Here is a 72089-nt window from a genome sequence, read left to right as displayed (position 1 = left end):
AAAAACATTTCACATGTACACTCTAGCAATTATTCCTTAAGTTAAGACAATAGAAAGAATGTGTTCAGCCAGCCGCTTCGGCACCACTATTTAGATAATTTTACTTCAAAGAACATTTGAAATGCGTGGCTTAGGTTTCCATACAGCAAATGGCAATGTTGCATACAATCTCAAAGTTCACATTTTACAGCGTTTTCTTTCATTTGAGAGCACAAGGCTGTATTTTACATTTATATTTACAAATGATAGAATTATGTATCAAATTATATTTGACTAGGCTGGCAGCCTTTGCCCATCTTCTTTTTAAGGCATATATATGATGGGTACAGGATGTGATTAAAACAAATTGGAGAATCTAAAGAACAGATGATTCACTGAAAGAATTGGTGAACATCCTGATTTTGTTTTTAAGAGAAATAAAAACTTAAAACAGATTTTATGTGATAAACAACTTAAAGAGAGAAATAGATTGATCAAGACTGGGACCTTTCCATGTCAAAGGTGCAAGGCCTGCACATCCATCAGTAGGGAAACTCATTTTATACACCCCCTTACTGGTAAACAGTATGGACCTAACAACATGGTCACCTGTATATCCACTGATATTGTGTATATAGCCACCTGTACCTCCTGTCCCTCATTTTATGTAGGGAAAACCAATTACAGGTTGAAGGACAAAACTTTGAGACATCTGTCAGCTATCAGACTTAAGGATAAACAAAATGCTCTTTCAGTACATGTAGAGAAATTTCCAGGGCATCAATTTTTATTTCAAGCATTACAGAAAATAACTAAGGATAGCAGGAACAACAAGGTTTCTGGTTACACTGAGTATTGTGAAACCAGATGGATCATAGAACTAGGAGCACACAGATATCCAGGACTTAATGGTGTGGTGCCTATAAAACCTATTTTGAATAGGTGTAGACCTTGCATTCCAAAGCATTAATTGTTTTATTGATGATCCCTTTTGATTGGAGCATCTTAGTTTAAAAAGAATTGTATGTTGTAAGCTATTGTATGTCTGAGGAAGGGTTTGAGTACCTGAAAGCGCTAACATTTCTTGTGTTATATTAAATTATTTTTATCATTTTTAACTGCCTGGTGGTCAGTGGATTTCTTTTTTCATGATTTCTGCTTTTTCTGGTTGGACTACAGATCTTTATCACCTGTCACCTTTTGAACTTATTTTCTTTGCATATATATTTTTTGGTACAGGTGGACATGGCTCATTTGACCGGAGTTGTTGAGTTGGACTATTGACCGGCTACACCAGTAGCAACATCTTTTCATGAAAGAATGAGGAATTTAACCAAAAAGTCCAGTAATCCACTTCTACGAACTGATTTCTCGGGTAATGGTAATGATGTGATACACACACCAGATACTGAGAACAATGAGTCTTTTATGAAACTGTTTGATGCCTTTGAAAATTAACTTTACCTTTACCAACTGAACCAACCAAATTTAACATTACCAACTGAAATGTTTACAGTGGCAATGCCTACATTTAGAGGCATGTTTGCATTTTCGTATAGTTCCTCGAGGCATGAGAGTTTTGTGCATGCCCACTTTTGGGGAACGTTATCCTGAACTTTTGGCTCAATGACAGCAAATTAATCTAGAGGCGTGCTTCCAGTACATGCGCCTCCTGGTGGATTTTTTTAAACCAGAAGAGCAGAGGTTAAAGCAAGCCGCTGAGTCTAAGTAATTAGAAATTGAAACAAACTATCGCAGTGAAATTTATGCAGTTAAGATGGACATGTTGTATTGTGCAGTTAGTGCCTATGACACCAAGCTGCAACAGGTAAAGATGAAAAAAACTAAGGAGAGATCATCTTGATTTTCAGCTCGGCAACATTTTTGTTTGGCAGAGAACTACACCTAACTCGCTGCAGAGGACTATAACTTCTACCATCAATAATATCAATGTGACACGTTCAACAGATGAGCAACATCCCACAACCTCCAATAAACCAATGGCAAGGAGTTTTGCCAGTCGGATAGAGAGGAGAACGGGTGCTGGCATTCCCACAGGGTTGCGTGGTGAAGGAGCATCATTGGTGAAGTGGCCTGTTGGTCCTATTGTTGTTTCCACCTCACTGCCTGAACAGGTTGAATGGAGTCAGGAGCCAGCAGGGGTTCAAGAGGAAGGAGTCAATGAAGACGTTGATGTTATAGAGGATCATGTTCCATTATGCGATATTGCCAGCTTGACAGAGGCTGGTGCTTGCGAGAGTGAAGTGAGGACAATATGTAGCTGGAGATTTGGACACCAGCGGCACTGTGAGCAGGGACAGTGCTGTGAGTTCAGGAGTGCATCCAAAAACATTTTACTCACAGTTGGTTTTTCATCCCCTCCCTGTTCCAGTAAAGAAAAAGAAAGAAAAAATCAGACACACAAGGGGTTGGAAACATGAAAAGGATGGACAACCGAGAAAGGAAAAGGAGGAAGCTCTCCATATGACTGAAGGCACTGATAACTTGGTTTATAACCTTTCTAGTCTTACACTGTCTGATTCACAGTTATGAGTATTGAGTAAAAGACTCAATTTTGTTCCAGCCACCAGTCATGTATTTACAGATATGATGTTTGAACTTGAAAATTTGGTAGGAATTTACATCTCAAGAAAATATTTGGTGCCAATGAGAGACCTTTAACGTCAGGCCTAAGGAAAGCAAGCATGTTTACACCCGCATATGACCATACAGTGGATATTTTTATAAAAACATGTGAGGACCAGTTATGAAATTTAGATAAATATAATAGTAATAATTGTTTCCATAATTTTACTTATGAAGAGAGACAATCATTGAAAACTCTAATGGACAATCCTGAACTGGTCATAAGGCCAGCGGACAAAGGAGGGGCCGTTGTCCTAATGGACAGAGATTATTATAATGATAAAGTTATATCCATACGTAATAATAGTTTAACTTACTCTAAGATATGTAGGATTGAAGTAAACCAAATAATTTTACATGTTAAAACTGAATTGAGTAAGCTTGGTGTTATTACCGATGAGATTTATGTTTGCTGAAGTTGAACATCCAGTTACACCCATTTTTAAGGCATTGCCTAAAATACACAAAGACCTGTTAGATCCACCTCTTAGGCCCATAGTTTCAGGGCAAGGGTGGGTCACAGAGAATTGCTCTATGTGGATAGAGTCTAAGTTAAAATCAGCTGTTAATGCCATTTCTAGGGTACTCAGAGACAGTGCACACCTTTTGACAGACTTATATGTATTTTTGGATCAACATGCATTTAATAATTTATATTTATTGGTAACCTTGGATGTAAGGGAATTGTTTACTGTGATACTGAATGGGTATGGCCTACAGGCCGTTAGTAATCTTCTACGACAACAGGCAATGTGTGATCACAAAGAAATAAAACAAATTAAGTGTTTTTTAGAATTAGTACTTGAACACAAAGTCTTTCTATTTAATGAGCAATATTACTGGCAAAAGTGGGGGGTAGCCATGGGCACCCCCTGTGCAAATTCTTACGCAAACTTGGTTTTAGCGTTTTAGGAAGATGATGTCGTTTTTAGTTCTAAAAATGAGTGTTCACAGTATGTGGCCTTTTATACAAGTTTTGTGGATGATGTCTTTATATTGTGGATGGGCACCACTGAGTCCTTAAATCAGTTTATTGTTTATCTTGAACATTCACCAGATTTTTTGAGGTTCTCTATGAACCACTCATGCACAGAGATTGAGTTTTTGGACATTTTACTGACACAGGAAGATATATGTGTCATTCATTCCCAAGTTTATAGGAAAACTTGTTGGAAAAATGGGTTGCTGGCTAAAGAAAGCATGCACCCAGGGTTTGTTTATCGAAATATTGTGAAGGGACAACCTCTATGTCTATCTAGGCTTTGTACGAAAGACAGTGTTTTGCAGGAAGAACATAACACTTTCAGTACTAGACTTGTGGCCAGAGGTTATAAAGAGATGGAAATTGAAGATATATTACAGGATGTGGCTGAACTTAGATCAACAGAGGCCGCACCCTGGTTTTCCAGTGAGGGTGTAACAAACAAGGCTAGATATAGTCGACAAAATAGGAGGAATTTTAATAATAACAGAAAGAGCAAGGTACCTTTAATGATTACGTATAGTAGTGATATACGATGGGTACAGGATGTGATTAAAACAAACTGGAGAATCTTAAGAACAGATGATTCACTGAAATAATTAGTTGGTGAACATCCTGATTTTGTTTTTAAGAGAAATAAAAACTTAAAGCAGATTTTATGTGATAAACAGCCTAAAGAGAGAAATAGATCTATCGAGACTGGGACCTTTCCATGTCAAAGGTGTAAGGCCTGCACATCCATCTGTAGGGAAACTCATTTTATACATCCCCTTACTGGTAAACAGTATGGACCTAACACCATGGTCACCTGTATATCCACTGATATTGTGTATATAGCCACCTGTACCAGCTGTCCCTCATTTTATGTAGGGAAAACCAATTGCAGGTTGAAGGACAGAATTTTGAGATATCTGTCAGCTATCAAACTTAAGGATAAACAAAATGCTCTTTCAGTACATGTAGAGAAATTTCCCAGGCATCAATTATTATTTCAAGCATTACAGAAAATAACTAAGGATAGCAGGAACAACAAGGTTTCTGGTTACACTGAGTATTGTGAAACCAGATGGATCATAGAACTAGGGGCACACAGATATCCAGGACTTAATGGTGTGCTGCCTTTAAAACCTATTTTGAATAGGCATAAACATTACATTCCAAAGCATTAATTGTTTTATTGATGGTCCCTTTTGATTGGAACATCTTAGTTTAAAAAGAATTGTATGTTGTCAGCTATTGTATGTCTGAGGAAGGGTTTGAGCACCTGAGAGCTCTAACATTTCTTGTGTTATATTAAATTATTTTTATCATTTTTAACTGCCTGGTGGTCTGTGGATTTCTTTTTTCACAATAAACTAAATTTGACCAACATCAACTAAATTCTATAAAAGGATTACAATCTAAACTAATAGAAATATGCTCAATCAACTTTTCAGGTTTTTAAAAATTAATGCTTACCAGGTTTGATGAATGAAATAAAATCCTTTCCAAAAATATTGGTAATGCACTTAAGTCAGATAAGCCAAGGAATGACATCAGGCTTGTATTGATTCTGATCAAATCATACAGAAACTCTATTGATACTTATAAATAGCCAGGGATTTCCTTAATTATCAATGATAATGTAACCACATATTTCAATAAATAATGCATTCTTACACTATCTTCAGGAGTTAAAGAATATTCATAAAGTAGGATCAGGGTGTTTAACTCAACTGACAAACAAATTCATAAGGATGCTGGGTCCTGGTGCTTTTATTACAGCTGCTTTATAAAAGCTTTAAAGAAAAACTAGATGTAGCACTAGTTGAATGATACAACTGTATAATAAAATATAGTATTAATGATCTATGTATTCATCAGTCTAATTCTTTTCATTACAAAAGAAAAAACAGTTCAAACCTCTCTCGTTAAAAATTATAGCTATACTTCACTGATAACCATAGATATTAAATCTATTTGTGAGGATCAATACTGACATTTTAAACTATACTGTTCAAATTTAATCTGCAAATCTCTGTCAAGTTTCATGAAAAAAAACACACGGCCATAATACTACATTAGTAAGAATAGCGTATAATAATCCAACAGCCTACATTAAAGACTTGGTTTTGCCATTATATTTGTTAACACACTTACTAACCTATACAATGTTACTTCTACCCATATGTAGAGTAAAGTTTGGACTGTATTCTCTGTTAAAATCATAAGTCTATGCAGGGATGCATAATCTTTCAATGTCTTTGTAAGATCAGATATCATTTAAATGTACAAAACTACTGTATTCTCTTTGCATAAGTCTATAAATGCAGCCATATTAAAGCAGAACTTCACACTGTGCATAATGCACGTTCAAATCAGTGAAAATAAACTTCAGTTATGAATACTAAGAACAGAATGTGCAATACATTTGAGTACAAACACATTTGTGTGTGTGTGTGTGTGTGTGTGTGTGTGTGTGTGTGTGTGTGTGTGTGTGTGTGTGTGTGTGTGTGTGTGTCCCAGCATATCACAAAGCAGTGCTTGCCTTACACCAGCATTTAATAGCTGCTTTGGAGTCCTCCCCCACTAACCTTCACAGTAGTGTATAATGTATAACCCTTCTGTGATTGATTGAGTACTCAGTTACCTTGTTAAAACACTGAATCACTGCCCAGATTTCTATGTCAAGAAGTTCTACAAAAACACGAGTGAAGAACTACAGCCATGGAAATATATGGACAATGTTGAACATACTTTCAGCAGGAAGTATTTCTGCTTTCCCCATCACAGCTCTGTAATTGTTTCTGTAGTGCAATGATCATCTTTGTGACCGCTGAGCTTTATATCATGCTGATTCAGGCTTCTGAGCATAATTATGCAAGTGAGGCCTCAGCTCATAAATGCCTCTGACTCTTTATTCAACTTGTCACAGCTAGAGGTAGAATATCATACAGGTCTGCATAGCACCGTGAACGTGCCTGAGCATCTCTAATGTGCCTTGGACATGCATGAACGCGTTTATGTGAAAAAGAGGTTCTCTGCACTTCCCGGATTTAACCTGCTAGTAATGGAGTCACTGTAGAGCACTGTCTCTGTATCATGTGACATGCATGCTGTAAGAAATTAGTGTGACTGCCATATTTCACACTTTCCATTCCATTCATGGGATCATAGGAATTTAATAGGCATGTAGTCTAGGAGACCATTCAGGAGCATAGCCCAATGACCCAATTACCATATAGGACTATTTGGTTAAGTGACTTGCTCAGAGTTATACTGCAATTAAACAAAGGTTGTGAGAATCAAACTCTGGACTACAGGAATCAGCGTCTTTGCAGGTCATAGCTGTATTCCTCTGTGCTAATTGTCAGTGTCCTCTGTGCTAACCATCAGACTTTATGCATCTATCCAGTACAGCATCACTCATGAGGAACCTTCCCCTGGTCATGATAATAAATTGCTCTACTTTGTGCACCAGTTCTCATCACAGGAAATGGACATGACCATGAGATGCCAGTCATGATTCACTGGTATGAGACATAGAATATGGCCATGGCTTCTGACTGCACTGGTAGTTGCAGGACACCATGGTAGTGCTCACAGAAGAGCAAGATGTTCCTCTTCCTGGTTCATACACACTGCTGGACCTTTCACTAGTGGACTCTTATGAGGGACCCAGTATGGATGCCTGGCACTGATGCCACTGGAATTCCCTGAAATGGTATGCAGCAGCTACTGCTATAGTGACCCAGAGAGGCACCATCCAGACCTTCTCAGCCTTTGAGAAGAAAAGGTCAAGGTAAGAGCTCCTGGCATGTACTGTAAGTAATTACATTGTGGGATCCTATCCTACTAATCTGGAGTATTTAGTAATTATGCTTCTCTCTCTCTTTTATCCCCACAGGAGACTATAGCTGAAAATGGTCTGCAGTACCAGAGGTGTTTCACACACCTTTCCAGGTGCAGGAGTGGATGCACCTGTTTTCTACTTTACAGTTCGAGGTATAGTTGCATCTTCCCTTAGTATAACTTCTGAAAACACTCACCCACAAAGCAATACAGACTTTTTAGGCAGCTTGCTTGTGGGGGATATGTTATCCCCTTTTGGTCACTACACACAGCCTGTTGGACATTTAAGTTAGGCCACTGCAGTACTCAGTTAGTATATGCTCTAGTTCACTGACAACAACACTACAGCCAAAAATCCAGCAGACTGGGCCAATAGGTAGTAAATTCACTTTTCATGTTGCAAGATCAGACAGATGTGGGTTCTATTCCAACTCCAGATGCTTTAATTCCTTCTGCTTTACAAGAACTACAGTTCAGCATAAGGGGGAGGGTACAAATCTGTATGTGCTGTCCTTTGGATGAAACTTTCATCTGAGGCCACATCTATCTAAATTGGTGGTAGCTTCAGTGGACATACATGATTCTACAGGGGCTAATGAAATGAGTTAGGGTAATATAACCAGTGTCCTGGGCAAAGTCACATAATCAGTAAATTCCACGCAGTCCTTCATTGAAAGTAAGTACCTGTGAATCTATAAAAATAACTTGCATGATCAGTGACAGATACATACACACACACATGCATATTACATACACACACATGCATATTACATACACACACATACATATATGCATAAAAAGTACAGGATAACTTCTGTAGTGCACAGGGAATGCATGACTAAATATTCCCATGTAGTGACATTACTGTAGTTACCCTAATCACTGCACATGACTTCACTGAACAGTTACAGACAATTCAGTTAGTATACAGTTGAACATATAACTGGCTCAGATTATACAGGTTACAAGTATCAGGTTATACATGTCTTCATTTGTATGAGACTTCTGTTATTTTAACTGATTTCTTTTGGCACTATTTGCAGTTGTACTTAACATATTATTGTATTTATAAATACAGTAATATGTTAAGTAATGTATTCAGCAGTATCTGCAGCAGTGCCTTTGACTATGATGCAGATCATCAGTCCCCACCATCAAACATCATTGTGGACCTCTACTGCTCAGTCTGCCTGGGCCACATCCCCAGAACTGGCATCAGCAAACACTGATAGGCTCTGCAACCCTGCCCTTCTGGGGATTGACTTATCAGGAGTGCTACTGCTCCTGCTGGTGGCTCTGGCAGGGAAATTGGAAAGTATGCCATCCAATGGTAGCTGGCAGAGGTGGTGGGGAGCTGGTAGACTGGTTCCTGGATGCCTGTATTCACCAACTGAAAGGACTTCATTTACAGCTTGCAAAATCACATCCCTGCCCTCTTCTGGTTACTTCATGAACACCAGGACCCAGTGTAGAGGGTACATAAGGTGCTGTCCTGCCTCTCACTGGGCCACACCATGGGCAGGGAGGTGCTAGAGGTCATACTCACTCAATCTCTCATCATAATGTCCCCCTCTCTTTTGTATGTATGCGCCCCTTGTTTGTTTTCCAAACCTCCCATTCACCATTTTTTCTCAGTTTGTCTGATGTTTCCTGATTCACTGTGCACTCCCTCCTTTACTGTGTCAGCACTTCACCTGTCAGTCTTGTCTGCCTTCTATGTTTGTGTGTGTACCTCTGCTACCTACCCTATCCCTCCACCATTCTCCTTCAACGTTCTTCTTCCTTACCTTACGTATATCCCATGAAAAATGGCATTTCATTTCCTTCCACTTCCTAATCATTCTTTAGCAGTTTCCCTTATGTGCTTCCCTCTGCTTACTTTCCTCCTTCACATGCTGTCCTCTACTCCAGTTTTCACTCTTTAATATGGTCATACAATAGGTTAAATAAGTGCACGGAGCCATTTCATGGTCTTAGGATGTTTATTTGGTGCATCTCTTGTGACTTTCTCTTAGTAGTGTTAAACCCTGTAGTTCACATTGTTTAGTTTTTCTACTTTTTCAGATGGATCCAACCTTAACCAAAAACTTGTTTTCTGCAGAGGAGACCAAAGCTATCACATTGTCTCCAGCTTTCTACTCCCTGCTTTTTCCATTTCTATTAAATACCCTTGTTGTGTGTTCTAGACTAGGGCAGCCACGGTGGTGCAGTGGTAAGCATTGTCACCTCACAGCAAGAGGTTCTCTGGTTCAATCCTTGGCTGGGGTGCCTTCTGTATGGAGTCTGCATGTCCTCCCTGTGGTCGCGTGGGTTTCCTCTGGGTGCTCCGGTTTCCTCCCACATTCCAAAGACATGCAGTAGGTGGCTTGGACACTCTAAATTGGCCCTAGGTCTGAGTGTGTGTGTGTGTGTGTGTGTGTGTGTGTGCCTTCTGTGGAAGGTTGAGCGCTGGGCTGGCAACTCAACACTGTAAAACTCCACTGCCAATCATGAGTGGACATGTGATCCGCTGTGGCGACCCCTAACCGGGAAAAGCCAGAAGAAGAAGAAGTTGTGTGGTCTAGACTTTTTACATCTGTTACCTTAGCAATGGGTATATAACTTTTAGTCTATCTTTTAAGTTTGTGAGTGTTTTATGATACTTTTATATGGAGAGTCCATTTCCTCCAGAGTTTCTCTAGAACTATCTAACAATCCTTAAAGTATGTACCTTATAACTCAAAAGGAAATGAACCCTGTGAATACTTGTGGTACTTCTCTAATGGCAGACAGGAAGTATGATTTTTACTGGCCCCAGGTTTTACTGACTTTTGCAGTTACTTTTCTCAACAAAGATTTTAATGTCAAATTAAAACCTATCAGCCCATCTACCTAGGTATGGTATGCCATTTGTGTCAAAGCTTAACATTTGTAAATGGAGTTCCTTGGACAGTGAGCATTTCCTTATGTATTCCTATTCTGGAATTAATACCAGCTCCATAATTATACATTTAGCTTTAGACTTGCGTAGGGGAATATTCTTTGAGAACTTAGTTGCATAGTCCAAAATGTATTGAAACCCATTAGTGGATTTTACCAACTGACTGACAATTTTCACAGTAATGTGTTCAAATGATGCCTCTCTTATAGCCAATGGTGTCAAAGAATTGTGAAGACTGGGTATAGGGAGTGTCGTTTGGCACTTAAGGCAGGTACCACAGGAGTTTTCACCTTCTTTCACTATTCCTTGCTAGGAAGCTGCTTACTTTAGTTGTGTCCTTTCCTCAGTACCCACCATAGCACACAGTTATGTTCCCATTCCATCACTAGGATTCTGAAAGGTTTGGATATCAGCAGTTAGTTTACTATATCTGCCCTGTCTCTACTTACTCCACATAATAACATATTTTGTAATTCAAAGTAAGGGTAGGAAGTGGAAATATTTTGTTTAGATTCCCCTACTATTCCATCTATAGTTCTCTTGCTCTGCTTAATGTGTCCTCTTCCCTTTGTGACTTTATTTATTTTTTTTATTTATCCTTTGCTGACAAGGTTAGTCCCATTAGGCAGTAGGCTCTTATCAGGGGAGACTAGAGGTAGTATTAATACTAAAAGAGAAAATTTGACCAGGGCATTTGGGTACTTCCTCTACTCCTTTTGATAGGTGCTATGGGATCTTTTACATCCACCTGAGTTCACACCAACTCAAGAAGATGGGTCTCAATTTACAGCTTCATCTGAAGGCTAGCACACTTAGGAGTACAGCAATTCCCTTATACTGCACTACAGTGTAAGCAATATATCAACCTAGTTTGGGAATAGAACTCACAGCCTTCTGTGCCAAAGGTGAGTATCCTACCTTTTGCACCGCTGTCACTGTTTGTAGAATTTGTCCAGCTTACCTGGAAGTCAGCCAGCTCTGAAGTTTCCTGACAGTCAGTTAATCATGAAGTAGAAGGCAATATCTCTTTTTGTGCCTCTACTTGGGAGGGGGATATGGGAATTCAATGTCCAACTTTTCTCTTAAAAAGCGGCAGCGTCACTTTCTATATTTACATTATTTATTTTTCATTATACTTTTCCTTCATAAACCTGATGCAGAGAATATTATTTATCTTGTTTAGGGTGACCTTGCCTTTCAGTATACACTAGCCCCTCTTTTTTATTTCTTTTTTATGTTGCTTTTTTTCAAAGTGTATCTCACAGCAACATTTTCCTTCAGTTTTACTTTTTACATTAATAATGTACCTGCTTGCCTAGAGTCTTCCATTGCTTGAGTTTTCTGTACTACACTGACAGACATGGATTTAGAACTATGACCAACATTTTGTTCTCTCTCTTACATTTGTGAAATATTTTTTAACTGAGAATTTCCTCCTGCTCCTCGACACTCACCTGGTGTTTAAAATGCTCCATTCTGGGAACTATCTATTTTAGCTCGTCAGAAAGTTTAGAATTCTGCTCAGGCTATCCATTTCCTATAATATAATTTCATGCTTAGGACCTTCTCTTTTAGTGAGTATTCCTTCTCTTCAGTTCTCCTTATCACTTGTACCTCCTTTTTTTCTCAACACTTTCAAATGACAATATCTTACTATGTAGATCCCCCTGCTACTGGCTCTGTTCCTGCAGGCTTTCCAGGTGTGTGTGTGTGTGTGTGTGTGTGTGTGTGTGTGTGTGTGTGTGTGTGTGTGTGTGTGTGTGTGTGTGTGTGTGTGTGTGTGTGTGTGTGCGTGTTTGCACATTCTATATAACTTTAAATGGCTTTTGGAAATGTACAGGTTCTTCTCCTCTCTGTAATGTTAAGCAAATTTTATTTCATTCAGAAGCTTTCTAAAACTACTGGCTTGTCATTACTTCTTATATTCTTGTATGTCTGAAGGTTGCTCCATTATAAGTTCTCTTGAAGATTTTGCTGTTACCCCCTTTTTCCAGCTAAAGTAGAGGTGCATATATAATATTGACACACACAGTTTATATACATACATATATATATATATATATATATAGAGAGAGAGAGAGAGAGAGAGAGATAAAGATATTATACTTATTTGTTTACTGGATCACCTTCCCTCAGTACCAAACTTTGATGCATACCACGGAATTATTAAATAGAAACTACAATTGAAAGAATTCGCTTAGCAGAAATGGACACCAAGGCCAGACAGACAAAGGCATTAAAGAAATCCCAAACAAAAATTTGAAAGGGGATGAAAAGAGTGAAAAGGTGAAAAATGATACCAGACAGATATGAACAACTTGCAGGAACAATATTTAAAGTCAAGTCCTGCATTGTAAATAGTCTGGAAGGGAAACATAAGAAGGACAGAGTACTAAGCCACATGAGAAAAGAAAATACTCAAATATTAGACACACAAGAAGCACACTTCTCACAAGAGGATCACAAAAGCTAAGAGGATGGGATATAACAGAGTAGCAAGTTCCTCTTGGGAAACAAGGAAGAGAAGAGGGCTTGCAATCCTGAAAAAGAAAGCATTTCCTATTGAAGTAGAGGCTAGGCTAGAAGACAGGAAAGGAAGGATGGCAGGAATTAAAATACAGATTGATGGCTTTAAGAAGTGGCAGTGTATATAATGCTGCACATGTCGGTAAATGTGAGAAGAGGACTCAACAGAAATAGTGAGGTTTCAGCAAGGAATGCGTCTATACATGGGGGCCTGGAACATCGCAATAGCAAGAGATAAGATAGATAGGGGCCCAAGAAGTAAGACACTCTCCAGAGAGCATTTCATATGAACAGCTATACTGGATGTAGGGAGGATAACTGAGAAAAGTGAACTGGAGCATGGACTGTACATTCTTTTCAAACAGACAACAGCTGGGCAAGGGTACATACCAGTGAAAAATACAGAATCAGAACGGCAAATAAAGACAGAGACAGTATTGTTGTCTGATCATGTACTGAGGAAATTCGAACTAACATTAAGTATAAAGAAAGAAATTCTGAGACATTTTAAAATGCCTTCAAGAATGGTAGGTAAAGGGAGGAGAGAGACAAATGGGTTTGAAGAGTAATAACTAAAATATTAGACAAGACAGTGGAAGGTGTTTGCATGACTTGGGATGAGATAAGAAAACAAGTAGGCATGACAAATGCAATAACAATTAAGAAAAGAATCAGGAAATAATAACAACAGAAGCATGTGGAAAGAGTTAGAGGTCATAAAGAAAGAGAAAATAGGGAGAACATGCTGCAAGAAAAGGAGAAGGAGATTAAGCTGATAATTCAAAAAATGTGAAGATGAAACAATATGGCGGTAGAAGGTAGCAGTGGAAAGACTATTCCAAAGTCAATGCAGCTTAGACAGCAGGAGGAAAAAGGGGGAATCTAAAATTAAGGGAGAGATCAGTGTAGTAAAGTTGGAAGGGATATTGGAAGCATTCTGAGATTATCATCAAAGGCTGCAAAAAGGGAGATAGGAGGATGAAAGGTGAGAGACACATGGCTCTCAGGCTATAATGTAAGGATAGCTCCATATTCCCACAGCAGGATTGTTAAAGTGAAAAAGAGAGTGCATTCAGACAGCAGTTGCAGAATCTACTAGATAAAGCAGGACAAAATGAATTGGTATGGACAATGGATGACCTGACTTCACATATTGAAACAGACAGAACAGAATATAAGGACTGACTGGGTCCACATGGGTGAGGAAATGGGAATAAAGGAGGAGATACCATTTCAGACATCTGGCAAATGGGTTGATCGTGGCCCACACATGGTTCAGCAAAAGAGAAAGTGACAAGATCACATACAAGAGCTGTCCGGCTATTAACAAACGGGCATCGGTGTAGAGTCGCATACTGCAAAGTCATCCCCAGTGTAACAGCTGGCCCACAGCATAAATCACTGATTGCCACAAACTGGTGCAATTAGTGGTCAGAGAAGGCTCTAAGGTCAACAGGGATGGGTCTATATTAGCTGAACGAAAGTCCATTTATGTGAATATGTAAACGTCGACACATATTGCACGAAATGGACTTATAGCAAACTTCCAAAACCGCGATTTCAGAAATGTCGAATTGCCATGTCCCGTCTGTGGCATAGCTATATAAGGTAAGTGTTGGATTGTTACGGACTTTAGGGTTAGGGTGCGGGTTAAGGTAAGTGCATTGGTAGGTTATGTATGTTAGATTTAGTGTAGGGTTAGAAGTAGGGTTTTGTTAAATGTATGTATGTGGATTATTTATTTTGTTTGCGTATATTTTCGTAGGGGAAGTGTGCAGTAGTTACAGACCTTAAGGTTAGGGAGGGGTTAAGGATAGTGCATAGATAGTTGTGAATGTGGGGGTTAGTGCAGGGTTAGAAGCAGGGTTTTGTTAAATGTATGTATGTATGTGGATTATTTATTTTGTTTGGATATATCTATGTAGGGAAAGTGTGCGGTAGTTATGGACCTTAGGGTTAGGGAGGGGTTAAGGATAATGCATAGATAGTTGTGTAAGTGGGGCTTAGTGTAGGGTTAGAAGTAGGGTATTTGTGCTTTACTTTAGGGTTAGAAGTAGGGTTTGGTTAGTGTATGTATGTGCTTTATTTATTTTGTTTGGGTAGGTAATACGTAGCGGGTGGTGGGGTTGGCTGAGTATGACAGTTCGGCATTTAAAATTTTGCAGTTTAGTGCGTTTGGGATATTAGCGTTTTGCGCAATAGGTGTCGGGACTTTAGTATTCGCTTAAATAGTATTTTCGCTGTCGTAATATAGACCCAACAGGGACTAGGCTGAAGATCTGGGAACTGAACAAGAAAAAGCACACAAGTTCAAGTAATTACTTAGGGCTCTAGCACCTCAGGAAAATGAGCAAATAGATGAGGAAGAGTGGCAGTGCCTCAAAACAGCATCTGTAAGGACAATATAAAAGATATGCAGCTGAGTCGGGTATGGAATCAAGGAACATAAGTAAAGTTGGTTGTGTAATGCAAATTTCAGGAATCCATCAAAAGAAGGGAGTGCAGGAAAAAGTGGGAGATAGAAAACACAGATCAGGCTAAGAAGGATTACTGCTTGGCTAACAAACAGACTAAAAGAGCAGTTACAATAGCAAAGAACAAGGCATCAGAGACACTCTACCAGGTTCTGTAAAGTGACCCAATAGATGGCATGAAGAAATTCTCAGGTTCCAAAGTAAAGACAGTACAATAAAGAAGATAGTCAGACATCCTTCATAAGGGATGCCAGCGATATCCTGCTCATCAGTCCAGAGGACATCAAAGGCAAATGGAGAGAACACTTCCAGCAGCTTATGAAAAAAAAAACAGACACACACACAAGCTGTACTGCCTCAGACATTGGCAACAATGAAAGAATACGATGAGACCATCCTAGAAGAATTAATTAAAACACTAAAGAAAATGAAATCAGAGAAAGCAGCAGGCTCAGATGAGGTCACAGCTGACATGGTCGAGATGTTAGGTGAGATAGGAGAGAAATGTCCCCTCAGGGTACTCATAACCTTGTGGAGAGAAAGCCATACCCCAGGTGACAGGAGAATAAGCCTACTAATGTCAATGTAGAAGAATAATGGGGACATCCACAAGCATGGGCAGTATAGCGTTATCGAACTCCTATCGCATTGCACGACAGTCCTGGAGTGGGCGAATGATAAATGGATACACAGAGTGTAATAGAAAATAAGATGGGAAATAAGCAGTTCAGATTCTGATCAGGATGCAGCACAACTGACCCAATATCTGCAATAAGACAGATAGTCGAAAAGAAGCTAGACATGAGGGAATAGTCCAAATGAGCATTCCTAGACTTGGAGGAAACATGACAAGGTCCCAGGAAAGCTGGGATGGGCAATCCTGCAGTGGTTCAAAGTCCCAGAAACACTGGTAGAATTAGTGCAGGTTATGTACAAGGACACCATGACTGAAGTACAAAGTGTTCAGACTTGCAGAGGGCCTCCCAGTGGGAGTTGGTATGCATCAGGGTTTAGTTCTCAACACCCTGCTGTTCATACGAATTAGGACTACATTAGCAAACAGGTCAGATGGGACAGAACAACAAAGTCTCTGTATGCAAGCAATGTGGCATTGCAGGTAGATTTTGAACAAAAGCTTCAGCAAAGGATAAGGGGATGGAATGCAAAACTGAAGGCATATGGGGATATGGGGTGAAAATGTGTACACTTGAGAAGACAGCTGCAATGGCAGTAAATTGAGGAAATAAGAAGTAGATGAAAACTGAGATAAAAGGGAAAATAGTGGAACAGGTTAACATCTTCAGGTATCTGGTAGAGGTGGTTGAGGAGAAGAGAAGTCTGAATGAGGAGGTCAAAGTTAGAGGGGCTGCAGCCAACTGAAATAGTGGCAGGGATAGTGCATGACCAAAGAATGCCAAAGAAGCTGGAAAGTAAGGTGTAAAAACAGGGTGTGACCAGTACTTCTGCATGGTAGATAAACCTGATGAGTGAAGGCAGATCAGCTGACAAAGACAGAAGTGATGGAGATGAAGAGCCTGTTATGGATGATAGGATACAGACTATGGAACAGATGAAATGAGGACATCAGAGAAGAAGGCAGAGTAGCTGCAATTGCATTGAAAATCAAAGAGAACATATTATGGTGGTTCAGAAGCATGTGCAAAAAAAAAAAAAAAATAGAAGACAATCTGGTAAAGATTTGGGATAGACAGGAAGAAGGCAAGAGGAAACAAGGCATCCAGCAAAGAGATGAATGGATTGCATGAGAGAAGACTTACAACAGTCAGGCATGACTGTAGAAGAAGGCAGAGTGCCAATGAACTGAGAGAGATAGTGACAGTTGACAACACTCCAACCAAATGTAGAAATTGGGAAAAAGAGGGTTGACGATTGATATCCCTAGATGCTGAAAAGGCATTCAACAGGGTAGACTGGAACTATATGTTTGAGCTTTTGGAGAATTGAGTATTTCCAATTTACTGGATCAGAGTGTTTAAAAATAGATAAATAGTGTGGGGGCACTGGCTAAGGTGAAGATCCAAGCCAGATTGTTGGACAGGATAGATATTAAAAGAGGGACCGGAAAGGACTGCTCACCATCACCCTTGCAAATTGTCCTATGCAAATAACCATTGATGGAAGCAGTAATGAGATCAGAGAAAAGGGGGGTACAAGGGGGTTACACATGGGGGAACATGGAGAGAAAAATAATGGTCTATGTGGATGACATTCTCCTAACTTTGACAGATTATGTAGCAGACATGGGGAAAGTCTGGAGTACACTGAAGGACTTTGTGATTGAGTCAGTGTATAGAGTATATAAAAACAATCAAAATGATAATATGAAAGCAAGATGACAGGGAGATGGACAGAAGACAAGAGGGAAAAATTAAATATCTAGACATCCGGCTACCAAATACTGTAACCATCTCCAGAAAGTTGGCATACGAAAAGTTGTATATTAAGATAAAAGGACAAGTAAGAAACTGTCAAGGAATTATGTTAGATAAGGACCAAACAGCACAGATAATAAAAATTAATATATTAACCCAATAGCTTTATGCAGGACAGGCTTCCTGGTCACTCCCAGATATATTATTAAAGAAGATGAATCAACTCTCCAGGGAGTATCCATGGAAATGGGCAGAAGCCATGAATAGCATGGCACAGGACTGTGGAAATCCCAGAGAAAAAAGGATTGGGAATCTTAAACTTACTGACTTGTCTCCAGGCATGTATGGTAGGCAATATTATGAGACTAATAGACGTAAACTACATAGCAGACTGGAAGACAAAGAGAGGAGGCAGGGAGAAAGGAAGGAGATACAGTAACCTCTTTATTGAAAAGAAGAGGTGAATTTCAAATGGACAAGGAAAGCACAATGATTATTTGGTAAGAAAGGGATGGAATGGGATGGGGGGGGGTATGGAAAGGGTAATACCAAAGATAAAAAAAAGATAAGAACATGGTTTGGAGATGAAGTATAAGGTAAGAAAGAATTAACTACTGGCCACAGATAATAATCAGAGAAGAAGTAATAAAAACATGGAAAGAGGTTAAGGAAGAAGTTCAAATAGCGGATGTGTTAGAATGGGAATTTGAAGGAGTCTGGAGTAAGTGCAATTAAGATACTAAATAAATTAGCAAAGAAAGGCTTACCAGAATTAATACAGGAAATAGACTGGAGAGGGAAGAGAGACAGCCAGTGAGAGAATTAATAAGAACAGGGAAACATGGATAACAACAGGGATTGTCAAAGTATGGGGGAACGAAAGAGACAATGGGTGGAAGTGGCAGGCATGCAAATAGAGAAAAGTGAGTGGACAGAAGTCTACTGAAGTACATTTCTAATGCCCAGAAGTTCAGGATTTTTGCTTGGAGGTGTCTGCATAGGCACTTCAATACTTCAGCAAAGTTAGCTAGGATGTTTCTACAAGCAGATCCTACATATTGGAGATGTAGAGAGGAAAGGCTAGTACGAGCACATGTTTTCTGGAGTTGCAGGAAATTACAGGGATATAGGAAGGAGTTGGAAGAGTTACTAAATAGTGTTTCACCGGGAATAAGTTATTTAACCCCTAAGCTATTTTTACTAGGATAAGAAAAAAAAACAAAAAAGGAAATAATGGGATTGCTAGCTGCAGTAGGAAAGAAAAGGATTACAAAAAGAAGGAAGCACAGCTTCAGATAAAAAAAATAGGTGATAATTAATGAATGAAATAGAGAGAGGAAAAGAGGGATGCAACAAAAGCAAGGGAAGGGAAATGGAGTAAATGGAAACAGAGGATAGAAGACTAGCAGCAAAGGTGAAAATCAGTCAGCAGGGGCAGAAGGTAAGGAAAGAATGACATGATACAGGCAAGATACAGAAACATCATACCTGGAAAAGAGACAAAGAAAAACACCAGAGGCTATGACATCATACCTGGAAAAGAGAGAAAGAAAAACACCAGAGGCTATGACATCATACCTGGAAAAGAGAGAAAGAAAAACACCAGAGGCTATGACATCATACCTGGAAAAGAGAGAAAGAAAAATACCAGAGGCTATGACATCATACCCGGAAAAGAGAGAAAGAAAGAGGCTATGACATCAGACCTGGAAAAGAGAGAAAGAAAAACACCAAAGGCTATGACCATATAAAGACAGGGACACAAAGGAAGAGAGAGAGAGAAAAGGAGTAAAGAGAGTGGTATGAGGAAAAAGAAGAACCTGCAGGACAAAGGGATATTAAATTCAATAACACCAGATTTGGATAGAGTAATTGAAGTAAGCCCAGCCTGGGGGTGAGGGGTGGGGGACAAGGCTATTAGCATGGGAAATACTATAAGGCAAGTAGAAAAAGAGGAGACCTACAAAAGAAAGAAAATTGAGGGAAGCTAAATGCCTTCTTTACTATCACAGAAAGTTTCTTATATGTAAATAGTTTAAGATAATGCTCTGTATACAAATGACAAAAGTCAGAACTGTGCATATAAATTGCATATGGTGAAATGTTGATGTAATGTACAAGACTAGAAAGTATGCAACTGTTCAGGACTGGATGAGTGGTGATGTAGAAATAAATAATGAAATGACCAATAAGACATGATAGTGGGTACTGTTCCCCATCAGTGACGATGTGAAGGTGCACCAAGCAATAGGACTGTGCTGCGTGGAATATAGTAATTTTTAAATAAAATGTGTTATTAACAAAATGACATGTTTTACACTGTTCAGATTTTAACATCATCATATTAATCAGCATCCCAATAGTCAGTTGAAAACATCCACTTCTGCAAAGTGTCAGACAAAGCCCCTTTTAAATGTCTCCTCTTACACAATCCATCTACCTCTTTGCTGGAGGCCCTCATTTCTTCTTGCCTTCTTCCTGTGTGTTCCACATCTTCTTCACCAGATTGTCTTCTGCTTTTCTGCATATGTGCCTGAACCATCATGATCTGCTCTGTTCAACCTTTTCTGCAATTGGAGCTATTTTAGCTTCTGCTCTTGTGTCCTCGTTTCTTCTTCTGTCCCACAGTGTGTACCCTACCACCTGTCTCAGGAATTTCATCTCCATCATGTCTAGCTTCCTCAGCTGTGCTGCCTTTACTGCCCATGTTTCTATGCCATAGAGTAGTACCAGTCACACCACTGTTTTGTGCACCTTGCTTTTCAACTTCTTTGGCATTCTTCTGTCATATACTACAAATCACACTCTACCAGATGGCTACAGCCCCTCTGATTCTACTTTTCACCTTCTCATTCAGACTTTCCCTTCTACTCAACTGCCTCTCCCAGATACTTGAAGCCGTTAATCTTTTTCACTATTTGCCATTCTATCTTAATTCTCAGCATCTTCTGAACTCCACCATTTGCTGCCATTACAACTGTCTTATCCGTATTCCATTTCATCACATGTGCCTACAGTTTTGCATTCCATTTCCCTATCCTTTCTGAAGGTCTTGCACAGAGTCTGCCTGTAATGCCACATTGTCTGCATATAGCAACACTGTTGATCTGTCTCCTCTGACATGTTTGCTAATGTAGTCCATCACCAGTATGAACACCAATGGGCTCAGAGCTAAACCCTGGTGCACACCCACTCCCAGTGGGAACCCCTCTGTGAGACTAAACACTGTTCATACTTGAGTCACTGGGTCCCTGTACATAGCTTGCACTAATTCTACCAATGTTTTTGGGACTTTGGACCACTGCAAGACTGCCAAAATCATCTTTCTTGGGACCTTTCATATGTTTTCTCCAAGTCCAAACAACTGAGACCTTACAATTTTGTTAGGAGAAATGTTCAGCTATGATATGTCTTAAGCTTGTGTCTCAGAGATATGACCAGCTTGGGCTAACATTGCCTTCTTTACTACCATAGTCCTGAGAGTCAGTCCCTTCCATGCCCATAAAGGTTTTAAAGGCTCCCCAGTTATATGAGCGGAGAGAATCCTAGCCCAACCACTCCAGTCCCATCCTCACTGGTGGGCATACTGCTAGATGGCCACCAGGTATGACTTGAATTCTTCCTCCCTCGTTAACTCTTTCAGTGGTGGAACATAGCTCTGGCCAAGGATACCATATCCTCAGCAGCAGTGGGTATTCCCTGTAAAAGTTGATGAACTGTGGTCATACTGACATTCAGGCAGATACAATGCAGGTGCATTCCACTCAGTAATACAGCACACATCACAGGACTGGTCAACACCACCATGGAGTTTTCTCTTGAGATGGGATAAATACACTGTCAATATTATGATTTTGTGTAGGCAGTGAAAGGTTAATCAGGATTTTAGCATAAATAATAGCACAAAAAATGACTGTTGTATTCCACCACTGTGGTGTACTAATGTACCAAAGTTTACAAGTTCATACAACAAACACAGTTTTATTGCAAAGTGAAACAAAATTCAGTCATGCAGACTTTAAGACAAAGTACACAAAATAAAATTAACTTTCTGTAGCGATAACCAAAGAAAATTCTACTTAAATGCTTTTCAGTCTCTCTCATGCAAAGTTCACATGTATTACTCCTATATCTGGTTACAGATAAAGGAATACAAGGACCAAGCAGGCAAAAGGGGTTAAAAGGCAATGAACAGGAATACAGGAACTGACCAACACTGCTTATAAGATGTGGACAAGACCTGAGAAACAGCATTACACCAGGACGTCCAAGCTGCACTGTGTGGGTTTAATGTGATTCAGAGTTATGCATATCACTGATCATCTCACCTGTGCAACTGGACCATCAAAAGCAGTCACCATCAATCACAGATGCACGTCTTTATTACTGCCATAATCAAGAAAGACTAGGAGCTAATTTCGATCAGCATTTACCCCTGGAGCAAAAGCCTGTACTGGAATTCACACCACTTTCTGGAAATTTATTCCAGGGGAGTTTCTGGTACACACTGGAAACTACTGACCTATACATACATACATGGCAAATTCTAGACCCATTTGCCGTAGGTGTCCTTAAACTAAATGAGGAATGCACACAGACTATCTTCTTCCATACAAAGGCATTCCAGTGCAAGTCCCCTTTTTTGTAATGTATGTGAATTGTCTCATTAAATAAAATTGGTAGTGCAGTTCTGAGAAGTCTGTAAGCAAGTTTTGAATATCCTCCGTGACCAGTAACAATTTAACATAATGCAACCTTCAGTTTGAAACAGTTTAAGTAAACATTACTCCTCTCTTTTGTGCTTCATAAAGCACAGTGAGAATTAAGTTTTAATTGCAGTGTGCTTTGTAATGCTAGTGAAAATAAAGGGAATACACAGTTCACTACCTTTTTAAAATGGTGTTTCTTTTCTTAAGTAATTCTTAACATTCTAAGCTGCACTTTAATTCTTAAACATTGGTCAATGCCTTTACGTGTGCCATTCCTTATTTGCAGTTTATTTAGGATACTTAAGCAAGATATAAAATATTTCAAACTGCATGACAAAATGAGTATCCAGTCTGAATCAGATGTTGCCATCATATAAAATATTTCAAACTGTGTGAAAAATGCATATCCAGTCAGAATCTAAGGTTGTCTTTAATACTACTGAATAAAGAGATTGTCTTCCCTTGAGGCAGGTTCTCTATTCTCAGTGGTAAAACTTTAATTGGTTTAAAATTCGTACGCTATCAAGAAAATGTAGGAGTTTTATATAATAATGTTCTGAGGGGACTTCATTGTAAAACAATTGAATGGGTTTGTTACCCTAATTTCAATAGTTACTGACCCACTTATTCTGCCCATGAGTATGCCTCCAGAGCCCATCATTTGAATTAGTCACATGCACCTCTCATTATTAGCTAAAATGTGTAGCTGAGCTTTGTTTGGAAACAGAAAATGATTGTAAAAACTGACCCACCTACACATACTCTGTGCGTTGTCTATGATGCATGGCCACACTGCTTTTACTTGCCGCTTACTGTTCTGTATCTCTGTTGTAATACTTATTGACCTTCTATGTCTTGATTTACTGAAATAAGAATGCACATAGGAGACAAGATATTTCAGAAATGCTCATCAAGCTCATATTCTGCATCCCTCCCACTAATATGTACCTATGTCACACACACACACACACACACACACACACACACACACACACACACACACACACACACACACACACACACACAAACACTCAAGTGTCATTTGGTACATTGATCACAAATTTAGAATTAAAAGTATAACATGCATGCAGAAATTGTCGTACTACAGGATTTTAATTGGTTCAGCAGTTAGCGTTGACACCTCACAGCAAGAGGTTCTCCAGTTCAATTCTCTGTTGGAGCACTGCCTGCGTAGAGTATGCATGTCCTCCCTGTGGTCAAGTGAGTTTTAAAGACATGTAGGTAGGTGCGTGCATGTATATGTGTGCCTTCTGTGAACGTTGGACACCAGGCTGGCAACTCGACACCATAAAAACACCACTACCAATCAATCTGTGGACCGGTGATCCACAGTGATGACCCCTAACCGGGAAAAGCCAAAAAACATTGCTTTTTACTTAGAAGTACAGAATAATTATACTTCATTTTGTATAACTGCCTTCTATGAGGAATATCTACACATTTTATTTAATTTGTGTTTGCATTACAAAATATAGCTTGCTTTTTGCTGCAGTCTATGCACAATATTGCTTAGAACTTAAGAAATAGTATTATTTATCCTACTTTACTGATAATAGATAATGCAGAAAAAAAATAAAATCAGTGCTACCATAAGCTTGGGTAACATTAGAAACTGAAGAAAATATTGCATTTAAGGAATCAGTGATCTCCTTGTTTTGCTTGACATAGCCAGTCAGCTCCAATGGGCATCCCATTTGATTATTTCAGTCCTGTGTGTGTGTGTGTGTGTGTGTGTGTGTGTGTGTGTGTGTGTGTGTGTGTATATATATATATATATATATATATATATATATATATATATATATATATATATATATATATATATATATATATATATATATATTTTTTTTTTTTTTTATTTATTTATTTTTTTTTTTTTTTGCTGACATGACTTATTTCAGTATTCTGTCCCAGATGTCTAACACCATTTGATTTTACTTAATTGTTCAATTATTCATGATTCACAAGACATTTTTCACTTTTTGCATTTATTGTTTAATGGTTTACTGGTATAATTTTCTATATACTTTCTGTTTTAAAAGTTTAATCTACAGTGATGATAAACCTTCAAAAAATAACTGAGTAAATAAATATTGACCGATTTATTTTTCCCTAGACTCTTGGATCATTCTGGTCTTGATTGTGCATAGTCTATCAAAAGTTTTTCTTGTACTGTATCAATGTACAACCTAAACAATAAGCCAAAGAACCTTCTGCTGTGTTCCACATGTATTATATTACAGAGAAGAATTTGACACTATCCTAAATATGCAGCTCATAGAGTTTTCCACTGTACTCCAAGTGCAGCCTTCAAATACTGGTACTGTACTGCAAATGTAGGCATCAAACATTGGTACCATACTGCAAATGCAACCATCAAACACTGATACTGTACTGCAAATGCAGACATCAAACACTGGTACCATACTGCAAATGCAGACATCAAACACTGGTACTCTATTAGACATCAAACACTGGTACCGTACTGCAAATGCAGACATCAAACACTGGTACCATACTGCAAATGCAGATATCAAACACTGGTACCATACTGCAAATGCAGACACTAAACACTGGTACTATACTGCAAATGCAGACATCAAATACTGGCACTGTACTGCAAATGCAGACATCAAACACTGGTACCATACTGAAATGCAGGCATCAAACACTGGTACCATACTGTATATGCAGACCCCAAACACTGGTAGCGTACTGCAAATGCAGACATCAAACACTGGTACTGTACTGCAAATGCAGACATCAAACACTGGTACTGTACTGCAAATGCAGCCAACAAACACTGATACCATACTGCAAATGCAGCCATCAAACACCGGTACCATACTGAAATGCAGGCATCAAACACTGGTACCATACTGTATATGCAGACCTCAAACACTGGTAGCGTACTGCAAATGCAGACATCAAACACTGGTACTGTACTGCAAATGCAGACATCAAACACTGGTACTGTACTGCAAATGCAGCCAACAAACACTGATACTATACTGCAAATGCAGCCATCAAACACCGGTACCATACTGAAATGCAGCCAACAAACACTGATACCATACTGCAAATGCAGCCTAAATCATGGTTTATACAGCAGCTTGCAGAACCTTGCATTATACTGCACATACATCAGTCTTAGCCTATCTGCAGCCTACAGAACCTTGGGTGATATTCGTAGTCATTACACCAGTGCATTAAGACAATCAGCTCTGTGCACACAAGTGCAGCTCTGGCCCATTTCATAGAGGCCATTTACACTAATGTGCAATGGCCTGAAATAAATGTGCTCAAATAAAGAAACAACGAAATGGTAATGAGAAGATGTAAAACTACTTATGCTACTAAGTCCCCTTCCCGCCTGTTTGCGATTGATAGTTTGATGTGTTTCCATACCTTCTGCAAATGCGTTATAAAGGGTGGAATCACACTTTTTGTATTTACTTTACATTTCCTGAACATGCTCTCTCTTGCTGCTAGCACTGCTATTTCTTGGTGTGAGCTGCCTGAATCACACTTTTGTATTTACTTTACATTTCCTGAACATGCTCTCTCTTGCTGCTAGCACTGCTATTTCTTGGTGTGAGCTGCCTGAATCACACTTTTGTATTTACTTTACATTTCCTGAACATGCTCTCTCTTGCTGCTAGCACTGCTATTTCTTGGTGTGAGCTGCCTGAATCACACTTTTGTATTTACTTTACATTTCCTGAACATGCTCTCTCTTGCTGCTAGCACTGCTATTTCTTGGTGTGAGCTGCCTGAATCACACTTTTGTATTTACTTTACATTTCCTGAACATGCTCTCTCTTGCTGCTAGCACTGCTATTTCTTGGTGTGAGCTGCCTGAATCACACTTTTGTATTTACTTTACATTTCCTGAACATGCTCTCTCTTGCTGCTAGCACTGCTATTTCTTGGTGTGAGCTGCCTGAATCACACTTTTGTATTTACTTTACATTTCCTGAACATGCTCTCTCTTGCTGCTAGCACTGCTATTTCTTGGTGTGAGCTGCCTGAATCACACTTTTGTATTTACTTTACATTTCCTGAACATGCTCTCTCTTGCTGCTAGCACTGCTATTTCTTGGTGTGAGCTGCCTGAATCACACTTTTGTATTTACTTTACATTTCCTGAACATGCTCTCTCTTGCTGCTAGCACTGCTATTTCTTGGTGTGAGCTGCCTGAATCACACTTTTGTATTTACTTTACATTTCCTGAACATGCTCTCTCTCTTGCTGCTAGCACTGCTATTTCTTGGTGTGAGCTGCCTGAATCACACTTTTGTATTTACTTTACATTTCCTGAACATGCTCTCTCTTGCTGCTAGCACTGCTATTTCTTGGTGTGAGCTGCCTGAATCACACTTTTTGTATTTACTTTACATTTCCTGAACATGCTCTCTCTTGCTGCTAGCACTGCTATTTCTTGGTGTGAGCTGCCTGAATCACACTTTTGTATTTACTTTACATTTCCTGAACATGCTCTCTCTTGCTGCTAGCACTGCTATTTCTTGGTGTGAGCTGCCTGAATCACACTTTTGTATTTACTTTACATTTCCTGAACATGCTCTCTCTTGCTGCTAGCACTGCTATTTCTTGGTGTGAGCTGCCTGAATCACACTTTTGTATTTACTTTACATTTCCTGAACATGCTCTCTCTTGCTGCTAGCACTGCTATTTCTTGGTGTGAGCTGCCTGAATCACACTTTTGTATTTACTTTACATTTCCTGAACATGCTCTCTCTTGCTGCTAGCACTGCTATTTCTTGGTGTGAGCTGCCTGAATCACACTTTTGTATTTACTTTACATTTCCTGAACATGCTCTCTCTTGCTGCTAGCACTGCTATTTCTTGGTGTGAGCTGCCTGAATCACACTTTTGTATTTACTTTACATTTCCTGAACATGCTCTCTCTTGCTGCTAGCACTGCTATTTCTTGGTGTGAGCTGCCTGAATCACACTTTTGTATTTACTTTACATTTCCTGAACATGCTCTCTCTTGCTGCTAGCACTGCTATTTCTTGGTGTGAGCTGCCTGAATCACACTTTTGTATTTACTTTACATTTCCTGAACATGCTCTCTCTTGCTGCTAGCACTGCTATTTCTTGGTGTGAGCTGCCTGAATCACACTTTTGTATTTACTTTACATTTCCTGAACATGCTCTCTCTTGCTGCTAGCACTGCTATTTCTTGGTGTGAGCTGCCTGAATCACACTTTTGTATTTACTTTACATTTCCTGAACATGCTCTCTCTTGCTGCTAGCACTGCTATTTCTTGGTGTGAGCTGCCTGAATCACACTTTTGTATTTACTTTACATTTCCTGAACATGCTCTCTCTTGCTGCTAGCACTGCTATTTCTTGGTGTGAGCTGCCTGAATCACACTTTTGTATTTACTTTACATTTCCTGAACATGCTCGCTTGCTGCTAGCACTGCTATTTCTTGGTGTGAGCTGCCTGAATCACACTTTTGTATTTACTTTACATTTCCTGAACATGCTCTCTCTTGCTGCTAGCACTGCTATTTCTTGGTGTGAGCTGCCTGAATCACACTTTTGTATTTACTTTACATTTCCTGAACATGCTCTCTCTTGCTGCTAGCACTGCTATTTCTTGGTGTGAGCTGCCTGAATCACACTTTTGTATTTACTTTGCATTTCCTGAACATGCTCTGCTTGCTGCTAGCACTGCTATTTCTTGGTGTGAGCTGCCTGAATCACACTTTTGTATTTACTTTACATTTCCTGAACATGCTCTCTTGCTGCTAGCACTGCTATTTCTTGGTGTGAGCTGCCTGAATCACACTTTTGTATTTACTTTACATTTCCTGAACATGCTCTCGCTTGCTGCTAGCACTGCTATTTCTTGGTGTGAGCTGCCTGAATCACACTTTTGTATTTACTTTACATTTCCTGAACATGCTCTCTCTTGCTGCTAGCACTGCTATTTCTTGGTGTGAGCTGCCTGAATCACACTTTTGTATTTACTTTACATTTCCTGAACATGCTCTCGCTTGCTGCTAGCACTGCTATTTCTTGGTGTGAGCTGCCTGAATCACACTTTTGTATTTACTTTACATTTCCTGAACATGCTCGCTTGCTGCTAGCACTGCTATTTCTTGGTGTGAGCTGCCTGAATCACACTTTTGTATTTACTTTACATTTCCTGAACATGCTCTCTCTTGCTGCTAGCACTGCTATTTCTTGGTGTGAGCTGCCTGAATCACACTTTTGTATTTACTTTACATTTCCTGAACATGCTCTCGCTTGCTGCTAGCACTGCTATTTCTTGGTGTGAGCTGCCTGAATCACACTTTTGTATTTACTTTACATTTCCTGAACATGCTCTCTTGCTGCTAGCACTGCTATTTCTTGGTGTGAGCTGCCTGAATCACACTTTTGTATTTACTTTACATTTCCTGAACATGCTCTCGCTTGCTGCTAGCACTGCTATTTCTTGGTGTGAGCTGCCTGAATCACACTTTTGTATTTACTTTACATTTCCTGAACATGCTCTCGCTTGCTGCTAGCACTGCTATTTCTTGGTGTGAGCTGCCTGCCTTAGCAGGGCCAGAACTGCTTGTGCCCAGCAGCACTCACTGGCCATAAGATCAGAGATATAGGCAGAGAATTATACTATAATTTTGATAATCAGGAAAACTTTGATAGGTTTAGAAGGACCAGGGATATTTTAAGGGTCTTTGTGAGCATGTATGGACCACAAACAGGAAATGGGGGGATACATGGCCTTCCTATCCCTGTGGATACTAAGATATGTACAGCCCTCACCATACTTGTCATGGGGAACTTGCAGCACAACTCCCTTGATGTGTTCTCCCTGTATGTCCTTTTTTTTTTTTTTACCTTTCCCCTTTCTCAATCTTTCATATTTTCTGCTTTCCACTTTTTTAAAGAATCAGAGTGTTCACATAAAGACACTCCTATGGAAAGCATATAAAATGTCTTTAAGGTGGGAGGTTGGTATAATGGTTATGGTGTTTACCTTACAGATGCAAGGTGCAGGGTTCGAGTCTTATGGATGGGAGGTTAGCATAATGGTTAAAGTATTTACCCTACAGACACAAGTTGCAGAGTTAGTCCCAGAGACTCCTCTGTCTGTGGAATAGACTCCCTCTCCATGTCAAGCAGAGCACCTCTCTAAGCGGAACCTGGACGACTGGATGGGAAATAGAAAATATACCCCAGGGATCCCACCTGTGTCCCTGTTGGACAGGGGAAACAGGTGCTGACTTTGAGGGAACATGGGCAAAATTCTTGGCTAGGCTTATAAGGGGTTCCAGGCCAATAGCCTAGTATCATCCTATGAACCATTATATATTTTTAAACATTAATATAAACAGCCTGTTAAATAAAATTAAGAATTCAATACACAGGAGGTTCAGATTCAAAAGTTTACTAGTATACACCAGGAGGCAAAAAATGTACAAGTACAGAATTTTGTCTAACATGAAACAGGAAGCACACAAGTTTATATAGGTTTAACATTCAAACTGTGCCCACCTTACTGACGTGGTATGTCACAGGGCATCTACATCACTTTAGCTTATAGTCCTCTATTCATAAAAACTGCTGATGCTGTATATTTTAAAAAAGTTTTCCTCTGGTAACAATACGGCCTTGCTATCCACCTGGTCAGACATAATGTCTTTCTGTAAAGTTACTTCTTCAAGGTTTCATATCAGTTCGAATACAATAGCAGATTCAGTCTTCTAATACACATCTTGGTTCACTGTAACACTTTCCCACCAGCTGCATGCTATCTCAGTAACACATATACAAGGCCAAATCATCCCAGCAGGAAAGAGCAGAAGATTTCATTATTTCACACATTTAATTTCCTGACCCAGCAGATAATCACTTGTGAAAAGCATAAACATTAAAACTTGCTAAGCTAGCATCTGCCAGGGTCGAAGGTCAGCTTGCTTCAAGCCACACTGCAGTTCCAAAACTACTTACATTTAAACATGAATTAATCCTTTCTGTTATATGATTAATATAAATAAAATGCATTATATACTACTTTGCTTTTAAACTAGCATTTCTCATATATTCAAATACACATTTTTCTAACACAGCCACATTGTATGCTGCTTGCCTTAAATGTATGTCAATACTTCTAACTTGCTTGTGCATAATCATGTTTCTCCGTAATACTTGAATGCTTTGAAAGTTATATGTACAGTTACATTTTTACATGGTACTTCACAGTTACTTTAAGATTAACTTCATTAACTTTGTGCATTTATGTAAGTGGGAGTTTTTAACAGAAGCTTTTGCATTGACTTAGCATAAATAACATGCAATTAGAATATTTGCATATAGCCATAGTAGTGGCACACGTTGTGAATAAGTGCTATGAAAGTATCAACCTCAGTACTATGAGTATCACCCCTCGTCTCATACTAAATCTGAAGTCCATAAGGCCTTGTACCACACTTCATGTGCAGTCTACAGAAATTAGCCTAGTACTGCAGATAAAGCCACAGAAATGCGAACCTTTTATTGGAAGTGGTGCCTTTTACCTGTATTGGATTTTATGCTTGGTGTTCGTTACAGCAATAAACCTGCATTTTACTACCTGTCTACTTCATTCCATGCCCGTTGGACTTACAGTTATTTTGAGGTTGTAGCACAGAGTGGTTTGTTTTTTCTTGGTGGTCTTCCCACTCTGGACACTGGTTTGTTTGTTCTGCATTTTTGTACTGCTACCCAGGAGACTAATGTATGTGCCTGGCATTACTGCATGTGTGCACAGATAAAAGTCAGTGATATTTCTTTACACACACACACACACACACACACACACACACACACACACACACACACACACACACACACACACACTGCATGCTCATCTTCAGGAATACTGAAGAAATGCAATTTCACCTTCTGTATATCTTTCAGATGCTGGAGGAAACCAGACAGAGTGGATTGACACACACACAGAAGAGGAGGACATGCAGACTCCACACAGATAAAAAACACAGCAAAGAACTCAACCAAAGCACTGTGAAATGGCACCGCTATTTACTCTGCCACTGTGGTAACGAGATGGTGCTTTCACATACATCCTCACAATGAGCAGCTGCTTCACATGCATTCATGAAAGGGAAGACCATCACTGGAGATCAGTAACTTCTGTTCTTAAAATCCCAGTTAAGCACTGAGATTATTTCCTCTGGATTGCAGATCTCTAAATCTTACTTTGTTTATGTTTGTTCACTGATTACCAGCTTTATCATAATAAGGTCATATCACAGCTATGTTTAGGATAAAGCATTTATTCAGAGAATGAATGATCTCTTCTTCATCTGCAGATTTTAACGTCAGCAGTAAAACATTTAATAAAGTTATGATATCTGCTAAAACAACCAGAGATATCTTTGAATTTTAAAGGAGGAGTTGTGTCTGTCCTTAGGGTTCATCATTTTAAGAGTTATTGTTAATCTCCTGGTTTAAGTACACACAACTGTCAAACCTGCAAAAGGCAGTATAGGTAGTATAGCAAACATGTAAAAAAAACATGAAAAGAAAATAACTTGTTGTGGTTGGGGCCCCGCAGGACAAGGGGGCCCCAGCAACTACAGGCTTCCAAAGTGCCTAATGCTGGCTATACTGAGCAGTGTAAACATTCAAGGTGTACTAAAATGAATTATTGCATTACTAGGAAACAGTAAGAGAAATCTCTGATGTACAAATACTTTTGGCCTCAGTAAAGGCATGGTGCTACAGTTATTGTAGTGTACAAAACAGTAAGACCACAACAACTTTCGAAATTACTCTTTCACATGGCAATACCCCCCCCCCCCACTTTATTTAAGTCTAACTGAGTTCCTGCTACCTCACAGCAAGGATAAATTTTTATGAGCAAAATTCTTACTCCAGAGTGATAGAACCTCAGCATTCTAATAAATAAGGGATGGTGAGCATGGTCTGTATATTGCATACTGTTAGTGAGGAGGCATGGGGGGGAGGGCTGTCCTGATACAAAATGGTGAGCAGGTGTTTCAAATGTTAAAGGACCACTATGGGCAAATGATGTAAAAACATTTTTTTTGTCTTGGCATGAATAACTGCACCTCCCAAAGCTGCCTGCAGTAAAATAAGTACTCATTTCTATTTTTATGTATTTATTTATTTATTTATTTATCCTTGTCTGCCCTCATGGGGCAGACATTCTGATTCTTTTGCAAAGCTAACTCTGTCCCATAATGCACTATGAGAGCACAGATTGTGAGAAAAAAGTAGCACTACCATTTGTTCTCAGACTACACTTCCATTCACTTAGAATGGAACACCTGAGAAAACACTGCCATGTTCGAGAGTCTGCAGCTCATGTGTCATTGACTGGTGTGCACTGAGTTTTACAAATGCTGTTCCTACTGACATACAACACATTCTCTGAAAGAAGCTTACAAAAGTGTCAACAAATTACTGAGCAAAAGACTTTTTACAAAGAGCAGTTTTGCAAGTTTCAGTTCAGGGCCAAGTTATTCCCCTCCTTCATTGGGCTAGAGTCTCACATGTCCAGCATGGCTAGACTCAACTAGTTAGTCAACTTTGCCTGACAATAAATATCAAACAAATGTGTGTTGTCTTCACTACTGAATAGCATTTCCCAGGAATTCTTTCTAAAAGGAAAGCACACACATCAATCCAGAGTTTAGGCCAATCTATCCATTTCTTAAAATATACATGGTAAATTATTCCATTTGAATTACATTATGGCTGTTCACGTGGTTATCTTTGCATAGTTATTCTGTTATAGTGCAATCTGAACTTTGGAATGTTGTCAAGCTTTACATAACAATGAAATAGTTCTTGTTTTCTTCTTTACAAAAACTTCCCAAGCCTCAGATGTGACCCAGTATTTTCTGTTACTGTTGTTATATGCAGTCTGTCTTAGTTGCATACTTGTAGTATATTTCTCATCCCCTCAGCAGCAGATTCATGAAGAAAGCATCCAAATCAGATACTTTTGAAAATAGCACTACTACTGATTTAATAAGCTTAAAAACAAGACTGCTGGGCAGATTCAATAAACCCTACATGGTCTGCTAACACCATGTGTGTGTGTTGCGGCAGTACACTGTTTTGTATTCAGTAAGCATCTCTACACTGTGTGTAGAACTGCGCAACCATGGTAAACAATGTGACATCCTAATTACAGCATAAGCAGTTGAACTGTAAGCTGATCAACCAAAGATGGAGGAACTATTCAACAAGTTATAAGGCAACCGTGTAGACTGAGTGCTGGTTTCACTGAGAATTCCAAAACATATTTGAATACAGCCATGGAAAAGAGTCTACACAGAAAGAATGTTAGGGGCTACTGTTGCTTTAAATCATGTGTATGTGTAACAGGCTAAAGTCTATGCTGCTGCTCCTATTAATAGACCAAGGCCAAGAAGGAGAAGAGATTTCAGACCCTGGGTAACTGATCACAATCTACATGATGTGGAAATTGTGCAGGGTGGATAGAGACACACTACAGGAACTCTGCAACCTCTGTCATCCTCAACTCAGAGCTAGGGCAGACTGAGGGGAACCCATCCCAGTGGAGACAAAGGTATGTGTAGCACTTAGAAGATTAGCTACTGGAATGTTTCAGAGACCAACTGGGGACATGTGGGGGGTGTCACAGGCATCACCATCCAGGATCCTCCATCAATTCCTGAATCCTATGCTCCAACATGCCATTGGCCACACATTTTTCCCTGTACTCCTGAGGACAGGGCACAAATATACAAGAGTTCTACCTTGTAGCACACAAATTCCCCTTATAGTACTGGGTTCCATAAATTGTCCACATATAGAAATCAAGGCACCAAGTAAGGAACAGGGAAGGGTTTACATGAATAGAAAGGGCTTCCACTGTATTAACTGCCAAGCTGTGTGTAATGCTAAGGGAATAATCTTGAATGTGGTATTCTGGCAACCTAGCAGTTACCATGACTCAGATAGCTAGCACACCTCCCAACTGTATCAGATGTTCACTAGGGGTGATATCCTACAGGATCATTTACTGGGGGATGCAGGTTATGCACTAGAGCCATGGCTGATGACACCAAAAAGAAATGTGCACACACCCACTGAAGAATGCCATAATGAGGCATATGCTAAAACCAGAAATATCATAGAGCAAGTGGCTGGGCTGCTGAAATTGCGGTATGCTGCCTAGATACATCTGGGGAGCCCTGCAGTACAATCCATGTACATGTACTGAAATCTTCATCATCTCTGCTATACTTCACAACATCATCCTAAGAAAACAGCTTCAGCAGGATCAACTAGGAGAAAGGGCACACATCCTACCACCAATGGCAAGGTCACCACAGCCACATACAGGTGAGGAGTCAGAGGGGGAACCAGCAGCTGCTGTGTGTGTAGCCAGATGTAGGCATGCTCAATATTCTCAAGCATTGGCTAAGAGACAATGCGTAGCACATTCACTCATCACCTAAGGGTCTAAAACATTCACCCTATGCACATATATATAGTGACATTGATGCCAGACAATGCTGACAAACTTTACTTACCCATGTAATGGCTGTGCACTCCTAGCATCAGAAAGTGTCACCCCTGAACTAAAACTCTAGCAACTGCTGGATTTACAAGGTAAGTGTTTAACCTGGAGTGTTAAAACAGAATTGTGTAATAATACAAATGAATGGCATATCCTTGCATATTGTTACTCGGTAATGTAAGTAAGTAAAAGGTGGGTGACTCGTACACTAATGACTAGTATGTGACAGCAGAGACTTATATGAATACATGTGTCCTCTATCACGTAATAGGCCTCAGGCATGAAAGATTCATACCTTTCAAAAGTATTGCTGGTCATCATATGTCCTAAGTTTGGCCTCATACTTTTGTTCTGGAAAATCATTAAGGAGAGAAGTTAGAAAGTAATGAAACATTTCAGTTTCAGACTTCACAACCCTCAGAGGATTATTGAAAATACTGATGCAAAAAAATGTTTTTATTCTGTCAGCTGTAAAAACAAGTAATCTCCGTGGCATCCCCAAAGTCTCAAACAACCCACTAAACAAGTATAGTGGGTCCGAAAACAAAACAGTGCAAGAAGCTTCTCTAGGTGGAAGATTTTAAATCCATATATATCTGGTTAATCACTGTATATTAATCAGATCCATTAATTGTAAGAGAAGTAGGGAACTTAAACTTGTCCCAAGTCAAAAAAATAATAAAAAATATATAATTTGAAATATTATGCAGAATTACTAAGTATTCAGAACTAACCCAAGCAAGGTAGACAGACTGTTTCTGGTCAAAAATCCTTTATAAAAGATTTATTAAGTTCTTAATAAAGATTGTGATAATAAGCAACAAAACAGGAAAAAAATAATACCTACACTACTATAGTCCAATATACGCTAAAAAACTAACAGTGGTGCCACTATTACAGACAGTACAGCAATACACACAACAGTCCTGACACCCTCATCACAAACTAAATATTCCTTTGAACTGCTCATCAATACTAACATAAAAATCTTTGGCTTACCATGTGCAGATGATTGTAGGCTCCCTATGGTGAATGATCCTGGAAGAGGTTAAACAAACAGTTAGGACGCCATCCTCACAATGAACAGTAACACAGGTGCTAAAATTTTTTGCCCTTTATATCTCCATTAATAATACTTTTATCAAGAACTTGGATGACACGTCCACTCTAAACCCATGTGTAATCAACTAGAATGTGCTAACTGTATCAGTCTACAAATATTCTCCCTACCCCAAAATAAATTTAATGTTAACTAGAACTTAAGTACTGCTGTCAGTATTTTACTATACAAGAAGTATTTAACAACTGAGATAGGTAAGCCTACCTAGAAGCTCCTCCTGGGAATACTTTTCCTCCTTGAAACAGTAGCACCAACATCAACGACATGGTGTTTGTGCACTTTCCATTTTGCATCCCTGACAGTGGACAGAAAGTCTTCATTTGGTGTCAGTGGTGGCTCTGTAGCAGGTCCCCCCGGTAGACATCTTTTCACAGGCCACTGCAGCTGCCCTCCTCTGGGCCCATGAAATCATGGCAGTGGACCTGTGGTGCACCTAATCACATGTCCTGCTCTGGCCACCTCCTGCACTCATATCAGCCACTATCTGCTGACAAATTTGCATTCTGCCAGACATATCCCTACATCCCCTTTCAAGCAGAGAGGCACCCTGTTGCCTAAATGCTTCCACAATGACTTCATTCTCAGGGTCACTGAAGAGGGGGTTTGCAGGGATTGGGCCACCTGGGTGCCATAGTCCTGTGTGACATAAAACATAAAAGAAGGATAATACGCAAGTCACACATAAATAAAGTCCTAGTGCTTAGATATAACAGATAAAAGGTAGACTTTCACTATTACCCACTGGAGAAATATAAAACAGTCAGGATATTCAGATATAAGAAAAGGAACTGTGTGATTGCAACATATTACAATCATACACAAAGCAAGGTTGGATCCAAAACATGAAGAGTAACAATAGCAAGTTTTTTTTGTGCCATCACAGAAATGAAACCTAGCTCCACCACCCCCAACACAACAAGCACATTAAACAGTTTGCTAACTTTGATAGTCACATCACTACAGTAGTCAGGACGTCCTTCTACATGGCACACCTCATCATAAAAGGATTCTCATCCAGGAAAATAGAGGTCATTGTTCCCCTCTACTTGTCACTCATTAGACCCATTATAGAGTACAACGCCCCTTTTGGAATGTACCTCACAAGACATCTGCAGCAGCTGGAAAGGTCACAGAAGTACCTCACAAAGAGGATTACTGGCCTCAAACAAATGCCCTACACTGACCACCTCAAAAAACTCCAGCTTTACTCCGTAGCGTATCGCCTACTCGAAGGTGATCTCTGCCTAACATATAAAGCTATGTCAAACCCGGAGCTGTTGGACATGCTACACCTAAAGAAATCCCAATCCTTCCAAGCTACATGCTTTAGGGACCTAAACCTTGTCACCACAATAAACAGGACACGCTGGAGGGATATATTCCTGTCCCAGAGACTTCCTATACTCTGGAACAACCTATACATCTATGTCAAGCAAAGTTCTTCATTGGCACTCTTCAAGAGGAATCTTGATGAGTGGGTGGGAAATAGGAAATACACCCTGAGGATCACTTCTGTGTCTCTGCTGGACAGTGGTACAGGAAAATAACTTTCTTGGGTGGCGTAAGCTATGGAACCTTGCTAGCTAGGCTTATGTAGGCCCTTGGGCCGATAGCCTAGTACCTAACTATGAACCTATGAACCTATGAACTGTTAGCGAACTCCTTACTAAAAGTGCTATCAGATAAACTGTCCCTGAAACATGTGCACACATTTATCACAGAACATTCAATTTTATGCAACTGCCAGACATCTCTGCCTGTGGCCAATACTCCCCTAGAGGTATGTATGAGCCATCTTAGAAGGCTAACACCTCTCTGTCACTGACAATATAGGACATTTACATTTCACATAATTAACAATAGAAGAGTGTAAAGAGAAATACAGTTGTAACATAAGCACTTGTGATGACAGTTAAAGCTGTGCATCTGAGAAAGTAAAATGCCCTGAAAAGCATGGGTATGCCATCATTACACTTCTAAGATATGCATACAGATAAAAGTAGCATTTGCTACTGTATATTTATATTAACAGATTTTTCTTAGTGACATTTCAGCATATCCAGTATATAAAGGAAAAATACAAGCACACCTTATCAAGATCAGTAGTCTTCTGTGCAGATAAATCCCAAAGTAATATCTTCTGATGTGTAATTGACATAAAATCTTTCCTCACCTTCATTCCCTAGCTACACAGTTCCCTTTTTATAGTGTAGATTCAGGGCTGTGAGCAGGGTGAGGATACAAATGAGGGATGAACTCATTAGAATTGCTAAATTCCAAATACTTGGTTCCATGTAGTAGGTGTAAACATAGTGCAGGCACTCCTTCAGTGTTTGTTGCTAATGGATTGCAGCTGTGAATGATTACTGGTAGGGAGAAGGAAAAAACAGCAATTCAGATTCCCTTACGTCCTTTGGGTTTGTCAGCCAGGTTAGACTTACAAAGTGTAGAAGTAATTATATCAAGGTTTTAAAAGGAAGTAAGAAGCACACATTTCACAGTTTCTATTCAGTAATATCCAACCTCCCTTTCATTTCTTAACAACTGTATGTTATTGCCATTTTAATATCCTCACACATTTTAAGGGCAATGATACAGAATGCCTTACAGATGGCATGTCTCAGATTACTGGTCAGATAACAAACACAGAGATAAGACACAGCTGCATTTATGCAAGCAATAATCATAAATGGTTGTGTGATCTCTCAGTGCACCACAGCTGAAATTAATACATGTACAAACAATTGTCATATGTTTTGTTAGCACTGTGGATGATGTTGCAGTTGGTTATATGCACAATGATTTTCATTCTCTACTACAAAGCTGTTTCTGTGGCAAAGAGGGATAATACATCCTTACTGTGTTTTGAAGGTTCACTGGAGTGAGAGTTCAACTCCAGACCTGTGTAAAAATATTTCACATGTACCAAAATAGCTTTTTGTAGTGTTGCTAATTTAATAGAGGTCTTTCCTTCCTTTCTCATAATTTTCCCTTTTTTTAAATGTGAGTGCTTGCAAGGTGCAGGGGTTAGCACAAACAGGGGAAAAAGAGAAACACAATGAATGTCATGTTTACCTGTACTTATCTCATTTGTGTGACATTTAGCAGTATGCAAACCTGGACTAGTGGCCCATGCAGGAAGCAGACAAAATACCTGCAGACAGGGTGTAAACAGTATAAAGGTCAAAAAGGATACATTGCAGCAGTTTTTCTTTCTATCATGCAATGTCGCAGGTTAGCAAGCTTCCCCAACACCTGCTGCCATCGAACACCTACTTACAGGAAGCAGACAGTCAACAATTTCAAAATTGATACATTCTATTAATTTTGTTGGACACAGAGGAACTACGCTAAGTGGTATTGCATGGTCGTTAACACACAGAAGTTAAAATGAATAGGGAATTATGCAACTGTTAGTTAACTATTCATGCAGTAGCAGGTGTAAGTGTAGGGTTATAATACACATGGTCCTGTGTTCTAATACAGGAAATTCCAGATATTTCTACTGTTGTTCCATTTCACATTATAATAAATATCACATGTAATACAGATGGTCCTGGGTTCTAATACAGGAAGTGCATCATATTTTTACTGTTGTGATAGTTCAGTTTATAGTAATAAACAGGAAAATCTACAAGTGTTATTTCAATATTACTGTGGCAACAGATGTAAGTGTAGGTGTGCCATACACATGGTCCTGGATTCTAAAACTGGAAATTCCAGACATTTTCTGTTCCATTTTACATTATAATAAATTTCACTTATAACACTTTATACATCATTATAAATAGATTGACTGATATGAATTATATGTATGAGGGATAAGACACCCTTTCTGTGTTTTGAAGGTTCAGATGTATGACGGAGGGTATACTTTCTACTTTGTTTCTATAAGTATAATTCTGCTATCTGGACTTGGATGGCCTTCACACTTAAATAAGACACATATACAAATCAGCGTATATACAAGGACCTTGTCAGCTCACACACATATGGATAACACCTCAATCTGTCAGCTATATTTATGAATAATTCATGACTGAGAAGTGCTTCTTCTGTGGCAAAGATGGAAAATCACCACTGTGGGAGAACATCCTTTATGCATAGGTTTAAATCTCACACTTTAAAAATAAATTTTAGCAGTTTATAAAGCCAAATATGTGTTAGATCATGACATTCATGCCCCCAGTGTATGTCTGCAAAGTTAAATCTCCTAACAGTTACAGTAGCAGACATCCCTCAAACTAATGTTAACTTTCAGATTAACCTTCCAGTTTAAAAAATTGCTTTTCTCCCTGCTTGTCACTGTTGCTCTCCTCTTAACATCATGCAGAAGTGGTTGGCATTGTTTCTCAGGTTTGCACACTACCAGTAATTGTGATGACAAGAACTGGAGGGAAATCATTATTTGCTATTGCTATTGCTTTGAGATTAGACATGTCTGATGTTAGAAGGGAAGGTGCCCAATTTATGGCACAGAGGTGGTGTGTTCAGGAGTCCAGAATATTTCTTGGACTCCTGGCAAAGTGCCACACACAAAGGCTTCTGCAGGGGGACTATTCTGCCTCCCAGTACAAGGCTGAGGCTTGGAATAGTCTGGCCAAAGCTGTATCCACTGTGACTGGCATCCCATGCACTGGAAAACAGTGTAGGCACCACTTCAATGACCTAAAAAAGTGCATGATGGATACACTCAACCAGTGGGTGGATGAGTTTCAAACTAGCTACATCCTAGTTGTGTTATTATACTAATAAACAGAATTTATAATACATAGAAAGCTAAATATAGGTAAGACTGGTTTGTATAATACGGTTCTGTTGTTTTCTTTTCACAGCTAATCCTAAATAGGTAAGCTCATGCTGATCATCTGGAGAGACTGATGGAAGCAGGTGGTATGCATTCAGAACAACAGAAGTATTACTGTAGCTGTAAAAGTTGAAGAAAAATGCTTTTGTTTTGTATACAGTAGTAGCAAAGTTAGCATGTATATCCTAACTGCAAAAGTAAGTATGCATGCATAAGTCTGTAACACAAACAAACTTCAGGATTCAAGTCTAAGACTGTAGTCAGAGGTTGTGAGTTCAAATACCATGATTAACAACTATACAATGCTACAATTCTTTAATAATATTACATGAATTAAATTTCACACAAGTGGCATAAATACCCTGCTGTTCATTGTAATCTGTATAATTGGACCAAGCATAAGTGCAATAGCTGCACATTGCAAGGATTACTTTGAGCAATCCATAATTATAGTTTGTAGTTCTTAGAAAGTATATTTAAATGTAAAACTTCAGATAAAATAGTTGTATTATTTTGATAATGCATGGTATATCACACATGATGGTGGTAATTGTATCTATTTTTCCTCTCACCCCAACACTTATCTCTGTTTTTATTTTCTATTATGTGTCTTCAAAATGTCACCATATCATCCATCTGTAACAAATCACTAAATGCTTCACAACAGTAAGGTAGGCCTACTCCAGTGGCTTAGCAAGTGCACCACTGCTCCACCGGCTCTGGCACTGACACCCAGCCAGGGGAGGCTTGTGCTATATGACTGCAGGACTGCAGATCCTCCCACCTGTAAAATGAATAAAATAAATTTCCCCCACTGTAGAACATAAAAAATAAAATTAAAAAAATGTCACAAGTGGTCCTAGACTCCGCACATGCGTGCTTAGTTCCTGACTGCTGTGTTAAGCAGACCAGAACTCCACACATGCATGCATGCTTCATTCCAACTCCAGGTTGCTCTGTTAGGCAGTCCAGATAGGGAAGGCAGGGAACTCTGCCATTCCAGCCCAGAGGTCTGTGCCGTGACAAGCGCACAGACTGGAAGGTCACTGGACTGCATCACCCACAGGCTGGATGCTCCAGCCTACTCACATCTTGCTGGGAGACCCAACAGCAGGCCATTATGGAGGACAGAGACAGGTGATCAGGCTGCTGCAGAATCACTATGGAGGACTTAGATGGGCTGCTGCAGAGTACAGGATTGCTACAGAGGATCTGCAGGTTTTGTGTGTGTGTGTGTGTGTGTGTGTGTGTGTGTGTGTGTGTGTGTGTGTGTGTGTGTGTGTGTGTGTGTGTGTGTGTGTGTGTGTGTGTGTGTGTGTGTGTATGTAATGCCTCAGTTGCTACATGGTGGTGGGTAGAGAATAAGGCTTGAACCCTTGGGCCCAAGTGACAAGAGAATTCCCTACCCACCACCATTTGTAAAACATTTTCAGATTTTTGCTTCATATTTGTTCTGTTCTGTTCCTCATAAAATCTGTGGTTTCTGTATTTTTGTTATTTAAGATGTTTAGTGGTAGCATTGTTGCCTGACAGCTACAGGTTGTCTGGTTTGATTCTTGGCTGGGGTGCCTTTTGTGTGGAGTCTGCATGTCTGCCCTGTGTTTGTGTGGATTTGCTCTGGTGTCCTCAATGGATATTTGTCCCTATTTTTGGACTGTATTCCCCCATTGTTGGCTTCGTCCAGGGTTCTTGTGCCAAAATTGAGAGCTATAGTGATAACTGAACTCACTGAATATGTCTGGGGGCTATATTCCCCCATTATTGGCTTTGTTCAGGTGTTTTGTGCTAAGATGTTGACAGCTATGGTGAGAACTGAATTCACTAAATGGTAGCCATTTAAGTTTCAGTCTTCCTTTCTTTCATAAAACAGATGATCTGGCATAGTGGTATGTTGCTCTGACTGTTTGGCACAGGGTCCTGGGTTCAATACTTGGCAGTGAAATGTATGGTGATAACACAGCATTTTATTCTAGCAACTTTCCAACATTATACAAGCAATGTTTAAAATGTGTCCCTGTTTTTTGGGCTTTTGCACCCCCCCCCCAAACAAATTTTGTTTTTTTTCCAGATTTCTTGTGCTGCAAAGTTCAGTGATACAGCTGAGTGTCGGGTAGCTTTTACAAGAAGCTGAGAACTGCAGGGGAACAAAAGTTTAGGGCTGCTTATGCTGAGTCTGCTTACATCGTTAATAGCACAACAGGTAGTGTACTTGCTTTTGATGCAGAAGCTGTGGGTTCTACTCTCGCAGTACGTAGATGCATTGCTGATACTGTACTCTGTTGTAAAGGGGACGGATGCTGCAGTCCTCTTTGGCAAAGATACATAGTAACTATGAACCTGTTATCAGTTTGCCAGCCATTCCTTATTGTGATATTACTAGCTTATAATTTTTAATGCAACAGAGGCAATTTATTCCTCAAGGGCAACAGGCACTTTATTTGTAGATGAAACAATGACATATAAAGTTGTTTGCTAGCAATAACCTCTTCATTAGTTAACAGATTTGTTTAATGTGGAATTATTTAGATGACTTTTACTTCTTTAGAGATTGTGCATATTTACTGATACTGGTGGACTGCAGACGTTTGAGTAGACTTTTATGATGGAAATGTTCTGAATTGGGCAGTTTTGTCATTATTGGTGCATGCATTTTGTTTCATTGTTTACTGTAAAAATGCTCAAAACAATAAATTTAAAATGCCGTCTAACAACTGTACTATATTGTACAAGGAATATAATTTAATAGAATCATGAAGGTGTATCAAAGCGCATGTGTATGTTTCGTGTTCAAGGGGCCTATGATTTGAAAACAGCCCCAAATTAATCTTTATCTGCCACTGGCAAAATGTATTTTCTTTGAATGTGGGTTTCAATGCTGTTTCAATGAATGTGAGTTTCAAGGGCAGAGAAGTTTTAATGCTAAGTCTGTTTTCATTGTGAGACTGCATTGCTTTGTTTAGCAGATATCTATTAGGGTTTATGCTGTAAAATGCAAAATAAAACTTTCAAATGAAATCCATATCATTGCAGAAGTAAAGCAGTATGCACATTACAATGTTTATAGTAAATGGGGTGAAATAACCAAGGAATGGGACACTGGAATGTCTGCAGGGGGGACGCTCCATTCGACCAAGATTTTGTGAGGGGGGAAGTGAAGCAAATTCAGACAGCCCCGGCTGAACTATATGTCTCAACTGCCCAGAATTTTGCAGAATGAATAGACTTTTGCATCTTATTTTTGGTTTGTTCCTCATAAAATTTGGGGTTTTCTGCCAAATTATTTAGGAATGAAGTCACTAAATAATGACAGACATTGAGTTTCAGATATCATAACCTTCAGAAGAATGCATGCTAAAGCAAGACCTGTTATTCTATCAACTGTCTTAAGTTTATACAAGAGCAATTTTTAGTACTGTTTGTATGTTCCCCCAATATATTTGGCCTTGTCCGGATTTCCTGCATTAAGAGGTGGAGAGGTATGTGCAAATAAATCGCTTTATAGAATTAGGAATATCCAAGCCTCTCAACTGTCCCCAATTTTGGCTCAAAATGTTGCTCTCCCCCTAATAATCCCTCTGCAAAATGGCAATTTTGGAAGAAAAGGTGGAGGGTTTACAATTATAAATAACTGTAATGATCAGAGTTATAGATTACTTTTATTTCAGAAATGCATTTAGATGCTCTTATTTTGTCAGCTGCTCAAGTTAACATTACTAATTTTAAAAAGGTGCCCCTTCTTTGACAGGTTCCCAGCTATATTGTGTGGCAATTTTATATTTTTGTATCACATTTTTGGTCTGTTTTTCATAAAAGTGTGGTTTTCTGGCAAATTAGCAGCAAATCATTAAAGATTGGTGTTAGAAAATAATGGAAGACATTTGAGTTTCAGATTTCATACTCTTCAAAAATTCATATTAATGCAAGAGCTACTACTATTCTATTATCTTTCTAAATTTATAAGAGCAATATTTAAAAACTGTCTTTATTTTTGAGCCTGTATCCCACTTCTATGTATGGCTTTGTCCAGATTTATTGCTCTAAGGTTGAGAGGTATGAGTGTCAGAGCCATCATCGTCAGCCAGAGACATTTCAAACTGTGACCTACTTGTTGCACCCCACTCCCCATTGTAGTGGCTCTGGATGTGTCCAAGCAAGGCAAGAAGCAGTTATGCAGTGTAAGTGTGCAGAGTATTCCCCCAAGCTAGGTAGACCACAAGTATGACCGTGGCTTTTCATCTCTCTTTGATTTTGCAGAATGTTCTGGTTTTCTGTCATATTTTTATACTGTTGATTTATGCTTCTTATTATTCAAGAAAATGCATGCTGTTGCAGTGCCTTGTTGCTCTGTACTAAAGTAGCAATGCTTTAATGACCATCAGGTAAGCTTGTCGGAGATTGTAAGATGCAAGTAAGCTTTAATAAGCATACTGTTAAAGAATTACCAACACTGAAAGCCTTTTCATTGTTGCCATGCAGAGAATATTTACATAACTAGATAACGAATAAGCCTTAGGTATTGAAATGCATATGACAGTATTTGAAATAAAGGACATGATTACAGTATTTTCAGAAGCTCATTACATTTGTTGGAGACTTGCAGTTATCTTTGCAGGCTTTACCCGTAAACTAAACAGAATGCCAATCTATCATGTGTGGTCCATAACCTGTACAGTAATCCTTTAAGCAATTTATCTTGAGCTTGTTTCTTGTTCACCGTTCATTTTTTACTTTGATCATGTGTTCCCCATGAAACAAGTTGATAGTTGTTGTCAGGCAGCAGGTCTTTTTTGGATAAGAAACATTTTTACAAGTGGGGGTATCACAGAGTTTGTTACTTTCAGCATGTTACTTGGTAATTGTATAAATCTGAATATAAATTATAATTAGAACTGCAGTACAAGGAGAAGTGGTTTCAGTTGAGTGCTGCTTGTTTTTCTTATATTTGATTTTGACTGGCATTCCAGTAATGTATTTAAAAAGTAATTTATTTTTTCATGCCTCACAAGCTTTGTGTTTCCATCTAGATATTAAGTAATTTGTCATGTAGCCAATGCATTGAAATACTTTTTTCTTCTACACTTTATTTTGTCTTGATTGGACTCTCGTAATGATGGTTTGGCACCCAGGGCAGCGTATTTAATTAAAGTTCCAGTTGTTGAGGTTTTGAGCATAGCTCAACCCCTTTCTAGTTGGCCACACCCCTTCCCATTGGTCCCACCCATTCAGCTGTCTCCTGCAGCCCCCCTTTAATTTGAAGTCACCAGCCGCCACTGCACCCAGCACATGTGGGACCCAACTTGGCAGTACTACCTCTGCTGCCCTTGCACTACTTGTGTCCTCAGGTAGCACCACCCCAGCAGCTGATGCTGTGGTACACTCCGGGAATACTGGCAGAGGTGGGGATTTCATCAACTGCCAGGAGATGCCAGGATTGATGTGTAGGGTCATGCACCACACCACTGGTGTATGCCTATGACAGTTGGAGAGGCTGCTCTCCCTTATGGTCCATAAGAGGAGAAGATGTCAAGCAAACCAGCAGCTAGTAGAGTAAGGGGACAGTGATGATAGTCCTGTGACTGAGGACTAGATTCTCAATGTCCCCATAGTTGATGGGCATGGGCTTGAGTAGACCCCCTCCCTCACCCCATTTATGATGTCGCCCAGCCTTTTGTGTCCCTCACCATCCTTGTGTCTTGTCCTGTTTGTACTACTTGCTTATATTTGCTTCCTCACCTACCCAACTTACCTGACCCAGAAATACCAATGTCCCTTACATACCATTCCTCTCTTACTGAGTGAAAAAAATGGGAACCTGCCCCAAAAAAATCATCCAATACATGGCTCTCCATTTTGCACACGTCTTCTTGACACACTTGATTTGGTCCACCTAGCTATACAACATGATTGAGTTGCTGTCACCCCTCTTTGTGGCAGTGACAGTCCAAATTCAAAAATAATTTAAGAACTAAAAACTTGAATAAACAAAACAAAACAAAAAGGAATTTGACTGGCATACATGAACTTCATGCTAAAAACACTAGTTTACTAAATATTAATACACAAAGCACAGCAAAACACTATGACTAAGCGATTTCACCTCAACAGGCATCATGAGTCATGTGCTTTCATTCAAACACACCTTAAGTACTGTACATCACTTCCTCTTTTCCAATGTCTTCAGAAATTTAACCCATGCCATACCAAAACATTTTCAGTTCTGTTGATAATCTCAGTTGTCAAGAAATACAAACATAAAAATGTATGAAGTAAAAATAAAAATAAAAATGATAAAAAATGAAGAATAAAACTCCACAACACTGTAATAATAGCAAACTTAAACATCAAATATATATGTACTATTGTGGCTCGGTCTCACAGAACTAGCAAGATCAGAATAAACACTATTTCTAGAAACAAAATTTTCTAAAAACAGTGTTTCCATAATGCTTACATGCATGTCCATAACCTAACACAGTTTCCTCTTTCATTTTAACACACTGACTATAGAAGTATATTCATTAATTCCAGGTTCCACTTTGGCATTCAGTCTAAGTTGCCATTTACTTTCCTTAATTTCTATGTCTAACTTGGGGTTACCTCTTCTATCTTCTCTGTAGGATCGATCAATTACAAAAAACAAAAATCTTTTGTAATTTGAACAGATGAGAGTAGAAAAAGTGAGCTGGATGTTTCCTTTTTTTAATGTCTCTGGTGTGCTCAGCAAACCTGTCTCTTAACTGCCTAGTGGTTTTTCCCGCATAGAATGCCTGACAGGAAATGCACGTGGCCACATAGACCACCATTTCAGTGTTGCAATTACACCTTCCAGGCCATTGTAGGTTCCTAAGGAAACCTGCAATTTCTACATATGGCCTATCGTTGATGTACTTACATCAATTATATTCCCCACATTTACTCATTCTTGAGGTGTAATTTCCTTTTATACATCTGTCATCCAATTCCAACCATTCCTTAATGTTCCTACCTTTGCTGTTTACCACACTAGGCCTTTGCCCCAGCTTAGGTCTAAGCTCTGCATCAAAAACATTCTCCCAAATAACTTTGAACTTAGGGATCAATTGATTGTAGGGTACAACAAATACCTCATCTTTCAAAGAAGTCCCCCTACAGTTGTTCACTAGGTTCCCTCCTGATCTCAAAATGGGTGCAAATTTTGAGGTCCTACCTTTATTAACCTCATCCTTTGTCTTGTGCAACATTTTAATAGGGTACCACCTAGTTTTGAACATGTCAATAAGGATACTCATCTCTTGTTGGAACATCATGTCATCGCTAGCTAACCTTGAGATGCGAACCATCTGGCTCTTAACCACACTTCCTTTTTGGTGGAACGGGTGACAGCTATCAAACTGAAGAAAATTGTTGCAATAAGTATCTTTCCTATAGATGGTTGATCTCAACTGACTTTTGCCCAGTTCTATAATTAGATAGAGGATCTTGGAATGATGCAGCTGGTGTGTAAATTTTAAGTAGGATGTGGTCGACTTCAAATAATCCACAAATTCCTTTGCTTTATCAATCGTACCTCCCCATAAAATCAGTTTATCATCCAAGAATCTCAAAAATAAAATTATCTTGGACCAAAATGGTGAGGTGAACACAAATTGTTTTTCCCACCTGTCAAAACTAAGTTCACAAAAATGGGGACACATTTGGCCCCCATAGCCACTCCTGTAGTTTGACAAAACAGTTCCCCTTCAAAATACAAAAAGTTGTTTTTCAAGATAATTTCCATTAAGTTCACCAAAAAATTAATTTTGTCATTTAACAACAACTGCCATTAATCAAACTATCATGATATAATTTCAGACCTTCCTGATGGGGTATGACCAAAAATAAATTGATCACATCTACTGTAAGGAACATAAAGTCCCTACTCATGTCAACAACCCAAAGCATTAACAAACAATGCCAAGAGTCCTTAAGAACCTGGGGGCAAACCTGCAAAGTCCCCTTTGAATAATGATCTACATAAGCCACCAGGGGCTCAGTATTTGGCAACTATGGGTCTGAAGGGGGGATTTGAAGGGTCCTTATGGCACTAGGAGATGCCAAAAATGGATGGAATAATAGGGGTAGTGTTAGTCAAATAATCAAATTCCACATTAGTGATGAGCCCCTCAAATAGTGCATCCTGCAAAAAAATGTCAATTTTAGTGTATGCCCTGTTCACCTCACTTTTTGAGACTCTTTCATATGTGGTTGAATCATTCAGAATGTCATACATCTTTACTGCATAGTCCAAATGCGGCATAATTACTATTCCACCACCCTTATCTGGTTTCATAAATTGGTAGTCCTTATTTTTTGTTAATTCTCTTAGGACTAGCCTTTCATCACTAGTCAGATTGTCCACAAAACCAATCTTGGTGTCACATATTTTCCTGATTGCGATCTCAAACAATTTTTCTAGGACACTGACTAGGGGATTTCAGAGAGGAATAAAGGTACTGGTGTACTTCAAGGGTTCCAGTGCATTTTCCACATAACTGTTTGGGGATAAAAAAAATAAATGCAAATTCAATTTTCTAACATACATCTTTACGTTTATCAGCATACTTGCCATATCAGCTTTGTATTCAGGGATGAAGTTAAAACCTCTTTTTAACAGTTTAAAATGTGTTTCCCTGATCAACAAGTCACTAAGGCTGTAGATGGTAAATCCATCCTTAACCACAATATCTGCAGTGTGTTTGTTTATAATCTGTGTAATTTCAGAGAATGCATTGTTAAACATATTTGTGTTTAAATAGGCATCAAAAAATTCCGAAAAGTCCATAAATGACCTGTTAGCACTGTTTACTTCACAAGGCTGATCACCCTATGAGTTTAAATCTAGAACAATGTTATTCATTTCATCAAATGCATCATGCCTTGTACTACAAGCAACAGTTTGCATTTCATTGTTTTCACTGTACACAATTTGACTATTATCAAGTTGCATGTGTAAACTGTCAACTGTTGGGGGGAATGAACAACAAGAGGGGAAGGGGGAAGGGAGAGGGAGGTGGAACAGACAGTTTTAAATGATTTTCTTGACATTCTCATTGGTGCATAGTTTTTTAAATATTGACTGTTTTATGAAATGTTTGTCTGATGAAGTGGTTGTTTGAGTGACTGTGAAAGCGCTAACCTGTTGTGATTAAATTAGTTTCCTTTTTCTGCTGTGTCGAAGTGCTTTTTATCTTTTTTATTTTTATTTGGGAGAATGTTTTTGATGCAGAGCTTAGGGCTAAGCTGTGGCAAAGGCCCAGAGTGGTATACAGCAAAGGTTGGAACATTAAGGAATGGTTGGAAATGGATGATAGAAGTATAAAGGGAAATTACAGCTCAAGAATGAGTAAATGCGGGGCATGTACCTGGTGTAAGTACATCAATGATGGGACATATGTAGAAATTGTAGGTTTCCATAGGAACCTACAATGCCCCGGAAGGTGTAATTGCACATGGAGATGGTGGTCTATTGGCCATGTGCATTTCCTGTCAGGCATTCTATGTGGGAAAAACCTCTAGGTGGTTAAGAGACAGGATTGCTGAACACACCAGAGACATTAAAAACAAGAAAACATACAGTTCACTTTTTCTACACTCATCTGTATGTTCAAATTACAAAGATTTTTGTTTTTTGTAATTGATGGGTCCTACAGAGAAGAGAGAAGGGGTGATGCCAAGTTAGACATAGAAATTAAGGAAACTAAATGGCAACTTAGACTGAATGCCAAATTGGAACCTGGAATTAATGAATATATTTCTATAGCCAGTGTATTAAAATGAAAGAGGAAACTGTGTTAGGTTTTGGACATGCATGTAAGCATTATGGAAACACTCGTAACAACAATGAGGCAACAGGATACTGGAACAACACACAGCTCAATATCCAAATAGGCATCCACCATGAATAAAGAAGTATAAAAGCTTTTATTCATGAATGAACAGGCAAGCGCTTTCAGAGGACTTCATCAGGCCATGAAAAATCACTATGTGTCTCCTCAATTTATACTGAAAATGGAGGGAAAAAATAAAATCAATTAATTCTTAAAGATACATGGTAAAAACTATACAAATTTCATAATGCATGAACATATATAAAAACATACAAAAGATATACCCATAACTAATCATGTACACATCTAAAGCAACAAAATATATGTACATGTCTTAAATAATGAAATATATAAAAAAAAATATTAAAAACGTATATAATACATATTAAAAATATATATGTATATAAAAAAAATATATATATATATATATATATATATATATATATATACATACATACATATACAAGAATATACTAATGTTATAACACAACACTCTCAGGTCCTCAGTCTCCTGGATTTTAAAATTGGTTTGAAGGATACTTTATCATTCAATCCAGGGTACTGGTCCACCCTAAGTTTCATAATCCATCTAATCTCATGTGTTTCAGTTACATTCCCCCACATAAGTTAGGATGGATCACTTCCATGACCATGAATTTAAACCAATGGTTCTCATCAGTATCCAATACGTGTTTAGAGAGTGCATTTATCGTGGACTTCATCCTAACTTGATACAAGTGTTCATGTACCCTGTCTCTTAATTGTCTAAATGTCTTACCCACATAGAACATATGACAGGAGACACAGTATGCAAGATAGACCACATTTTCTGTCTTACAACTAGCAGAAACTCTAAATCGAAACCTGAAGTTAGTCAGGGGGTGTGTGAATGCACTATCTGTGTCTATATAATTGCAGAAATTGCATTGATTACATGGAAAGGTACCCTCATTCCCAGGCTCAACAGCCCCACAATTGACTCTAGGATAACATAAAAGTCTTCTCAAATTGGGTTTATTCTTGTTTACAAATTGTGGGGTTTTACCAACAAAGTCTTTGATGTCTGGGTCTACCACAAAAACTCCCCAATGCTTCCTAATTACATCTTTAAGTAATCCTACATCCTCAGTGTAGAACACAGGTACCCTGACAACTACAGGCTTATCCATGGAACCTGGCTCCACATTCCCTGTAACATCAGAAAAATATGGTGCAGCTACATCCTTTCTGAGATCAGTAAGGTGAGCCATCCCACCCTCAATTTCTCTAGTACTATAGGCTCTAGCACCCAGCCTAGATCTCAACTCATCCAATTCCTTCCTATAACCACCATCTGTGGGGTTATATCGAGACACCCTAACAGCTTGACCTTTAACTACATTTGCAAATACATACCCCGGGTGCATGCTATGCCTATGTAAGAGGGCATTAAAGTGGCATGACTTCCTGTGAATACCTGTATTGATTAAACCACTATCCAACCTCTCAACATAAACATCTAAAAAAGATATCCTATGAGGGGAACATTCAAAACTAAACTTCAAATAGTCATAGGAGTTATTAGTCTGTTCAAAAAACATAAAAATTAATCTCGGGTGCCTCTCCAAACAAGAAACAAATCATCCATGAAACACCTATAAAAAAGGACATGATTTATAAAACCAACTAACTGAAACAAAATCTCCCTTTCCCAAGCAGCCATAAAAAGGCTGGCGTAGCTATTGGCACATGATGTGCCCATAGCTACGCCATCTCGCTGTAAATAAAATTATGTGCCAAACATAAAAAAGTTATTCTCCAAAACCACCTCTAAGAAAAGACACAACAAATCAATGGAGGGCCTACTATATTCTGTGGTCAGGGTTAGATACTCATGCACCTTCTCAACACCTTCTCAGTTGGGAATAATGGTGAAGAGGGACTAAACATCCATCATAATAAATGTATATTCTGAATCCAAGAGTACTGTCTTCATAGAAGCATATAAATCTAATAGAAACTGCTTGGTGTCCCTTAAAATATATGGATTGACATTGATTACTGGTCATAACATTTTCTCAATATACAAAGAAAAGGATTCCATAGGCCATCCCCTCCCTGGGACAATAGGTCTCATGGGTGGGAGCATAGCGTTTTTATGAATCTTTGGCAACCCCTGAATAACAGGAATAACAGGTTCTTCAACAACAAGATATTTATAGAGTTCATCAGTGATTATATGACTCAACTAAATCCTTGAACAAATCATTGATCCTGCAAACATGAGAATGTATAGATGTCAAATCAGTACTAGTATAGTACCTCTCATCACCAAGCATACTTCTCATAGAGTCATTATAAAACTCAGTATCCATTATGAGAATGGAACCGCCCTTGTCCGCTGGTCTAATTCTAATTGTATCATCCAACCGTAGACCATTAAGTGCTTTCCTTTGTACATATGTAAGATTATCTCCATTGGTCCTCCGACTCTGACCCATAGGTTTGAGCGCATACATGTAATTTTTAACTAACTTGCCAAATGCTGCAACCAGGGGATGTACACTAGGTTTATAAGTACTGGGCTTCCTCAAGACTCTATCTCTCCATAAAAGTTTTATCCTTAAACTCTATTTTAAGAGACAAATTCCTCAAAAAAAACTTAAGATCTAGTACTACATCTGTAATATCACTATCCCTGGAAGGAATGTAAGTCAAACCCTTAGATAATATTTCCTCCTCTGCTTGTGTAAGTATTTGTTTGGAAATATTGGGAATTAATGTCTCCCTGTAGATTCCCGCATCTTCTTCAATGTATGTTGATTCTGAGACTTGGCCGACAGCTTCCTCTTCTGTCAGCCCCTGCTCATGGAACACGTCCTCCAACCTCTGAGTGTCACATCTATGGGGAAAGGGCGTGGTACACCATTATCCAAATCACCAACCATAACATCAAGATGCATAGTTGGGGTATCATGTCCCTTCACTTTCCTTCTCACTACCACTTGACTGGATGAAACAGATGGTACAAGATTAACACCAGGTACAGATCGATCTAATGTGTCATTAACCACTGGGGGAATAGGTGTAACACTACCAGTACCTATAGTACTACTAGTTATATCACTCTCCATCCTGCTATTGAGGTTGACCAAACCCTCACAAACATTAGTTGCAGCATGAATATCATTTTCTCCCCCAATATTGCCCCTTTCAATAAGAGATACATTCCGAACAACATTAGAAGGCAATCTCTGTTCACTATTAACATCACTACTAGTCCCAACAACACGACTGGATTCCGCTCTAACTGAGCAGTCAGTCCTAGGCCGTGTAAAAACATGACCAAGTTGAAAGTCTGTAATGTCCCTCCTCAGCTTATTTTTCTTTTGTTGTAGCAGCCTTTTCTCAAACAAACATTGTCCAATATTGGACCAATCACTCTCAACAGCAGTAACTGGAAAGCGTTCATACAAATGTTGTTGTTGTTTCTCTATATTAGTACACAAAGCAGCCTCTTCAAGTAAAAAATGATCATTCAATAATTTCATGTAGTTGAGGCTTACCTTGATGTTAAGTTGTTGCCACATGTACAACAAAGTGGGATAAAGTGTACCCGTCTTGGGCATCTTGAGGACTCGAAGCCCTCTCGGTATTATCCTACGCTGTATGCAGACCTCAAAATGATAATGTTGTGTCTGCAGCCTCTTAAGTTTCAATAAATCAGCTTCTAACCTCTCAGAAGCTAAATGCAGTCCTCCTTGATTAAAGCCAACATCTGTCTCTTCATGTACGTCATCCCCCGATGCTACTTCATACAAAGTCAGGTTAACCTCACAGGAAAGGCAGTTCACAAACCTCGTCTTGTTTAGACCAAATTCCCCTTGATGAAAGGATGTAGCTGCACCATATTTTTCTGATGTTACAGGAAATGTGGACCCAGGTCCCATGGATAAGCCTGTAGTTGTCAGGGTAGCTATGTTGTACACTGAGGATGTAGGATTATTTAAGGATGTAATTAGGAAGCATTGGGGAGTTCTTGTGATAGACCCAGACATCAAAGACTTTGTTGGTGAAACCCCACAATTTGTATACAAGAATAAACCCAATTTATGAAGACTTTTATGTTATCCTAGAGTCAATTGTGGGGCTGTTGTGCCTGTGAATTAGGGTTCCTTTCCATGTAATTAATGCAATGTCTGCAATTATATAGATACAGATAGTGCATTCACACACACCCTGACTAACTTCAGGTTTCGATTTAGAGTTTCTGCTAGTTGTAAAACAGAACATGTGGTCTATCTTGCATACTGTGTCTCCTGTCATATGTTCTATGTGGGTAAGAGGGACAGACGATTAAGAGACAGGGTACCTGAACACTTGTATCAAGTTAGGATGAAGTCCACGATAAATGCACTCTCTAAACATGTATTGGATACTGATGCGAACCATTGGTTTAAATTCATGGTCATGGAAGTGATCCATCCTAACTTACGAGGGGGATACATTAGGAATGTAACTGAAACACATGAAATTAGATGGATTGTGAAACACTGAGCGGACCAGTACCCTGGATTGAATGATAAAGTATCCCTCAAACCAATTTTAAAATGCAGAGAACTGAGGACCTGAGAGTGTTGTGTTATAACATTAGTATATCCGTATATATATATATATATATATATATATATATATATATATATATATATATATGGGTTTACTTCATATGGTCGACAGGCCATATGATCGACACTCATTTGGTCGACAGTTCATTTGGTCGACAAGCAGATTTGCCCCCCTCCTCAATGTTGTGCGACCCTGGAGTTGATATATATATAGTTAGGGGGTGGGGCACAGCCCACATTGGTGTGTGAGGCAAGCCCCACATAAAATGCTTGTCGACCAAATGAACTGTCGTCCAAATGAGTGTCGATCATATGGCCTGTTGACCATATGAAGTAGACCCATATATATATATATACACATATATATATATATATATATATATATATATATATATATATACATACACATATATATATGTATGTATGTATACATGTTTTTGTATACATATATATTTTTTATCTGTATTATAAAATTTTTTAATATATTTTTTATATATTTCATTATTTAAGACATGTACTTATATTTTGTTGCTTTAGATGTGTACATGATTAGTTATGGGTATATCTTTTGAATGTTTTTTTATATTTGTTCATGCACTATGAAATTTGTATAGTTTTTACCATATATCTTTAAGAATTAATTGATTTTGGTTTTCCCTCCATTTTTATTATAAATTGAGGTGACTCATAGTGATTTTTCATGGTCTGATGAAGCCCTGTATGGGTGAAAGCGCTTGCCTGTTCATTCATGAATAAAAGCTTTTATACTTCCTTATTCGTGATGGATGCCTATTTGGATATCGAGCTGTGTGTTGTTCCAGTATCCTGTTGCCTCATTGTTGTTACTATTATTTGGATTGCTGGTGGGCACTGGGACATTAACTCTCCATGAGTTGTTTCTATTCTTAATATTATGAAAACACTGTTTTTAGAAATATTGTTTCTAGAAGTATTGTTTACTGTGATCTTGCTAGTTCTGTGAGACTAAGCCACAACAGTACATATATTTGATGTTTAAGTTTATTATTACAGTTTTGTGGAGTTTTATTCTTCATTTTTTATCATTTTTATTTTTATTTTTACTTGATGCATTTTTACATTTGTATTTCTTGACTTAAGTGAAATTATCAACAGAATTGAAAATGTTTTGGTATGGCAAGGGTTAAATTTCTAAAAGCACTAGAAAAGAGGAAGGGGTGTACAGTATTTAAGGTGTGTTTGAATGAAAGCACATGACTCTGATGATGCCTGTTGAGGTGAAAGTGCTTAGTCATAGTGTTTTGCAATGCCTTGTGTATTAATATGTAATAAACCAGCATTTTTGGCATTAAGGTCACGTATGACTGTCCAAATTCAGCTAATATTCTGTACATATTTGAATTTTACACTGTTGAAGAAATGGATAGCTATGGTTTCTTTCCTACCTCTCTCCTGCACATTCCTATACTGTTTTCCCTTTGTTCTTCTCTCTGCTTACCCTCCATTTCACTACTTTCCTATCTACCCCATCTTAACTCCTATAATCTGGTCAAAAAATAGAATCACACACAACACACAAGTATAAAAAAACAATGGAGCCCTCCACTTCTTAGCCTCTGTGTTTGCATGGAATTCGGCATCATGCACCAATGCCAAATGACGGCGAATGGATCTTCTGTGGTGCAGTTACCTCCGTATAATGCCATTTAAACATGCTGCACTATGTCAACACAGAGTAACACATGATGAATGTAAAATAAAGATTTATTTCCTTGCATTATCTCTACTTACTTAAAAGTATTACATATACATGGATTTGAACCATATATCATCTGGGCTCAAAAAGAAATGTGTCAATGCATTTACACCTGTTACCAGGTCTATATTATAAGCATGAAAAGACTAAACCGAGAACACTCAAATGAGCGAAAATGCCGGGAATTCAAAGTGTGATTGTGGGGTCGTGTTACAGTGAGGAGTGGGATATTTGCCATTTCCTCACTGTAGTGCAACCTTGGAGTTAGAATATATAGTTAGCAGGGGGTGTGGGGGCACAGCCCCCCACAATAGCAAGCTCGATTACCAGCATTTTGCTCATGTGAGCGTTCGCGGTTTAGTCTTTTCATGCTTATAACATAGACACCTATTGCCACAGAGTCAGCTAAGCAGCAGGTGTGTTTCATACCCTCAGTACTGAGAAGTCTTAGAATTTTAGCACTAAGGCACATGTTTACACACTGCTTAACTATGCACAAACAGGGAAAGCAGTAGAAATGTGTACCATGTGTGTGCAAACCCACTGCTCAGTGGTGCTTTATGGAAAGTGGACAATAGCATTTATTACTTTTGTTTACTGTCTATTTCGTGTTCATGACATGAAACTACACATGCAAATAGAAAAAAACGAAGCCCCTATCTAAGAAAACATCACACATTTGCAATGCAGCCATCTGTTACCTCCTCCATGCACTGCAACCTTGGTATCTCAGTACTTGTTCACAACTATATTAACTACACTACATAAATTAATAATAACTGTTGTCTTATATACCATGCACATATTTAGAATGACAATACACATTCAGATTTTCCAGTACTTGTAGTAATGTGGACACCTGTTTGCACATAGTTTGTAAAGCTGTCTCACTCATCAATTTGATAACATGCAGAACTTTAATATTTTGACATGAACATAGCTAGCTATCCATTTCAGGCAGGCATCCTGACTTCTCTCCAACACGCAATGCTAATGTCATCCACCATAAGTTGTCCTACAGCCTTGCAAAAGTCAGACTTGTGCCATGGTGCTTGTATAAAGTACTGAGGTCTGTAGTCTGTGCACTTAGGTAGGGGTTCTGTTTTCACTGCAGTCAACTGGGAGATGTGTGTGTGTGTGTGTGTGTGTGTGTGTGTGTGTGTGTGTGTGTGTGTGTGTGTGTGTGTGTGTCTAGTCAGAGGAGCATAACTGTGTATCCTACATTTACCACTCCAGTCCTATGAATTGCAAATATTTTGGCACTATCATATGCATACATATCGATTTCATGCAGGCCTCCCAATATTTTCTCTCCAACAGCTGGTACTGATGTCATCCACAATAAGTTGTCCTACAGCCTTGCAAACTTTAGACTTGTGCTGTGGCACTTGTGTAAAGTACTGAGTTCTGTACTCAGTGCATTTAGATAGGTAGGGCTCTAATCTCACTGTAGTTGGCTGTGGTGTGTGTGTGTGTGTGTGTGTGTGTGTGTGTGTGTGTGTGTGTGTGTGTGTGTGTGTGTGTGTGTGTGTGTGTGGACATCGTTAGAGAAAGTACTGTACACCAGCATGTGGGACACTGCTATTACCATTTCCTCCCCACTAGACACTGCTGATGTCATCACTATTAAACTGTTGTTTGACACTCTCAAAGTCAGACTAGAGCTGTGGCACTTGCATTAAAAACAGTTCTGTAGTTGGTGTACTTAGGTAGGGGTTCTGTAATCACTGCAGTCAAATGGGAGGTGTATGTGTTTGTGCACTTGATTGACATTAGAGAGAGGATTTTACACCAGCATGTGAGACACTGCTATTACTATTTTCTCTTCACCAGCCACTGCTGATGTCATCAGTTATAGCTGATTTGCAGATATGCAATATTCCCATCAGGGCAGGGTCAGAGACTGTTCTGTAGGCCAGGCACAAATCACCTTATCCTATACAATACAGATTACAGTGACAGGGCTTTCAGTCTAGCCACATACATTATGGCATGGTTTGTAGGCCCTGTATTTTCTTGGTGAGAAGCCCCTGTAGTCACTCCAGCTGTTGCAGGTGTCTGGTGACTTACATGCAATAGGGAACATTATACTCTATTAGTGTTGTGATGAGGTTTGAGTACATTGCTGTTATATCATCCTCAGATCTGGATATGCTGGCCAGATTTATGAGGTGCACAATGTAGCTTTTCCATACCACTGTGAACACTTGGTGGTCGAAGTTCAGATTGCTGTCTATGTGTGTTTCTAGGTTTTGCACCACTGGGTTTCAGCATAGGGGGATTGTTGTCAATGCTGTAAATAGCATGGAATTCCATTTTGAAGAAGGCTAAAATAATGACACATTTTGCCCTTAGCTGTAGACCATATGGCTTTGGCAGCAATACTATGTATGTGTTAGCCTCTCCTGTAGTATGTTAACATCCTTGGTGGCTTTGATTGAACCCAATATGCAAGAATCAGCAAATTTGCTAAGCCAAAGTCTGTATACATTAGCCTGGATTGTTGAAAAATAGATTCCAAACAGTAAAGAGCCCAGCACGGATCTTTCGGATACACCAGTGGTGACAGCTGTACTGGTAGAGGTTGATTCACCAACTTTCACAGTATGAGTTCTGATGGTGAGCCAAATGGTTCACCATCTAGTAATGTAAGGGTTAATCCCTGCTGGAAGAGCTTCTCAATGATACCCAAATGGAGACTGTGTTGAAACCCTACTCAGATCAAGGTAGGCAGTATGCATTGTCTTACCTTCATCCAGGCCTATCACACAGAATCAATGGACTGTGACAAGATCACAGATTGCCTATAGTGTGGTAAGGGGTCTGAATGGAGAGATAAGTCAACAAGTAAAAGAGAGTATTATTGCTGAAACATAATTCATCCTGAAGCCTTGGTGAGTACCTTTGTGAGGTGGACCATATTTTTCACAAAATTTCACCAAGATGACACTGATATATAGATTGTATCATGGACAGAAGTAGGTGAAAAATTAAAAAAAGATAGCTGGGTGCACAAGACCCAAAATACAAACGTTCCCAATCCTGGTAGGCACACTGGTACCAGGGCTGGAAAAGACAGTATAGAATCATGAAAATACAGAAACATTCCTACAATGGGGCCAGGACAGGCCCAGGGGGACGATGGCTCCCTGTTGTAGAAGGAAGCAGTATTCCACAAAAATCACAAAAACTGGTAGGCCAAAGAAGAGCCATAAAGACAATAAAGTGGACTACTGAGGATAAGAAATTATGTATTGTTACTACTATGCAAAAAGCCCAGAATTTCCAGACATGAGATATACAAAATGATTAAGAGAGAAATTAGAGGTAAGAAAAATACTTCCACAAGAAAAACTGTCGGAAGCTTCAAATAAAAATTTGCATTCACTAATACAACAGATTTGTGAAAAGCAGTATATAGGTCAGGAAACTTTGATCAGTTTGGAAAAAGAAGCATCTGAGAAAGTTTGAAAATACAAACAACAAAACCTATAGATTTTTGAAAAGTATAAAAAAGAAATATGGACATGGGAAAGAAAGAGAGATTTGATATGGTGCAATATTTATGCAAAAGAGAAAGCTAAATTAATCAGTAGCCCCAAAGATATTCAAAGAGAAATACAGGCAAAGGCATCCAGATATAGAAAATTTCACAATAAAAAATATCACAAAGATGGAATGTAGAAAAGAAGATTAGTAAAGTAGAAGTTAAAAAAAATAGAGGTTGAAGTTATGGAGTGCATGCGACATGAAGGATTTGTTGTAGAAGGTCTAACACAGGCTGCATCACAGCATGATTGAGTGAGTCCCCAAAATAAGGAGAAGTAGGAACATTGGGAGACATCTGAAGAAGAAACGTGGACATGGGAACGAAAGAGATTTAATATGGTGTAACATTTATGCAAAGGAGAAAACAAAACTAAGCAATACAAAAAGAACAGCATGAAATATATTTGAAGAGAAATACAGGCAAAGGAATCCAGACATGGAAAACATTACAATGCACAAAATAAGAAGACAAAGAGGAAAAGCAAAAAAAGGAGATTAGTAATGGAGAAGTTAAAGAAATAAAAACCGACGTTTTAGAGTACCTGCGAAGTGAAGGATTCAGTGTAGAAAATCTAATTGAGAAAGTACCACAACAGGATAGAGTAATGGATATCCAAATTAAGGGAAACCAGTGGAATGAGAAGCAATTGGTCAGGTGCTATATGAAGATAGTATGGAGCCTTCCACAGGAAACCAGTATAAATATTCACTTGAAGCTGAAAAGCAAGGGAAGGAAGAGGAAACTGTGGAAACTCTGCTGCAGCCGATGTTGAGGCATGATAGGCTAGTGAGTTCTCATGTGACAGAGAAACAGATGGCACAGGATGAAACTGAAGACAATGTGCCACAGGAAGATGCTACAGAACTTTCTATAGAATGCCCGCAGGAAATGGGAAACATGAAATGTGCCCTCAGTTTAGAAGGAAATGAGCTAAGAGAAGAGTTGCCTGATTTAATAGACAAAGATAGACATATTAAGATAAATGAAAGAAATAGACTGCAGTAGGTCAATAAAACCCAAAACGTCAGAAATTTGATAAAACAAATTAACACAGTAATTAGGACTGTCCATAAAGATCCATGCAATATAACAGAAGTAAACAGGATATATTACTGTGCAGCTAAATTAACAACTTATAAAGTTCTACCATAAGAACATAGGGTAGTGACGGAAAGGAAGGAGAGAAATCGAATACTGTCATGGAAGTATTGAATAGAAAAAAAACTATAAAGCAATTAAGACAAGAAGTGTCACTGTTAAAATAATATAGAAGAGGGAACAGATCAACAAAAATACTAAGAAAGATAGACATGATAAAAGCAATGTGTAGTATTAGAACAGACCAGGATCTATCATGCAGTATTGCAAATAAACTAAAACTCTCAGCATAGGTGGAAAAACGTAGAAGATATGCAGATAAATATAAAGGAAAAGTGCAATATAAGCAATTTATTGATGACCCAAAAAAGTTTTATTGAGAATTGGGAAACAAGGTAAAGGACTGCCGAAAAAAGAATAAATAAATACATTTTGGAGAAGTATGTATGAAGATCCTGTGGAACATAACATCGATGCTAAATGGATAGAAGAAGTAAAAGAAAGAATAAGAAGTTTAAAGGTACAGGATAGGAAATGGGATGAAGTGACAACCAGAGAGAGTGAAACAAAGTTAAGAAAAGCCTCTAACTGGAAAACCCCAGGCCCAGATGCAGTACTCAACTTTTGCTTAAAAGTATTAACCTCTTTGCGCGAAGATTTAGCCACGAGTAAGAGCTATTTATATCCGCAAACTGAACAGACACCAACTTGTCTAACAACAGGAAAAACAATGCGCCTATTTAAGAGTGAACCTGCAAACTACCCTAAAAATTATAGACCAATAACTTGCCTTCTGACGACATCAACTATACACAGGAATTGATGCTGACAGAGTTCTTAGTCATTGAGAAGAAAGCTCAATTATGGCAGCAGAACAAAAGGGCAATAAAAGAAAATCGTGGAACAAAGGATCATTTGTTGTTAAAGTCATAGTGGAGAACTGTAAAAAGGGGAAGAATCTAAGTATGGCATGGACTGACTTCAAAAAAGCATTTGATATCATCTTAGATTCATGGATAAAAGAGTGCTTAAAAATGTATAAGATGCACCCTACACTGATCGACTACATTACAGTGACCATGAAACAGTGACAGACCTCTTTGCAATTAAGCCATGATAAAGAACGAATTATTATCTCAGGGATAAAAATTCAAAGGAGGTTTATTCCAGGGTGACTCCCTGTCACCGTTGCTATTCTGCCTTGCCCTTAACCCATTAAGCTGTCTAATTAACAGCTTAGGCCATGGTTATAATTTGGTTCCTAGAAAACAACAAAGTGTAAAGACTTCTCATTTTCCCTTTGTCAATGATTTAAAACTGTATAGCTCATCAGATGAGGAACAACAAGTATAACTGCAAGTTGTCAAAACTTTTCCAGATGATATAAAAATGTCATTTCATCTTGATAAATGATTAAAAGCAACCTTTAAAGCAGGAAAACAGCAGCACCGGGAAAACATCTGTTTGGGACAAGAATGTGATATAAAAGAACTTGAGCAAGACAGAGTGTATAAATATCTGGGGATTGATGATTGATGAAGGATCAACAATAAAACATGAACAAATGCAAATAAAACTTAGAAAGAAATACTTTAGAAGACTAAAATTAATTCTGAAAACAACAGTGACATCTAGGAACAAAATATACAATTTGAAACCAATTTGCTTTTCCTGCCTAACTTACAGTTTTGGAGTGATTGACTGGCCTCAAGACATGTTGGATAGATTAGACAGGAAAACAAGAAAGATGCTTCATGCTCAACAAATGATTTATAAAAATCAGTGCATACCAAAATTATATATTGCCTGTTCGAAGGAGGGATGGGCCTCCTTAAAATTGACTACATGTATAGATCTGCAGCTGTGGGACTCAACACATCTGCTGACCTCACAAGACCCAAACGTAATAAAAGTTTTGAAACATGAGGAGAATAAATCTAAGATGACTTCTCTGCTTAATCTAGCTGACGCATATTGGGATCAAGCAGGAATGGAAATCAAACCATAAGTAGATAAAAATCAGGCAGCAACTGAATGTGCCAAAAAACAAAAGAAAGAATATAAGGTGAAGGACCAGATGAGAAGGCAAAAGATGTGGAAAAAACATAAATATAGTTGCAAGTATAGAAATCTTCTGGAAAAACCTCATGTTGATCAGGAATGAATGCAGTTAATGAACGAAGGTTAAGAAGAGGCAAATTCAAATCAAGAGATGAAAGGTTAATTTTGGCAGCCCAAGATAGTGAGCTACGTACATGTTGGTTTACAAAGTCCATTGAACATGTGGGAGAAACAGACAAATGTAGGTTTTGTAAAACCAAATTGGAAACAGTCACTCACCTCCTTGCTGGTTGTGACATACTAATGGCAGAAAGACTGTATACTGAAAGGCATAATAATGTGGCCAGACTGTTTCACTGGGGATTGTGCAAACATTATGGTACTGAAGTGGCTGAAAAACACTGGAAACATGAGCCACAAAGCATCACAGAAAATGATGAAGTTTATATTACATGGGATCATCCATTACCAACAGATCAAAAGATAGATGCTAGAAAACTGGATATAGTGGTCCATGAAAAGAAGACAAAAGTAGCATTGATCATTGAAATTGCCATACCCAGTGACTACAGTGTCTTGTGTAGAGAGAGACACTGTCATAAAATATCAGGATCTGAAGGCAGAAATGAGAGCAATGTGGAAGAAAGATACCCAGACCGTTCTAATAGCAGTAGGAGCAATGGGTCTTAAAAAGAATCTACAATTGTATTTAGATATGTACCAATACATGTAACCCCATACGAATTGCAGGAGTCATTACTGGGCACATTGCAAGTGGTGTGAACAGCAGTTTTGTCTGACATCAAAGATTGAAACAATACTAATTTTGTGAACTTTAATCAAAATGTGACTCAGAACATACACCTACCTGACACGGTTGGATACACACTTCAACACACCCTCCAGATGGACTATGTTCCTGTAGAAGGGTGTACATCAACATGCATCCATCCCATGAGTCGGGAGGGCAGCACCTGATGCATGCATGTAGAGACACATCCTGACTCTCCTCATCTGTGAGGTAGACCAACATGTCATTATGGACCTTTTCTAATGGACACTAGTAATAGCCCAGCTGTATTCCACAGATATGTGTGAGTTGTTAATGCTACATGCATGTCTGTTCCATCTGTTAAGTGTCCTCAAAGAGGTCATCAAGGGCATGCATGATTACAACATTATCATCCTATGGAACTTAAGCAGGCAAAAGCATTTGATGCAAATCCACACTGAAGTATTCATTCAGCACTGTCAGATGTGGCCATAAACACCTGTATCACCAAGTGGGTAGACCCCTGGATCACATACATGGCATCTAAATATAGTGAAATGTGTGAAGTGACCTGTATCTCTTTGATCCAGTGTCTGCTCAGCTCTTTCCTGTCCATTAAGTCACAGACATTAAGAATGACATACACAGCCTATGTCCAAACATCTGTTTAGAGGACTACAGATTGTGGGCAATCATGAACTCCAATTGTGATATTAGCATAATACAGACAGTATCAACACACACAGCCATGACAACACATGAGATGAAACAAAAAATGGAGGGATTTGTTACTTTATGAAAACAAACACACAACCCAAGGATAATGTAGACATCACACCGTATAAGCAGACCAATTGGTATGTGACCAGTGTCCTGGGGTAGACGGTATGTGAAACATCCACCAGCATGTAGCCACCGTGGTGAGTACTCCCTTGAATGTAAAACAACAACTGAGTATGTGCAGGACATCCACATCAAAGGCCATAATACCTCCCTCGGTCAAAGCCTTTATCACACCAGTAACTGAGTACAATGCAGCCTTCTTCATGTACCTCCCTAAACATCTTACACTGATGCATAACTGAAGTGTACCATCTATGCCACAGTGAGCTGTCACACAGTTTATTGGTCATACTTAGCTATTCTTTTTGTTGCATAAACATTAATATCTGATCGTGTGGAACCCCCAGCGAGGTGTTGTACCAGATACATGTGTAATACATGTTCTGGTGATGCACACAGTACATACATAGCTGTTTGACAACATTGATGGCATGGGCTACATTCATGACAGTGTGAATTGTGCCATATATATGCCATGCACACCAGTCAACTAGCCTGTAGTTATAATGTCACATACAGGTATAGCAGTGTCCATCCTAACCCCTCCAACAGATGTTATGGTGTCAGGACAGTGTGCTTGACTACCCTCATAGATTGCTGACATGGCGTAACAGTCGCATGAGTGTGTTCATGCAGAACCATATATGATCACTCAATCACATATGTTATATCAGAGATATGGGATTACTGGTGGTATTATTCTGATACTGTCCATAATTGTGCATGCTTCATTAACTGTTGGCCATGAGCCTGTAACTGTGTCCCACTTGTTGAGGACCTCTGCTAACATTAGCCATATTCAGGCAACTCTGTCTGCACAGCTTCACAATATGCACCTAATCCCCATTGTATATGACATCCCTGATAGATGTCCTCTCCACTGTTCATGTCAGGATGCTTAACTCACAAAGACATCTTCTTCATTGTTATGCCGCGTTGTCTGACAGACACAAATATACATTTTCATTGTGCAGTCAATACTGTACCATGCCAATATGTGATTAGTGCTCTTCCTCCAACCACCTTCCATTTACAATTTACATGTCCTCATCTGCTGTACATTAAGTTGTTTCACCTGCCCTCTTTCCCTGTGCTCCTTCCTACAATTCATCTGTGTGTCCCTATTCAATACCCTTCCCCTGAGTGTTTATTTTCCATGGCAGTTCATGTACCCTTACAGATCATTTACATAACATTTGTACAGAATGCCTGGAATAGGATTCTACAATACTTTGCACTGTATACACTGTCCTGTAATGTGTTTGGACCATATACATTAGTATATGATATACCCTGGTAAGCATTGTGGCATTCTGTGCAATCCCACTAAGCTAGTTTGCTCTAAGGAAAACAGGTTTGCTATCAGTGTTGCTTTACACTGTTTCCTGGCCTGCAACACTAATGCCAGCCACAAAACCATGTTTGCTTTACGTTTAAACATGGTGCGCGGCATGAATATATAATCACCACTGCTGCTCACCGCGCAAACACATAAACTCCATGTAGGCTTCACACAAAGCCTACATGGAGTTTATTGAATCCAGTAGTACATGAAATAGCACTCATTTTATGAAGAAAACAAAGAAGTCTTTAATTGCAATGAATGTCATTATTTGTTCATAAGAATCCAACAACTTCTGCAAAAACCATTATGGATTGTAATATGTCAGAGCAAAAGTATAAGTCAAACTTTTGTACCAAACCTTCGCTAGTGTGACTACCCAGGCAGACAGAGACACATATATATCAATCAAGCTTTAATCATACCCCTGCTCACACACACACACGCGCACACACACACACACACACACACACACACACACACGCACACACACACACACACACATATATGCAGACACACACTAACAGCCCCCCATCCACATCCTGTCTGAACCTACCTGCACCACAGCTACCTCCAATGCAGTGAATGGGGGACTATCTTCTGATGACGATTAGTTTCCTCCAGCAATGGAAGTTTATGCATTTGAACAAGTCTCTGAATTACTCAGCAGCATAAATCGGAAGTAACTGGTATTTCCAGGGAAGAACACCTGGCTACATAGCATCTGCTGCTCCTCCTATAGATTGTGCATTAGCACGCACCTCTACCAGTAGGACCACCATCCTTGGTGAGGCTCCTGCTAGGGGGAAACCTCAGCAGCATGGCAGTCTAATAATTAGGCTTTTCATTAGTGGGAAAATGACTGCGTTAAAGTTTCTTACTTACAGTAAACCTTTCTGAATCCCATTGATACTTTCACATATTACTTATACAAAAATATGCATTCACTCCCCAAAAATACAACTTCTCTATCCAACTCAAAGTACTACATATAAAGTTAAAAAGACAAAATACAAAAAGTTAAAAAAACAGCAACTTAGAAAATAAAATAATCACAATCAGCCAATAAATGGTATTTTTTAACAAAAAACATATTTATTAATATATCATGTATGACATAACCCATGTTATTACTAAAAGCAAAGATACACTGTAAATATACTGGCAGAACAGACTCATTGTAAATAATTAAAGAATTAGAATAGCTAAAAAACACAATTAAATTATAATTCTAACACATCCTAATATAAACCTATTAAAATAGTGCCAGAAAACATACTTTACATCAGGGCAACATTAAAATTCATCTCAGAACTAAAGCAGAAAAGCAGAGATAAATAGAATGAATGAATCTAGTGACTATACTGAAAATGTGGTAAAGGTGCTTTACAGAAAAGAGAAGAAGAATAAAGTTAGTGAGTAAAGCAGTAAGCTTTTCTGTTGTAGTCTTGAAGCTCTGCTAAAATGGTTAGTAGTTCACAATCTGTACTAACTTACTTCAAGGAGGACCTTTGCAGCATTTCTGACAAGCTAATAATGTTGCTGAAAGTCATTATAGCATTCATTGTGTAACTCTGTCAGTTCCAGTCCTGTTCTTAGGCTGAGTATCCAGCATGTAAAGTTTAATGATGTAAAGCCTGTAGCTCAAATAATAGCTTCATGGTATGTATTAAACACAGAAAACATTCAGGTAAGTAATCTGTCTAAGGTATAAAAACATTAACTTGAACTGTCTAATCATCGTAAATGGTGAAACTGCTTTTGGCAAGAAAAAAAGATCAGTTCAAAATCTCTGCTGGTGAAATAAACTGCCTCACATCACAGTATTCTAGTATTTTGTAAGTAGACTACCTGTGGTCACAGCTGCTGACCAGTGGTCCACACCTTGACTTGTTAAATGGGAAGATCTAGAAGATGTACAGTTTACCCAGATATTTAGAAAGCTCAGAGTTAGTTATATGAATTTAGGCACTCCCTGCTCATGTTATACCCCAAAGAAAAATAGGACAAATCAAATAATTGTAAAAAAACTAGTCTAGCGACAATGTGAAATATGGTTTAAGAAAATTTACATATCAAGTTATACAGTTAAAATACTTTTCTTGTTTAATTACCACAATAAGTAAATCTTTACAGAAAGTTTAATTTAAATTGACAGTATCCAGTACCACAAAGGATCCAAAATTAAATTTTCTGTATATAAATTCAAGTTATGTGTTTGGGATGCTGAATCCTGTGGTGGGTCGCAAACCATGATTGATAGATAACTGTGCCTCTACAGAACTGTAAGATGGCACTGCACAGTCTTATCCAGTAAGAGAAGACTAAAGAAACTTCATATCCAACACATCAACACCTATCTTGTAATGCAACACTTCTGTGAATGTGGCCGAGTATACATGCCCAAACTGAAAAAAATATTTATTTATCCTCACAAATTTTTCTTAAATCGAGTTTTCTGACCTGTATTGTAACAGTCAAAACATCAATGGAAGATGAAGTGTTGTTAAGTATTTAGATATTATCACCTAAACATGAAGTGTAGAGTCTGAGCTTGGGAAGGCGTGGGTTCCCGTTGCTCAGTTAGAAGGTAATACAATATTGGCAAATGTACTGGAGTGCATTTTATCAGCTAAGGAAGGGGGAATAATGACTAGCTAGCCCCCACAGGATCTGCTAAAATTAGACTATAATCATCATAATTGTTTAAAAGCACCATGTGGAGGAGGAGAAAAAAGAGGAACAGTATAAAGGAAACGACACAGTCTGTAGCAGTAGTATAATCTTTCTGGTCGTTCAGGGATAGGAGAGAGAAGAGTACATTTGAGACTTTCCATGTTGCTTATTTATATTCGTGATGGCCTCTATCCTTGATGGAACAAGATACACCTGTAGGAATTCTGTCTTCCACTGCTTACAGTACATTTTCATAGGAAATGACACCTCATTCTTATGAATCAGTTTTGTACCTCTCCTATCAAGTGCACCACTACCCTAAAATATGATACCTTCAAGTAAACAGCCAGGAAACACTCTTAAATACTCATATACATCAGTGTCGAGCTATGAAGGAGAGGACAAAGGGCCATAAAAAAACTCTTCAGTCTTCAGAAGAAGACAGTGAAAATAATCTTCTCCGTGATGTGGTCAGGGCTTGAGAGGACTGAGTGAAAAGACTTAGACTGGCAAACGTGCTAAGCCATTTGTATAGTTGATTTCACACATCAGTCATGATAATGATAAACTAAGATCCTTTTCCTTTGCATTTCCATTTTTCCACTTCTATAGCTACCTTAAAATATTTTTCAGTACTGAGACAGGATTCACAGGAAAGGCAAAGTGCTGAGAACTAGCAGTGGCTTTAGCAGTTGCTTTGTCACCATGTTTCTACATGTTTTTCTTCTCCCAACCCTTTGGCTATCTAGTTCACTTTGCTCTAATTGATACATTCATTCCCTCTTTGTTCTTCCTAGCATCCACTCACACCAGGGTGAGGGAGACAGAGTCCAGGACCATGTGGTTCATCAAGTAGGGATGTTGTCTTTTTTTCTGCTTAAGGCCTAAACCCCCTGGCAGCAGGCCTGTGTATTTGTCAAAGTAAAATCCTACAAAGCCTTCCCCAGAAGTGCATATATTCTTCCACACAGACAATTTATTATATTGAAAATGCTAAGCACTGACAGCCATTACATCATAAAGGGAAACAAATTTCATTTTAACTGATGTATTACCAATAACCCTACCACAAATTCAGCTTAAATGTGTCAGAAGAGTGATAGTGTTATGTAAAGGGCTTTTTTTATAGTAAGCTGCATGGTTAGGATTAGGTGCAGGGGCAGGGTTAGGGTTAGCGGCATGGTCAGGATTAGGGTTAGGGTTAGCATGCATTACTAAGCTGGGCAGGGAAGCTACACTCCTATGTTCCACCTTAGTAATATATGCTAACCCAAACCTGACCATGGAGTGTACCAAAAGCAGTCCTTTCCATAACACTGCCACTACACAAGACAACTGAAAGATTCACCGCACACATACACACACACACTAAATCTATCCCTTTTCCTAACCCTTACCTTAAGCCTAAAACAGACACACACACACACACACACACACACACACACACACACACACACACACACACACACACACACACACACACACACTCCCAGCCCTGCTACTTACTTTTGTTGATTAACCCCAAAGTCGGAAAATAAAACATTTGCACAAACAGCCCTTCAATCAAAATGGACTCAAACATCGCACAAATTAATGTCAACCAATGAACTGTACCATATTATATGTATGACTATATAAGCTATTATCGAATCCACCTTTCGTTACAGTACAAATCATTGTAAAAATTCATTAAGAACTGTTTCCATTGAAAACAAACATTGTTGTATCTTTCGGCTTTTCCCGGTTAGGGGTCACCACAGTGGAACTCCGGTCCGCTAATGATTGGCAGTAGATTTTTACGTACCGAGTTGCCAGCCCTGACGCACAACCTTCAACGAAGGTACACTCATTCACGCATGTCTCCACACAAAAGATGCTTTAGCTGAGAATCGAACAGGACAATGCAAGGGGGAATCAAGGTACTTCTATTATCCATATAGCCGCGCAGCTTAACATATACCTACCATGATTTCACTTACAGGTGGGGGAAGGAGAAACTTCTTCTACCCCACTGCCTCAAATCTCATACTAATTCAGTGCAACAGAACTTACTATAACTACAAAAATGGAACCAATATAAAAATATGATTTCCATTTCAGTTATGCAACCAGCTTATTGTACTTTTTTAGTTTTTATATTTTTCCCCTAACAGATTTGTTTTTCAATTGAATTATACAGGTTATAGGTCACATTAAAGATGGGAAATATTTTTAAATGATTTATTATGGTTTCATTTTTTATATCACAAAAGCCTGGCATTTTAACAGGGATGTGTACACTTTTTATATCCACTGTATATTATATGCAACAATCACCAATGTATCAGTCAAGAATATTACAAGTCAACTATATGCAAATTCACATGAATGTAAAGCCTTACAATTTATTTGACCTTTGGACATTTGATACATTTTATATGCATTGTAGATGCCTTAGGAACACAATACAGATATTACACTTTTTTTTTTTTTTTTTGCAAGGTGTCAAGCACCCCTGCACTCTCCATGGCAGAGGGAGTTGTGCTATCAAACCAGAGTAGCAGAAAGTAAGATGGGAAATGAGCAGTTCAGATTCAAATCAGGATGCAGCAT

This window comes from Protopterus annectens, chromosome 7.part0, assembly GCF_019279795.1.
Source record: "Protopterus annectens isolate FY-2018-M chromosome 7.part0, PAN1.0, whole genome shotgun sequence".
Lineage (NCBI taxonomy): Eukaryota > Metazoa > Chordata > Ceratodontiformes > Protopteridae > Protopterus > Protopterus annectens.
This window is presented reverse-complemented; position numbering follows the sequence as displayed.